We start from the raw sequence: 72,089 nt of genomic DNA, 5'->3' as shown, positions 1-72,089 counted from the left end.
AAATCCTAAATGTGTTTTGAAAAGTTTGATGTCAGACAGGGAGGGAGATAATGTGAAAGATCAGGGCTAGTGTTCAGGTTCAGACAGACCGAGAGGGAGATAATGTGATAGATCAGGGCTAGTGTTCAGGTTCAGACATACAGAGGGAGATAATGTGAAAGATCAGGGCTAGTGTTCAGGTTCAGACATACAGAGGGAGATAATGTGATAGATCAGGGCTAGTGTTCAGGTTCAGACATACAGAGGGAGATAATGTGATAGATCAGGGCTAGTGTTCAGGTTCAGACAGACAGAGAGGGAGATAATGTGATAGATCAGGGCTAGTGTTCAGGTTCAGACAGACAGAGAGGGGGATAATGTGATAGATCAGGGCTAGTGTTCAGGTTCAGACAGACCGAGAGGGAGATAATGTGATAGATCAGGGCTAGTGTTCAGGTTCAGACATACAGAGGGAGATAATGTGATAGATCAGGGCTAGTGTTCAGGTTCAGACAGACAGAGAGGGAGATAATGTGATAGATCAGGGCTAGTGTTCAGGTTCAGACAGACAGAGAGGGGGATAATGTGATAGATCAGGGCTAGTGTTCAGGTTCAGACTGACAGAGAGGGAGATAATGTGAAAGATCAGGGCTAGTGTTCAGGTACAGACAGAGAGGGAGATAATGTGATAGATCAGGGCTAGTGTTCAGGTTCAGACATACAGAGGGAGATAATGTGAAAGATCAGGGCTAGTGTTCAGGTTCAGACAGACAGAGAGAGATAATGTGATAGATCAGGGCTAGTGTTCAGGTTCAGACAGACAGAGAGGGAGATAATGTGATAGATCAGGGCTAGTGTTCAGGTTCAGACAGACAGAGAGGGAGATAATGTGATAGATCAGGGCTAGTGTTCAGGTTCAGACAGACAGAGAGGGAGATAATATGATAGATCAGGGCTAGTGTTCAGGTTCAGACAGACAGAGAGGGGGATAATGTGATAGATCAGGGCTAGTGTTCAGGTTCAGACTGACAGAGAGGGAGATAATGTGAAAGATCAGGGCTAGTGTTCAGGTTCAGACAGACAGACAGAGATAATGTGATAGATCAGGGCTAGTGTTCAGGTTCAGACAGACAGAGAGGGAGATAATGTGATAGATCAGGGCTAGTGTTCAGGTTCAGACAGACAGAGAGGGAGATAATGTGATAGATCAGGGCTAGTGTTCAGGTACAGACAGACAGAGAGGGAGATAATGTGATAGATCAGGGCTAGTGTTCAGGTTCAGACAGACAGAGAGAGATAATGTGATAGATCAGGGCTAGTGTTCAGGTTGAGACAGACAGAGAGGGAGATAATGTGATAGATCAGGGATAGTGTTCAGGTTCAGACAGACAGAGTGGGAGATAATGTGAAAGATCAGGGCTAGTGATCAGGTTCAGACAGACAGAGAGGGAGATAATGTGATAGATCAGGGCTAGTGTTCAGGTCCAAACAGACAGAGAGAGATAATGTGATAGATCAGGGATAGTGTTCAGGTTCAGACAGACATAGAGAGAGATAATGTGATAGATCAGGGCTGGTGTTCAGGTTCAGACAGACAGAGAGAGATAATGTGATAGATCAGGGCTAGTGTTCAGGTTCAGACAGACAGAGAGAGAGATAATGTGATAGATCAGGGCTAGTGTTCAGGTACAGACAGACAGAGAGGGAGATAATGTGATAGATCAGGGCTAGTGTTCAGGTACAGACAGACAGAGAGGGAGATAATGTGATAGATAGGGCTAGTGTTCAGGTTCAGACAGACATAGAGAGAGATAATGTGATAGATCAGGGCTGGTGTTCAGGTTCAGACAGACAGAGAGAGAGAATGTGATAGATCAGGGCTAGTGTTCAGGTTCAGACAGACAGAGAGAGAGATAATGTGATAGATTAGGGCTAGTGTTCAGGTTCAAACAGACAGAGAGAGATAATGTGATAGATCAGGGCTAGTTTTCAGGTTCAGACAGACAGAGAGGGAGATAATGTGATAGATCAGGGCTAGTGTTCAGGTCCAGACTGACAGAGAGGGAGATAATGTGAAAGATCAGGGCTAGTGTTCAGGTTCAGACAGACAGAGAGAGATAATGTGATAGATCAGGGCTAGTGTTCAGGTTCAGACAGACAGAGAGGGGGATAATGTGATAGATCAGGGCTAGTGTTCAGGTCCAGACTGACAGAGAGGGAGATAATGTGAAAGATCAGGGCTAGTGTTCAGGTTCAGACAGACAGAGAGAGATAATGTGATAGAACAGGGCTAGTGTTCAGGTTCAGACAGACAGAGAGGGAGATAATGTGATAGATCAGGGCTAGTGTTCAGATTGAGACAGACAGAGAGGGAGATAATGTGATAGATCAGGGATAGTGTTCAGGTTCAGACAGACAGAGTGGGAGATAATGTGAAAGATCAGGGCTAGTGATCAGGTTCAGACAGACAGAGAGGGAGATAATGTGATAGATCAGGGCTAGTGTTCAGGTTCAGACAGACAGAGAGAGATAATGTGATAGATCAGGGCTAGTGTTCAGGTTCAGACAGACAGAGAGGGAGATAATGTGATAGATCAGGGCTAGTGTTCAGGTTCAGACAGACAGAGAGGGAGATAATGTGATAGATCAGGGCTAGTGTTCAGGTTCAGACAGACAGAGAGGGAGATAATATGATAGATCAGGGCTAGTGTTCAGGTTCAGACAGACAGAGAGGGGGATAATGTGATAGATCAGGGCTAGTGTTCAGGTTCAGACTGAAAAGGAGATTCACTCAGACAGAGAGGGAGATAATGTGAAAGATCAGGGCTAGTGATCAGGTTCAGACAGACAGAGAGGGAGATAATGTGATAGATCAGGGCTAGTGTTCAGGTACAGACAGACAGAGAGGGAGATAATGTGATAGATCAGGGATAGTGTTCAGGTTCAGACAGACATAGAGAGAGATAATGTGATAGATCAGGGCTGGTGTTCAGGTTCAGACAGACAGAGAGGGAGATAATGTGATAGATCAGGGCTAGTGTTCAGGTTCAGACAGACAGAGTGGGAGATAATGTGATAGATCAGGGCTAGTGTTCAGGTACAGACAGACAGAGAGGGAGATAATGTGATAGATCAGGGCTAGTGTTCAGGTACAGACAGACAGAGAGGGAGATAATGTGATAGATAGGGCTAGTGTTCAGGTTCAGACAGACATAGAGAGAGATAATGTGATAGATCAGGGCTGGTGTTCAGGTTCAGACAGACAGAGAGAGAGAATGTGATAGATCAGGGCTAGTGTTCAGGTTCAGACAGACAGAGAGAGAGATAATGTGATAGATTAGGGCTAGTGTTCAGGTTCAAACAGACAGAGAGAGATAATGTGATAGATCAGGGCTAGTTTTCAGGTTCAGACAGACAGAGAGGGAGATAATGTGATAGATCAGGGCTAGTGTTCAGGTCCAGACTGACAGAGAGGGAGATAATGTGAAAGATCAGGGCTAGTGTTCAGGTTCAGACAGACAGAGAGAGATAATGTGATAGATCAGGGCTAGTGTTCAGGTTCAGACAGACAGAGAGGGGGATAATGTGATAGATCAGGGCTAGTGTTCAGGTCCAGACTGACAGAGAGGGAGATAATGTGAAAGATCAGGGCTAGTGTTCAGGTTCAGACAGACAGAGAGAGATAATGTGATAGAACAGGGCTAGTGTTCAGGTTCAGACAGACAGAGAGGGAGATAATGTGATAGATCAGGGCTAGTGTTCAGATTGAGACAGACAGAGAGGGAGATAATGTGATAGATCAGGGATAGTGTTCAGGTTCAGACAGACAGAGTGGGAGATAATGTGAAAGATCAGGGCTAGTGATCAGGTTCAGACAGACAGAGAGGGAGATAATGTGATAGATCAGGGCTAGTGTTCAGGTACAGACAGACAGAGAGGGAGATAATGTGATAGATCAGGGCTAGTGTTCAGGTCCAAACAGACAGAGAGAGATAATGTGATAGATCAGGGATAGTGTTCAGGTTCAGACAGACATAGAGAGAGATAATGTGATAGATCAGGGCTGGTGTTCAGGTTCAGACAGACAGAGAGAGATAATGTGATAGATCAGGGCTAGTGTTCAGGTTCAGACAGACAGAGAGAGAGATAATGTGATAGATCAGGGCTAGTGTTCAGGCACAGACAGACAGAGAGGGAGATAATGTGATAGATCAGGGCTAGTGTTCAGGTACAGACAGACAGAGAGGGAGATAATGTGATAGATCAGGGCTAGTGTTCAGGTTCAGACAGACATAGAGAGAGATAATGTGATAGATCAGGGCTGGTGTTCAGGTTCAGACAGACAGAGAGAGAGAATGTGATAGATCAGGGCTAGTGTTCAGGTTCAGACAGACAGAGAGAGAGATAATGTGATAGATCAGGGCTGGTGTTCAGGTTCAGACAGACAGAGAGAGAGAATGTGATAGATCAGGGCTAGTGTTCAGGTACAGACAGACAGAGAGAGATAATGTGATAGATCAGGGCTAGTGTTCAGGTACAGACAGACAGAGAGGGAGATAATGTGATAGATCAGGGCTAGTGTTCAGGTACAGACAGACAGAGAGGGAGATAATGTGATAGATCAGGGCTAGTGTTCAGGTTCAGACAGACATAGATAGATATAATGTGATAGATCAGGGCTGGTGTTCAGGTTCAGACAGACAGAGAGAGATAATGTGATAGATCAGGGCTAGTGTTCAGGTACAGACAGACATAGAGAGAGATAATGTGATAGATCAGGGCTGGTGTTCAGGTTCAGACAGACAGAGAGAGATAATGTGATAGATCAGGGCTAGTGTTCAGGTTCAGACAGACAGAGAGAGAGATAATGTGATAGATCAGGGCTAGTGTTCAGGTTCAAACAGACAGAGAGAGATAATGTGATAGATCAGGGCTAGTGTTCAGGTTCAGACAGACATAGAGAGAGATAATGTGATAGATCAGGGCTAGTGTTCAGGTTCAGACAGACAGAGAGAGATAATGTGATAGATCAGGGCTAGTGTTCAGGTACAGACAGACAGAGAGAGAGATAATGTGATAGATCAGGGCTAGTGTTCAGGTAAAGACAGACAGAGAGGGAGATAATGTGATAGATCAGGGCTAGTGTTCAGGTTCAGACAGACATAGAGAGAGATAATGTGATAGATCAGGGCTAGTGTTCAGGTTCAGACAGACAGAGAGGGAGATAATGTGATAGTTCAGAACATCATCACGGTGGGCATTGGGAGATTCTGGCCATGGAGAGATTAGTTGTGCAAGAAATGTTCTAGATAAAACCACAAGTAGCATTATGTTTTTTTTTAAACATGTGCATGATTTTCTCCTCCGACAATACAACATCTGATTGAAAGGGGGTGTGGCAAATATCGAAACTCTTCCATGGTAATTTACACTTGTGCTTCCTGTCCAAAAGGATGCTATTGAAGAGGGGAGGAGTCTTCTGTTTGTCTACTAACGAATTGATACACTCCTTGACCACTCCACCACTTATCGGTTTCCAGGTCACGGAGGAGAGAGGACAGAGGACGGACCCAAACCAGAAAACCCATATGAACGGGGAGAGGGAAGAGGGGAGAGGGAAGAGGTTGAGGAGAGAGTGGAGAGAGAGAAGAGGAGAGGGAAGAGGTTGAGGAGAGAGTGGAGAGAGAGAAGAGGAGAGGGAAGAGGTTGAGGAGAGAGTGGAGAGAGAGAAAGAGGAGAGGGAAGAGGTTGAGGAGAGAGTGGAGAGAGAGAAGAGGAGAGGGAAGAGGTTGAGAGAGAGTGGAGAGAGAGAAGAGGAGAGGGAAGAGGTTGAGGAGAGAGTGGAGAGAGAAGAGGAGAGGGAAGAGGTTGAGGAGAGAGTGGAGAGAGAGAAGAGGAGAGGGAAGAGGTTGAGGAGAGAGGAGAGAGAGAAGAGGAGAGGGAAGAGGTTGAGGAGAGAGTGGAGAGAGAGAAGAGGAGAGGGAAGAGGTTGAGGAGAGAGTGGAGAGAGAGAAGAGGAGAGGGAAGAGGTTGAGGAGAGAGTGGAGAGAGAGAAGAGGAGAGGGAAGAGGTTGAGGAGAGAGTGGAGAGAGAGAAGAGGAGAGGGAAGAGGTTGAGGAGAGAGTGGAGAGAGAGAAGAGGAGAGGGAAGAGGTTGAGGAGAGAGTGGAGAGAGAGAAGAGGAGAGGGAAGAGGTTGAGGAGAGAGTGGAGAGAGAGAAGAGGAGAGGGAAGAGGTTGAGGAGAGAGTGGAGAGAGAGAAGAGGAGAGGGAAGAGGTTGAGGAGAGAGTGGAGAGAGAGAAGAGGAGAGGCAGCAGCCATGGGGGAATAGCCTGGGCCTATCCAAGTTACGCTCCTGGAGGTCAGCAAGGACACTTACTTGCTTGCTTTTTGGGGAATTTCGGGTCAATCCTCATGTTTTCACATCCTCATGTTTTCACATCCTTGTGTTTTCTCATCCTTGTGTTTTCACATCCTTGTGTTTTCACATCCTTGTGTTTTCACATCCTTGTGTTTTCTCATCCTTGTGTTTTCTCGTCCTTGTGTTTTCTCATCCTTGTGTTTCACATCCTTGTGTTTTCTCATTCTTGTGTTTTCTCATCCTAGTGTTTCACATCCTTGTGTTTTCTCATCCTACTGTTTTCTCATCCTTGTGTTTACCCATCCTAGTGTTTATTCATCCTAGTGTTTACTCATCCTAGTGTTTACCCTTCCTAGTGTTTATTCATCCTAGTGTTTATTCATCCTAGTGTTTATTCATCCTAGTGTTTATTCATCCTAGTGTTTACTCATCCTAGTGTTTATTCATCCTAGTGTTTACCCATCCTAGTGTTTATTCATCCTAGTGTTTACTCATCCTAGTGTTTACCCATCCTAGTGTTTATTCATCCTAGTGTTTACTCATCCTAGTGTTTACCCTTCCTAGTGTTTATTCATCCTAGTGTTTATTCATCCTAGTGTTTATTCATCCTAGTGTTTACTCATCCTAGTGTTTACCCTTCCTAGTGTTTATTCATCCTAGTGTTTATTCATCCTAGTGTTTATTCATCCTAGTGTTTACTCATCCTAGTGTTTACCCTTCCTAGTGTTTATTCATCCTAGTGTTTATTCATCCTAGTGTTTATTCATCCTAGTGTTTACTCATCCTAGTGTTTACCCTTCCTAGTGTTTATTCATTCTAGTGTTTATTCATCCTAGTGTTTACTCATCCTAGTGTTTACCCTTCCTAGTGTTTATTCATCCTAGTGTTTATTCATCCTAGTGTTTATTCATCCTAGTGTTTACTCATCCTAGTGTTTATTCATCCTAGTGTTTATTCATCCTAGTGTTTATTCATCCTAGTGTTTATTCATCCTAGTGTTTACTCATCCTAGTGTTTACCCTTCCTAGTGTTTATTCATCCTAGTGTTTTCTCATCCTTGTGTTTTCTCATCCTTGTGTTTTCTCATCCTTGTGTTTTCTCATCCTAGTGTTTTCTCATCCTTGTGTTTTCTCATCCTTGTGTTTTCTCATCCTTGTGTTTTCTCATCCTTGTGTTTTCTCATCCTAGTGTTTTCTCATCCTTGTGTTTTCTCATCCTAGTGTTTTCTCATCCTTGTGTTTTCTCATCCTTGTGTTTTCTCATCCTAGTGCTTTCTCATCCTTGTGTTTTCTCATCCTTGTGTTTTCTCATCCTAGTGTTTTCTCATCCTTGTGTTTTCCTCATCCTAGTGTTTTATTTTATTTTGTTACTGGAAGATGATTGTGATGACAATGGTATTCAGTATTATACATGGATGGTAAAAGACAGATCAAGGTGGATTGTTGTTGTTGTTGAAAGGTTGAAAAGCAATGGGAGAAAAGGTCATTCTATTACTGCTGACCAGAGGGGCATCTTGGGTAGGATCAGATGAGGAGGGAATTTACATTGTAGTGTTGCTTTGTGACGGAGGAATGTCGACCGGAGTGACCTCGTACACAAACCACCCTGGGGAAGGTTGTCCTTAATGTAACTACAACAACAAGGTTGACTGAAATGATTCTAATGTAACTAAAATAACAAGGTTGACTGAAATGATTCTAATGTAACTAAAACAGCCAGGTAGACTGAAATGGAAACAATTAGTTCATGGAAAGTTTGTAGGTTTTTGTTATGTATTTATTCATTATAAAGGAACCAAGTGTATCTTATTCTCATTGAAGTCTTTCAAAATACAGGCTTGCAAACAAAACAAAGATTTTTATTTTATCACAAACATCAGCCTCAATATCATAACACACCAATGTATTTCATATTATTTTATTACGTTTTATTCTAATAACGTTTAGTGATATGTTCTCTGAATTGTAACAAGTTACCGGCTAAATATAATTAACTGAAGGAGAATATTTTTCTGATGGCGTGAGGAGAGGCTGGTGAAAGAGTAGATCAGCTGCCATCTGCTGGTGGCAGAAAGTATTGTCCTAAAGGGCCAGAACATGAGGAAAAGACACTCCCAAACGGTATTATAGCATGGATGTACTTAGACAGCTATGTATTAACATAAAGACCACAACCACAACAACATTCAGTATTCATTCATATTTCTATACAATAATCCCCACGAAAATAGCGTTTGTAAAAAACAAACATATTAAACAAGCCTGATTAATTTGAAAATCAGACTGACTGAAGTAATGTCACATTGTTCTATATATATAGCAGGCCATTAAGCCATGGAGAGACACTCTTTAACACTTTAGTACCGTCAGAGGTGACCCGTCATCCAGGCCAGGTAGGGCAGAGCTCCACTTGTTTTGAGCCCCACCTGTTTAGATAAATGTACAGTACCAGTCAAAGTTTGGACACCTACTTATTCAAGGGTTTTTCTTAATTTGTACTATATTTTACATTGTAGAATAATAGTTAATCAAATCAAATTGTATTTGTCACATGCGCCGAATACAACAGGTGTAGACCTTACAGTGAAATGCTTACTTACAAGCCCTTAACCAACAATGCAGTTTTAAGAAGGAATACCCCCAAAAAATAAAACAAAAAAATACAATATAAAATAATACTAAATAAAAGTTACAAATAATTAAAGAGCAGCAGTAAAATAACAGTAGGGAGGTTATATACAGGGGGTACCGGTACCGAGTCAATGTGTCGGGGGCACCGGTTAGTCGTGGTAATTGAGGTAATATGTACATGAAGGTAGAGCAATTAAAGTGACTATGCATAGATAATAAACAGAGAGTAGCAGCAGCGTAAAAGACGGGGGGACAGGGGATGGGGGGGGGACAGGGGGTCAGTGCAAATAGTCCGGGTAACCATTTCATTAGATGTTCAGGAGTCTTATGGCTTGGGGGTAGAAGCTGTTTAGAAGCCTCTTGGACCTATACTTGGCGATCCGGTACCGCTTGCCGTGCGGAAGCAGAGAGAACAGTCTATGACTAGGGTGGCTGGAGTCTTTGACAATTTTTCGGGCCTTCCTCTGAAACCGCCTGGTATAGAGGTCCTGGATGGCAGGGAGCTTGGCCCCAGTGATGTACTGGGCCGTACGCACTACCCTCTGTAGTGCCTTGCGGTCGGAGGCCGAGCAGTTGCCATACCAGGCAGTGATGGAACCAGTCAGGATGCTCTCGATAGTGCAGCTGTAGAACCTTTTGAAGAAGTCAAAACTATGAAATAACACATATGGAATCATGTAGTAACCAAAAAAGTGTTAAACAAATCAAAATATATTTTATATTTGAGATTCTTCAAATAGCCACAATTTGCCTTGATGACAGCTTTGCACACTCTTGATATTATCTCAACCAGCTTCACCTGGAATGCTTTTCCAACAGTCTTGAAGGAGTTCCCTCATATGCTGAGCACTTGTTGGATGCTTTTCCTTCACTCTGCCATCCGCTCATCCCAAACCATCTCAATTTGGTTGAGGTCGGGGGATTGTGGAGGCCAGGTCATTTGATGCAGTACTCCATCACTCTCCTTCTTGGTCAAATAGCCCTTACACAGCCTGGAGGTGTGTTAGGTCATTGTCCTGTTGAAAAACAAATGATAGTCCCACTATGCCCAAACCAGATGGGATGGCTTATCGCTGCAGAATGCTGTGGTGCCATGCTGGTTAAGTGTGCCTTGAATTCTAAATAAATCACAGACAGTGTCAACAGCAAAGCACCCCCACACCATAACACCACCTCCTCCATGCTTTACGGTGGGAACTACACATGCGGATATCATCCGTTCACCCACACCGCGTCTCACAAAGACACAGCGGTTTGAACCAAAAATCTCCAATTTGGACTCCAGACCAAAGGACAAATTTCGACCGGTCTAATGTCCATTACTCGTGTTTCTTTGCCCAAGCAAGTCTCTTCTTCTTATTGGTGTCCTTTAGTAGTGGTTTCTTTGTAGTAATTTGACCATGAAGGCCTGATTCACACAGTCCCCTCTGATGAGTTGATGTTGAGATGTGTCTGTTACATGAAATCTTTTACATTAGAAGTGCCCATTCAAGAAGGCTCAAGGTCATTGGCCACAGATAAAATAACATCAAATCACATTATATTTACAGGAGCTTTGATTGGACTGATCATGTCAACATCATATTTTCAAAATCTTAGCTAGCAAGCTAGAAGTCATCATCATGAATCAAGTCGACAATCTACCGGCAAATCCTTTTCAATCCTTGTCATATGAAGAGAAATTATGAAGAGAAATTATAGATAAAACGTATCGGTGCTCATCGGCCATTGGACACCGTATGCCACCATTATAGTCTAATTAATGTATTGTTTAGTGTTGTGTTGTTGCTTTGGAGGCATGCATATATATATATTTTGGTGGGAGTTTGCCCAACCAAGATTTACATGCTAAATTCGCCTCTAACTACCTTAACAGTTGAGTGAGTCCAGTCTCAGCGGGAGAGGCTATACGGACACACCCAAATTGATGACGTACTGTATGTTGTGCAGCGGGAGTAGAGTGGAGATGAACGGATTCGATGAGCCCTTCCCAGCTAGCTTATGCTTGTGGCTAGAAACGTCAGAGAGAATTTGAAAATTGTTTGCCGAAGTTGGGACAATGGATTTCTAACCCCTTGATGTTCTTGTTGGATCTGATTTTAATAGCTAGCATTTCAATGGCCATAACAAATATATATGGAGACAGTGGACAGCCTTGTTTTACTCCTCTTGACAGTTCAATACTTTCGGAGAAGTAACCATTATTTGTACACCGGGGTTGCTATACAGTACATAACTTTAATCCATTGTATAAGAGATTCACCAAAATTAAAATAGTACAGGCATTAACAGTGCATTTGGAAAATATTCAGACCCCTTGACTTGTTCCACATTTTGTTAGGTTAAAGCCTTATTCTAAAATGAATTAAATCATTTTTTCCCCTCTCAGCAATCTACACACAATACCCCATAATGTCAAAGCAAAAACAGGTTTAAAAAAGAAAAAGAGGAAGAAAAAAAGGAAACATCACATTTACATAAGTAATAATATAATATAAGTATTCAGACCCTTTACTCAATAATTTGTTGAAGCACCTTTGGCAGTGATTACAGCCTTCAGTCTTCTTGAGTATGATGCTACAAGCCTGGCACACCTGTATTTGGGGAGTTTCTCCCATTCTTCTCTTCAGATCCTCTCAAGCTCTGTCAGGTTGATGAGGAGTGTCGCTGCACAGCTATTTTCAATTCTCTCCAGAGATGTTAGATCGGGTTCAAGTCCGGGCTCCGGCTGGGCCACTCAAGGACATTCAGAGACTTGTCCTGAAGCAACTCCTGCGTTGTCTTGGCTGTGTGCTAATGGTCATTGTCTTGTTGGAAGGTGAACCGTTGCCCCAATCTGAGGTCCTGAGCGCTCTGGAGCAGGTTTTCATCAAGGATCTCTCTGTACTTTGCTCCGTTCATCTTTGCCTCAATCCTGACTAGTCTCCTAGTCCCTGCCGCTGAAAAACATCCCCACAGCATGATGCTGTCACCACCATCATTCACCGTAGGGATGGTGCCAGGTTTCCTCCAGACGTGACACTTGGCATTTAGACCAAAGATTTCAATCTTGGTTTCATCAGACCAGAGAATCGTGTTTCTCATAGTCTGAGAGTCCTTCAGGTGGATTTAGCAAACTCCAAGCGTGCTGTCATGTGCCTTTTACTCAGGAGTGGCTTCCGTCTGGCCACTCTACCATAAAGGCCTGATTGGTGGAGTGCTGCAGAGATGGTTGTCCTTCTGGAAAGTTCTCCCATCTCCACAGAGGAACTCTGGAGCTCTGTCAGAGTGACCATTGGGTTCTTGGTCACCGCCCTGACCAAGGCCCTTCTCCCGTGATTGTTCAGTTTGGCGGGGTGGCAAGCTCTAGGAAGAGTCTTGGTGGTTCCAAACTTCTTCCATTTAAGAATGATGGAGGCCACTGTGTTCTTGGGGACCTTCAATTCTGTATATTTTTTTTGGTACCCTTCCCAAGATCTGTGCCTCGACACAATCCTGTCTCGGAGCTCTACTGACAATTCCTTTGACTTCAACTCTACCTTTAACTCTACCTACATGTACATATTACCTCAATTACCTCAACTAACCTGTGCCACTCACAATGACTCTGTACCGGTACTCCCTGTATATAGCCTCACTACGGTTATTTTACTGGTGCTCTTTAATTATTTTTTACTTAACACTTATTTTTCTTAAAACTGCATTGTTGGTTAAGGGCTTGTAAGTAAGCATTTCACTGTAAGGTGTACACCTGTTGTATTGGGCACATGTGACAAATAACATTTGATTTGATTTGATTTGATGGTATGGTTTTTGCTCTGACATGAACTGTCAACTGTGGGATCTCATAGAGGCAGGCGTGTGCCTTTCCAAATCAAATCCGTTCAATCAATTACATTTACCACAGGTGGACTCCAATCAAGTTGTAAAAACTTCTCAAGGATGATAAATGGAAACAGGATGCACCTGAGCTCAATTTTCGCGTCTCATAGCATAAGTTCTTTATACTTATGTAAATAAGGTATTTCTGTTTTTTATTTTAATAGATTAGCTAACATTTCTAAAAACCTGTTTTTGCTTTGTCATTATGGGGTATTGTGTGTAGATTGATGAGAGAAAACAATGTTTAATCAATTTTAGAATAAGGCTGTAACATAACAAAATGTGGAAAAGGTCAAGGGGTCTGAATACTTTCTGAATGCACTGTATACACTATGTATACACAAACCTACGTGTACCTACCCGTTGCTGACAGGTGTGTAAAATAGAGCACACAGCCATGCAATCTCCATAGACAAACATTGGCAGTAGAATGGCTCTCCACCTTTCCAACAAGTCAGTTCGTCAAATTTCTGCCCTGCTAGAACTTCCCCGGTCAACTATAAGTGCTGTTATTGTGAAGTGGATACGTCTAGGAGCAATGACTCAGCCACGAAGTGATATGCTCCATAACTGGCTATGTGACTATTGCAGCTCTGTGGATGTAACATTTATTGACAATTTGCAAGTAACAGATGACATTCATATTCTGACAATCTCTGAAACTCACTTAGATAATACCTTTGATGATACAGTGGTAGCAATACATGGTTATAACATCTACAGAAAAGACAGAAATGCCAAATGGTGGAGGTGTTGCTGTTTATATTCAGAACCACATTCCTGTAAAGCTTGGAGAGGATCTCATGTTAAATACTGTTGAAGTAATATGGCTACAGGTTCATCTGCCTCACCTAAAGCCCATTCTGGTGGGAAGCTGCTATAGACCACCAAGTGCTAACAGTCAGTATCTAATAATGGACGACACCATTTTGTATACATCTGGCCCTTCATTGGACTGTGTTAACAAACCTCCAAATGAGCTTCAAAGCCATACAACACTCCTTCCGTAGCCTCCAACTGCTCTTAAACACTAGTAAAACTAAATGCATGCTCTTCAACCGAACGCTGCTTGCACCCACCCACCCGACTAGAATCACTACTCTCTGCGGGTCTGACTTAGAATATGTGGACAACTACAAATAAATAGGTGTCTGGTTAGACTGTAAACTCTCCTTCCAGACTCACATTAAGAATCTCCAATCAAAAGTTAGATCTAGAATCGGCTTCCTATTTCGCAACAAAGCCTCAATCACTCATGCTGCCAAACATGCCCTCGTAAAACTGACTATCCTACCGATCCTTGACTTCAGGGATGTCATTTACAAAATAGCCTCCAACACTCTACTCAGCAAATTGGATGTAGTCTATCACAGTGCCATCCATTTTGTCACCAAAGCCCCATATACTACCCACCATTGTGACCTGTACGCTCTTGTTGGCTGGCCCTCACTACATATTCGTCGCCAAACCCACTGGCTCCAGGTCATCTATAAATCACTGCTAGGCAAAATCCCTGTCTTATCTTAGCTCATTGGTCACCATAGCAACACCCACCCGTAGTCTGCGCTCCAGCAGGTAAATCTCACTGGTCATCCCCAAAGCCAACACCTCCTTTGGCCGCCATTCCTTCCAGTTCTCTGCTGCCAATGACTGGAACGAACTGCAAAAATCTCTGAAGCTGGAGACTCTTATCTCCCTCACTAACTTTAAGCATCAGTTGTCAGAGCAGCTTACCGATCACTGCACCTGTACACAGCCCATCTGAAATTAGCCCACCCAACTACCTCATCCCCATATTATTATTTACATTGTTATTTATTTTGCTCATTTGCACTCCAGTATCTCTATTTGCACATCATCTTTTGCACATCTATCATTCCAGTGTTAATTACGAAATTGAAACTATTTTTGCACTATGGCCTATTTATTTATTGCCTTACCTCCATAACTTACTACATTCGCACACACTGTATATATATTTTCTGTTGTATTTTTGACTTTATGTTTTGTTTTACCCCATATGTAACTCTGTGTTGTTGTTTTTATCGCACTGCTTTGCTTTATCTTGGCCAGGTCGCAGTTGTAAATGAGAACTTGTTCTCAACTGGCTTACCTGGTTAAATAAAGGTAAAATTAAATTAAATTAAAATTAAAATCTGGATAACATGTGTGAAATGCTTGATAATGTATGTGATATCAACAGAGAGGTATATTTTCTGGGTGATTTAAATATTGACTGGCTTTCATCAAGCTGCCCACTCAAGAGAAAGCTTCAAACTGTAACTAGGGCCTGCAACCTGGTTCAGGTTATCAATCAACCTATCAGGGTAGTTACAAACAGCACAGGAATTACATCATCAACATGTATTGATCACAGCTTTACTAATGCTGCAGAAATTTGCTTTAAAGCAGTATCCAAATCCATCAGATGTAATGATCACAATATAGTAGCCATATCTAGGAAAACCAAAGTTCCAAATGATGGGCCTAATATAGTGTATAAGAGGTCATACAATAAGTTTTGTAGTGATTCCTATGTTGTTGATGTAAATAATATTTGTTGGTCAGTGGTGTGTAATGAGGAGCAACCAGACGCTGCACTTGACACATTTATGAAATTGCTTATCCCAGTTACTAATAAGCATGCACCCGTTAAGAAAATGACTGTAAAAACTGTTGAATCCCTGTGGATTGATGAGGAATTGAAAAATAGTATGGTTGAGAGGAATGAGGCAAAAGGAATGGCAAATAAGTCTGGCTGTACAACCGATTGGCAAACATACTGCAAATTGAGAAATCATGTGACTAAACTGAATAAAAAGAAGAAGAAACTACACTATGAAACTAAAATAAATGATAGAAAGAATGATAGTAAAAAAGCCAGCAACAAACGCTGACACTAAACATCCAAGTATAACTGATCAAATTATGAAAGACAAGCACTGAAATTTAGAAGTCCGTAAAGTGAGTGTGGAAGAGGTGAAACAATTATTGTTGTCTATCAACAATGACAAGCCACCGGGGTCTGACAACGTGCATTGACATTTACTGAGGATAATAGCGGATGATGTTGCCACTCCTTTTTGCAAAGTATTCAATCTAAGCCTACTAGAAAGTGTGTTCCCTCAGGGCTGGAGGGAAGCAAAATAAATTCCGCTACCCAAGAATAGTAAAGCCCCCTTTACTGGCTCAAATAGCCGAAAATTCAGCCTGTTTCCAACCCTTAGTAAACTTTTGGAAAAAATGGTGTTTGACCAGATAAAATGCTATTTTACTGGAAACAAATTGACAACAGACATTTAGCACACTTATAGGGAAGGACATTCAACAAGCACAGCATTTACACAAATGACTGATGATTGGATGAGAGATATTGATGATAAAAAGATTGTGGGAGCTGTTTTGATAGACTTTAGATAAAACTCTAGGGCGAAGGAGAGGAGAGGAGGGGAGGGGAGAGGGAGAGCTGAGACAGCTTTAAACAGGCTATATGAAACTCTAGGGCGAAGGAGAGGAGAGGAGGAGAGGAGAGAGGGAGAGCTGAGACATCTTTAAACAGGCTAGATGAAACTCTAGGGCGAAGGAGAGGAGAGGAGGAGAGGAGAGAGGGAGAGCTGAGACATCTTTAAACAGGCTAGATGAAACTCTAGGACGAAGGAGAGGAGAGGAGGGGAGGAGAGAGGGAGAGCTGAGACATCTTTAAACAGGCTAGATGAAACTCTAGGGTGAAGGAGAGGAGAGGAGGGGAGGAGAGAGGGAGAGCTGAGACATCTTTAAACAGGCTAGATGAAACTCTAGGACGAAGGAGAGGAGAGGAGGGGAGGAGAGAGGGAGAGCTGAGACATCTTTAAACAGGCTAGATGAAACTCTAGGACGAAGGAGAGGAGAGGAGGGGAGAGGGAGAGCTGAGACATCTTTAAACAGGCTAGATGAAACTCTAGGGTGAAGGAGAGGAGAGGAGGGGAGGAGAGAGGGAGAGCTGAGACATCTTTAAACAGGCTAGATGAAACTCTAGGGTGAAGGAGAGGAGAGGAGGAGAAAGGGAGAGCTGAGACATCTTTAAACAGGCTAGATGAAACTCTAGGGCAAAGGAGAGGAGAGGAGGGGAGGAGAGAGGGAGAGCTGAGACATCTTTAAACAGGCTAGATGAAACTCTAGGGCAAAGGAGAGGAGAGGAGGGGAGGAGAGAGGGAGAGCTGAGACATCTTTAAACAGGCTAGATTAAACTCTAGGGTGAATGAGAGGAGAGGAGGGGAGGAGAGAGGGAGAGCTGAGACATCTTTAAACAGGCTAGATGAAACTCTAGGGTGAAGGAGAGGAGAGGAGGGGAGGAGAGAGGGAGAGCTGAGACATCTTTAAACAGGCTAGATTAAACTCTAGGGCAAAGGAGAGGAGAGGAGGGGAGGAGAGAGGGAGAGCTGAGACATCTTTAAACAGGCTAGATGAAACTCTAGCAGCCCTGGTGGCATCTGGTGGCTCTTCTGGCTCAAATAATCAATACCTTCAAGATGGAAACTGTCCTTTCTTACCCATCCATTCATCCATCCCTCCGTTCATACCTTACTCTGTGTGTGGGGTACAGGGTCCTTGTATGGGAGTGCCCCCACCTAACACACACATATACTGAGTGGACAAAACATTAGAACTATGCTCTTCCATTACATATACTGACCAGGTGAATCCAGGTGAAAACTATGATACCTTATTGGTGTCACCTGTTAAATCCACTTCAATCAGTGTAGATGAAGGGGAGCAGACAGGTTAAATAATGATTTTTAAGCCTTGAGACAATTGAGACATGGATTGTGTATGTGTGCCATTCAGAGGGTGAATGGGCAAGACAAAATGTTTAAGTGCCTTTGAACGGGGTATGGTATTAGGTGACAGGTGTACCCTAAGGACATTCATGCAGCTCAATATCAGGATGGTGTTCCTAATGCTTTGTACACTCAGTTTGCCCTCTCTATCTGACTCTCTCTCTATCTCTCTGTCTCTCTCTCTCTCTCTCTCCCCCTCCCCTCCCTGCCCATCCAGCTGACCACCCCAGTAGCAGTGTAACAGTGTCCCTCTTCTCTCCGTGTCCCAGAAGGCCAGAGCAGATTGCGCAGCCATTCTCCAATCCCCCCATCTCTGTTTAGGTTTCAACCTCCATTTACTCCTCTATAGATCTCTTAACGCTAATGACTTTCAAGTGGTTTAGACAGTTGTAGACAGCTTGTTGGAGGGGCATCTGCCACATGCTTTACTAAGCCATTCAGAGACCAGGGGTCAGAGGCCAGGGTGATTGTGGCCGACCAGAACAAATAAATCCAAAGACTGACTGGCTTTTCATTTGGTTAGGGTTAGGGTGCTTTAACCCTAGGTTCTAAAAAAGAGCAGCGGTCGAATACATTTCAGTAACAGTTGGAATTATTTCATCAGGATGTTGGTAATGGTAAGGGCTTTAACCCTAACCCTGTCTCTCTACATCATGTGTTGACCCTAACCCAAACCTTAACCCTAACCCTGTCTCTCTACATCATGTGTTGACCCTAACCCTAACCCTTCATTTGAAGAAAATAAAAAGCCTTGTCTCTCTACATCATGTGTTGACCAGTCACAAACACAATAGTTAACAGAGTTTTTATTCATAATGTCAACAATCAGACAAGGAGCTACACTCAACCTTAAGCAGATCTGATTGACGTTAAGGTTGTTTCATCAAATGTCAAACCATGCACATGTATAATGCACTTGTCAAATTAAAATACAGACCGTTGTTTTTCCCACTCACCAAATTCCTATATTTACAATGAACAGTCAGAGTGTTTTCAGTCAATAATTTTGATATGAGAAATACATTTCTGTCCATGAACGTTGTGGAGAAAGGGCTTTAAAACATCCTGTTTATGTTCTGTCAGCTAGAGGCGGTGTGAGGTGGATATCCAGGGAACCAACGTTTCACATTTCTGAAATTCCCTGCCATTTGAAATATAATTGGCTGTAGTGTTGTGTTGGGTGAGGGTCTGCTTTACGAGCTGCTACAGAGCTGCCAGAGGTTTAAGGTTTGAGAATATGCTGCTGACATAATGTCAGGTTGGAAGTGTCAGAAACAATAACAGTAAAATAAATCCTTTCTCTCTGATGATCTCACTACTACACTGAACTAAAATAGAAACGCAACATGTAAAGTGCCTGTTCCATGTTTCATGAGCTGAAATAAAAGATCCCAGACATTTTCCACACGCACAAAAAACGTATTTCTCTCAAATTTTGGGCACAAATTTGTTTACATCCCTGTTAGTGAGCTTTTCTCCTTTGCCAAGATAATCCATCCACCTGACAGGTGTGGCATATCAAGAAACTGATTCAACAGCATGATCATTACACAGGTGCACCTTGTGCTGGGGACAATAAAAGGCCAATCTAAAATGTGCAGTTTTGTCACACAACACAATGCCACAGATGTCTTTTGAGGGAGCGGGCAATTGGCATGCTGACTGCAGGAATGTTCACCAGAGCTGTTGCCAGAGAAGTTAATGTTAATTTCTCTACCATAAGCCGCCTCCAACCTCGTTTTAGAGAATTTGGCAGTACGTCCAACTGGCCTCACAATATGGTGTGGTGTGGGCGAGCGGTTTGCTGATGTCAACATTGTGAACAGAGTGCCCCATGGTGGCGGTGGGGTTATGGTGTGGGCGAGCGGTTTGCTGATGTCAACGTTGTGAACAGCCCCATGGTGGCGGTGGGGTTATGGTTTTGTTACGGGTTTAGATTTTTCCATGTATGTTTTGATGTTGGACTTTAGCACATATAGCTCGTTAGCACGTAAGGCGCACCGATTGGTGTCACCTCATTAGTCAGTATGTGTTACACCTGTGCTGGTTGCCATCTCATTAGTGGGAAGGTGTTTCACCTGTGCTGGCCCAGGTGATATTTAAGAGTGGCTGGCCCAGTGCTCCAGTTGTCTTGAGAGATGTAGAGGTCCATACTTTTGGTTGGCTCTCCCTATTTGATTTTTAGAAAAACATTCCTTTGTCTGATCTTCCCTGTTTTTTGTTTTTCTCAAGCTTTTTTGTTTGCGTCCTCTTTTTAAGTACTCCCGAGTGGCGCAGTGGTCTAAGGCACTAGAGATCCTGGTTCAAATCCAGGCTCTGTCGTAGCCGGCGCGACCGGGAGACCCATGGGGCGGCGCACAATTGGCCCAGCGTTGTCCAGTGTAGGGGAGGGAATGGCCGGCAGGGATGTCGCTCAGTTGGTAGAGCATGGTGTTTGCAACGCCAGGGTTGTGGGTTCGTTTCCCACGGGGGGCCAGTATGAAAAAAATAAATAAAAAATGTTGTATGCACTCAATAACTGTAAGTTGCTCTGGATAAGAGCGTCTGCTAAATGACTTAAATGTAATGTAAATGTGTGTATTTTAGTTTTGTTTGGCTCTTAGTGGCTCTTAGCGCTCATCCCAGTTGTTGTTACAAGTCAACTTTCAGTGGACACCCCCATAAGTGTCTTTCAGAACCCATCCTAAAACCCCAACTCTTTCATTTTGGTTATTGTCAGTGACACTTTTATTTTCAGTTTACAGTGCCTTCGAAAAGTATTCAGACCCCTTGACCTTTTCCACATTTTGTTGGGTTACAGCCTTATTCTAAAATTGATTAAATTGTGTTTTATTTCTCATCAATCTACACACAATACCTCATAATGACAAAGCAAAATCAGGTTTTTAGAAATGTTTGCTAATTTATAAAATATAATATATAATATCACATTTACATAAGTATTCAGACACTTTACTCAGTACTTTGTTGAAGCACCTTTGGCAGCGATTACAGCCTTGAGTCTTCTTGGGTATGACGCTACAAGCTTGGCACACCTGTATTTGGGGAGTTTCTCCCATTCTTCTCTGCAGATCCTCTCAAGCTCTGTCAGGTTGGATGGGGAGCGTCGCTGCACAGCTATTTTCAGGTCTCTCCAGAGATGTTCGATCGGGTTCAAGTCCGGGCTCTGGCTGGGCCACTCAAGGACATTCAGAGACTTGTCCCGAAGCCACTCCTGCGTTGTCTTGGATGTGTGCTTATGGTCATTGTCCTGTTGGAAGGTGAACCTTCACCCCAGTCTGAGGTCCTGAGCGCTCTGAAGCAGGTTTTCATCAAGGATCTCTCTGTACTTTGCTCCGTTCATCTTTGCCTCAATCCTGACTAGTCTCCCAGTCCCTGCTGCTGAAAAACATCCCCACAGCATGATGCTGCCACCACCATGCTTCAACGTAAGGATGGTGCCAGGTTTCCTCCAGACGTGACGCTTGGCATTCAGGCCAAAGAGTTCAATCTTGGTTTCATCAGACCAGAGAATCTTGTTATTCATGGTCTGAGAGTCTTCAGGTGCCTTTTGGCAAACTCCAAGCGCGCTGACATGTGCCTTTTACTGAGGAGTGGCTTCTGTCTGGCCACTCTACCATAAAGGCCTGATTGGTGGTGTGCTGCAGAGATGATTGTCCTTCTGGAAGTTTCTCTCATCTCCACAGAGGAACTCTAGAGCTCTGTCAGAGTGTCCATCAGGTTCTTGGTCACCTCCCTGACCAAGGCCCTTCTCCCCCGATTAATCAGTTTGGCCGGGCGGCCAGCTCTAGGAAGAGTCTTGGTGGTTCCAAACATCTTCCATTTAAGAATGATGGAGGCCACTAGTGCAGAAATGTTTTAGTACCCTTCCCCAGATCTGTGCCTCGACACAATCCTGTCTCGGAGCTCTACAGACAATTCCTTCGACCTCATGGCTTGTTTTTTGCTATGACATGCACTCTCAACTGTGGGACCTTATATAGACAGGTGTGTGCCTTTCCAAATCATGTCCAATCAATTGACTTTACCACAGGTGGACTCCAATGAAGTTGTAGAAACATCTCAAGGATGATCAATGGAAACAGGAAACACATGAGCTCAATTTCGAGTCTCATAGCAAAGGGCCTGAATACTTATGTAAATAAGGTATTTCTGTTTTTCTTTTAATAAATGTGCAAACATTTCTAAAAACCTGTTTTCACTTCGTCATTATGGGCTATTGTGTGTAGATTTCTGAGGATTTTGTATTTCTTTAATCAATTTTAGAATAAGGCTGTAACATAACAAAATGTAGAATAAGTCAAGGGGTATGAATTCTTTCTTGTTTGCTTGTTTGGGAATGGGCCGGAAGGAGGAAACCAATCATGTTTGATCAGGAACTGGGTCAAGTGGGCGGGACATCATGAAGTGAATATACACATACTGTATGTATTGAAAGTATAGGTAGCATTACTTTACACAATGCTAACAGTGATCAGGGTTTACCCACATATTTTCCCCCACTACATCACTAAGTACAGTAGACTATATTACAGTTATATAGTACAGTAGATTATAGTATAGGTATATAGTACAGTAGAATATATTACAGGTATATAGTACAGTAGATTATAGTATAGGTATATAGTACAGTAGACTATATTACAGGCATATAGTACAGTAGATTATAGTACCAGTATAGAGTACAGTGTATTATATTACATGTATATAGTGAAGCAGACTACATTCAAGTATATACTACAGTAAGGTACAGACTATTATACTAGAGGTACAGAAGGACTATTATACTAGAGGTACAGGAGGACTATTATACTAGAGGTACAGGAGGACTATTATACTAGAGGTACAGAAGGACTATTATACTAGAGGTACAGGAGGACTATTATACTAGAGGTACAGGAGGACTATTGTACTAGAGGTACAGGAGGACTATTATACTAGAGGTACAGGAGGACTATTATACTAGAGGTACAGAAGGACTATTATACTAGAGGTACAGGAGGACTATTATACTAGAGGTACAGAAGGACTATTATACTAGATGTACAGAAGGACTATTATACTAGAGGTACAGGAGGACTATTATACTAGAGGTACAGGATAACTATTATACTAGATGTACAGAAGGACTATTATACTAGAGGTACAGGAGGACTATTATACTAGAGGTACAGAAGGACTATTATACTAGATGTACAGGAGGAATATTATACTAGAGGTACAGGAGGACTATTATACTAGTGTACAGGAGGACTATTATACCAGAGGTACAGGAGGACTATTATACTAGATGTACAGAAGGACTATTATACTAGAGGTACAGGAGGACTATTATACTAGAGATACAGGAGGACTATTATACTAGAGGACAGGAGGACTATTATACTAGATGTACAGAAGGACTATTATACTAAAGGTACAGGAGGACTATTATTCTGGAGGTACAGAAGGACTATTATACTAGAGGTACAGGAGGACTATTATACTAGAGGTACAGAAGGACTATTATACTAGAGTACGGAGGACTATTATACTAGAGGTACAGGAGGACTATTATACTAGATGTACAGAAGGACTATTATACTAGAGGTACAGGATAACTATTATTCTAGAGGTACAGAAGGACTATTATACTAGAGGCACAGGAGGACTATTATACTAGATGTACAGAAGGACTATTATACTAGAGGTACAGGAGGACTATTATACTAGAGGTACATGATGACTATTATACTAGAGGTACAGGAGGACTATTATACTAGAGGTACAGCAGGACTATTATACTAGAGTACAGGAGGACTATTATACTAGAGGTACAGGAGGACTATTATACTAGAGGTACATGAGGACTATTATACTAGAGGTACAGGAGGACTATTATACTAGAGGTACATGATGACTATTATACTAGAGGTACAGGAGGACTATTATACTAGAGGTACAGGAGGACTATTATACTAGAGTACAGGAGGACTATTATAATAGAGGTACCAGAAGGACTATTATACTAGAGTACAGGAGGACTATTATACTAGAGGTACAGGAGGACTATTATGCTAGAGGTACAGGAGGACTATTATACCAAAGGAACAGGAGGACTATTACACTAGAGGTCAAGGACGACTTTGTCTCATAATTGTACTCTGAGATTCCACTCATTCTACCCTTCATTCATTCAGTCTACCCTGGAGGCAGTAATGACAGATATATCTTTAGAAGGACATAATGGCATTATGGTATCTGACCTATTTGCCTGCTACCTATATGCTCAATGAGAAGAGGCTCAGTGATGTTTAACTGGAGAAGAGAGCTCCTCCTTTATGCTTCTCAAATTGATTTCCCTATTTTCTGGTTGTATCAAGTCAGTTAGTCCTCAGCCTCTCTCTATGATGTGGATTATAATATAAAGACCAGTAGTACTGTAGAGAACAATTCACCACCAGACCAGTAGAACTGTAGAGAACCATTCACTTCTATGTCTCTACTCCCTCAGGAGGATAAACAATGAAAGTATTGATGTGTTAATGCTGCTCTAACATGTAGCAGAGAGTCTTGATGTGTTAATGCTGCTCTAACATGTATCAGATAATCTTAATGTGTTAATGCTGCTCTAACATGTATCAGATAATCTTAATGTGTTAATGCTGCTCTAATATATAGCAGAGAGTCTTGATGTGTTAATGCTGCTCTAACATGTATCAGATAATCTTAATGTGTTAATGCTGCTCTAACATGTATCAAATAGTCTTAATGTGTTAATGCTGCTCTAACATGTATCAGATAGTCTTGATGTGTTAATGCTGCTCTAACATGTATCAAATAGTATTGATGTTGTAATGCTGGTCTAACATGTATCAGATAATCTTAATATGTTAATGCTGCTCAAACATGTATCAGATAATCTTGATGTGTTAATGCTGCTCTAACATGTATCACATACTATTGATGTTGTAATGCTGGTCTAACATGTATCAGATCATCTTGATGTGTTAATGCTGCTCTAACATGTATCACATAGTATTGATATTGTAATGCTGCTCTAACATGTATCAGATAATCTTAATGTGTTAATGCTGCTCTAATATGTATCAGATCATCTTGATGTGTTAATGCTGCTCTAACATGTATCAGAAACTATTGATGTGTTAATGCTGCTCTAACATATATCAGATTATCTTAATATGTTAATGCTGCTCTAACATGTATCAAATAATATTGATGTGTTAATGCTGCTCTAACATGTATCAGATAATCTTAATGTGTTAATGCTGCTCTAACATGTATCATATAATATTGATGTGTTAATGCTGCTCTAACATGTATCAGATAATATTAATGTGTTAATGCTGCTCTAACATGTATCAGATAATCTTAATATGTTAATGTTGCTCTAACATGTATCAGATAATATTGATGTGTTAATGCTGCTCTAACATGTATCAGATCAACTTGATGTGTTAATGCTGGTCTAACATCTATCATATAATATTGATGTGTTAATGCTGCTCTAACATGTATCAGATAATATTAATGTGTTAATGCTGCTCTAACATGTATCAGATAATCTTCATATGTTAATGCTTTCCTTACATGTATCAGATAATCTTGATGTGTTAATGCTTCTCTAACATGTATCAGATAGTATTGATTTGTAATGCTGCTCTAACATGTATCAGATAATCTTAATATGTTAATGCTGCTCTAACATGTATCAGATAGTATTGATGTGTTAATGCTGCTCTAACATGTATCAGATAATTTTAATGTGTTAATGCTGCTCTAACATGTATCAGATAATCTTAATGTGTTAATGCTGCTCTAATATGTATCAGATAATCTTAATATGTTAATGCTGCTCTAACATGTATAAGATAATATTAATGTGTTAATGCTGCTCTAACATGTATCACATAGTCTTGATGTGTTAATGCTGCTCTAACATGTATCAAATAGTCTTGATGTTGTAATGCTGGTCTAACATGTATCAGATCATCTTGATTTGTTAATGCTGTTCTAACATGTATCAGATAATCTTAATGTGTTACTGCTGCTCTAACATGTATCAGGTAGTCTTAATGTGTTAATGCTGCTCTAACATATATCAGATGATATTAATGTGTTAATGCTGCTCTAGCATGTATCACATAGTCTTGATGTGTTAATGGTGCTCTAACATGTATCAGATAATCATAATGTCTTAATGCTGCTCTAACATGTATCAGAAAATCTTAATGTGTTAAAGCTGCTCTAACATGTAACAGATCATCTTGATGTGTTAATGCTGCTCTATCATGTATCACATTGTATTGATATTGTAATGCTGCTCTAACATGTATCAGATCATCTTGATGTGTTAATGCTGCTCTAACATGTATCACATAGTATTGATATTGTAATGCTCCTCTAAAATGTATCAGATCATCCTGATGTGGTAATGCTGCTCTAAAATGTATCAGATAATCTTGATGTGTTAATGCTGCTCTAACATGTATCAGATAATCTTGATTTGTTAATGCTGCTCTAACATGTATAAGATCATCTTTATGTGTTAATGCTGCTCTTAAATCTATCAGATAATATTGATGTGTTAATGCTGCTTTAACATGTATCAGATAATCTTGATTTGTTAATGCTGCTCTAACATGTATAAGATCATCTTTATGTGTTAATGCTGCTCTTAAATCTATCAGATAATATTGATGTGTTAATGCTGCTCTAACATGTATCAGAGAATCTTGATGTGTTAATGCTGCTCTAACATGTATCAGATAATATTGATGTGTTAATGCTGCTCTAACATGTATAAGATAATATTAATATGTTAATGCTGCTCTAACATGTATCAGATAATCTTAATGTGTTAATGCTGTTCTAACATGTATCAGATAATCTTAATGTCTTAATGCTGCTCTAACATGTATCAGATAGTCTTAATGTGTTAATGCTGCTCTAACATGTATCAGATAATCTTGATGTGTTAATGCTGCTATAACATGTATCAGATCATCTTAATGTGTTAATGCTGCTCTAACATGTATCAGATAGTATTGATGTGTTAATGCTGCTCTAACATGTATCAGATAATCTTAATGTGTTAATGCTGCTCTAACTTGTATCAGATACTCTTGATGTATTAATACTAGTCTAACATGAATAAGATAATCTTAATGTGTTAATGCTGCTCTAACATGTATCAGATCATCTTGATGTATTAATGCTGCTCTAACATGTATCAGATAGTATTGATGTGTTAATGCTGTTTTAACATCTATCAGATAATCTTGATATGTTAATGCTGTTCTAACATGTATTAGATAATCTTGATCTGTTAATGCTGCTCTAACATGTATCAAATATTCTTAATATGTTAATGCTGCTCTAACATGTATCAGATAATCTTGATGTGTTAATGCTGCTCTAACATGTGTCAGATAGTCTTGATGTGTTAATGCTGCTCTAACATGTATCAGATAATATTAATGTGTTAATGCTGCTCAAAAATGTATCAGATAGTATTAATGTGTTAATGCTGCTCTAACATGTATCAGATAGTATTGATGTGTTAATGCTGCTCTAACATGTATATGATAGTATTAATGTGTTAATGCTGCTCTAACATGTATATGATAGTATTAATGTGTTAATGCTGCTCTAACATGTATCAGATAGTATTGATGTGTTAATGCTGCTCTAACATGTATATGATAGTATTGATGTGTTAATGCTTCTCTAACTTGTATCAGATAATATTAATGTGTTAATGCTGGTCTAACATGTATCAGATGTTCTTGATGTGTTAGTGCTGGTCTAACATGTATCAGATAATCTTAATGTGTTAATGCTGCTCTAACATGTATCAGATAATCTTGATGTGTTAATGCTGCTCTAACATGTATCAGATAATCTTAATGTGTTAATGCTGCTCTAACATGTATCAGATAGTATTGATGTGTTAATGCTGTTTTAACATCTATCAGATAATCTTGATATTTTAATGCTGTTCTAACATGTATCAGATAATCTTGATGTGTTAATGCTGCTCTAACATGTACCAAATATTCTTGATATGTTTATGCTGGTCTAACATGTATCAGATCAACTTGATGTGTTAATGCTGCTCTAACATGTATCAGATAATCTTGATGTGTTAATGCTGGTCTAACATGTATCAGATAATATTGATGTGTTAATGCTGCTCTAACATATATCAGATAATATTGATGTGTTAATGCTGCTCTAACATGTATCAGATAATCTTAATATGTTAATGCTGCTCTAACATGTATCAGATAATCTTAATATGTTAATGCTGCTCTAACATGTATCAGATAATATTGATGTGTTAATGCTGCTCTAACATGTATCAGATAATATTTATGTGTTAATGCTGCTCAAAAATGTATCAGATAGTATTAATGTGTTAATGCTGCTCTAACATGTATCAGATAATATTAATGTGTTAATGCTGCTCTAACATGTATCAGATAGTATTGATGTGTTAATGCTGCTCTAACATGTATATGATAGTATTAATGTGTTAATGCTGCTCTAACATGTATATGATAGTATTAATGTGTTAATGCTGCTCTAACATGTATCAGATAGTATTGATGTTTTAATGCTGCTCTAACATGTATATGATAGTATTGATGTGTTAATGCTTCTCTAACTTGTATCAGATAATATTTATGTGTTAATGCTGGTCTAACATGTATCAGATGTTCTTGATGTGTTAATGCTGGTCTAACATGTATCAGATAATCTTAATGTGTTAATGCTGCTCTAACATGTATCAGATAATCTTGATGTGTTACTGCTGCTATAACATGTATCAGATAGTATTGATGTGTTAATGCTGTTCTAACATGTATCAGATAATCTTAATATGTTAATGCTGCTCTAACATGTATCAGATAATCTTGATGTGTTAATTTTGCTCTAACATGAATCAGATAATCTTAATGTGTTAATGCTGCTTTAACATGTATCAGATCATATTGATGTGTTAATGCTGCTCTAACATGTATCAGATCATCTTAATGTGTTAATGCTGCTCTAACATGTATCAGATCATCTTAATGTGTTAATGCTGCTCTAACATGTATCAGATAATCTTAATGTCTTAATGCTGCTCTAACATGTATCAGATAGTCTTAATGTGTTAATGCTGCTCTAACATGTATCAGATAGTCTTAATGTGTTAATGCTGCTCTAACATCTATCAGATCATCTTAATGTGTTAATGCTGCTCTAACATGTATCAGATCATCTTAATGTGTTAATGCTGCTCTAACATGTATAAGATAATCTTAATGTGTCAATGCTGCTCTAACATGTATCAGATTATCTTAATGTGTTAATGCTGCTCTAACATGTATCAGATAATCTTAATGTGTTAATGCTGCTCTAACATGTATCAGATCATCTTAATGTGTTAATGCTGCTCTAACATGTATCAGATCATCTTAATGTCTTAATGCTGCTCTAACATGTATCAGATAGTCTTAATGTGTTAATGCTGCTCTAACATGTATCTGTCACGGTTTCGGCCGTGGCTGCTCCTCCTCCTTGTTCGGGCAGGCTTCGGCGGTCGTCGTCTCCGGAGTACTAACTGCCACCGTTCAATGTTTCGATGTTTGTTTGGTTTGGTCTGTTTTTTTACACCTGTTCAATGTTAGTGTTAATTATGTGTCCTATAAATTCTCTTGGGTTTTGTCATGTGTTGTGTGTAATTGTTTCTTATGTCAGCAAGGGCTTCTAGTACTTCTCTCTCTCGTGATTTGTTTGGAGAGAGTGTTCGCACAGTGTGCGCATTTTGTTTTGTATTTTGAACTGTACTCAGTGTGCGTAAAGTTCGCTTGCCTTCCGGCTTGGATTTAGCCGTGTGTCTTGTTTTTCGTGTCTTCACTAAAGACTGTTGAACGAAGCCTCTGTTGTCCTGCGCTTGATTCCACACCACATCCACGCTCGAACCTGACAGAATTACACACCCTTCCATGGAATCAGCAGGAGCAGCCTCGCCCGCCGAGGTAATCGAGGAGCGCCTTCGTGGACAGGAGGCCAGAATCAACCGGATCGGGAACGCTCTCGATGAAGTGATGAATACCCTCCGTGGATGGGAGACCAGCGGGGTACCCACGCCTCCACCTACCACACCACCACTGGTCAGTCCACCTGTCCACTCTCCGGAACCCAGTGGGATTCGGCTCTCGCTCCCGAGGGCGTATGATGGCACCGCGGCCGGGTGTCAGGGTTTCCTTTTACAAGTCGAACTCTACCTAGCCACCGTACACCCGGTGCCCTCGGGACACGAGAGCGTTTCCACCCTCATCTCCTGTCTCACCGGCAAGGCGTTGGAGTGGGCCAACGCCGAATGGAGGAGGATAGACGCCGCAACGATCACATATGCGGAGTTCTCCCGCCGCTTCCGGGCTGTGTTCGACCATCCACCTGAGGGGAAAGCGGCGGGGGAGCGTCTATTCTAGCTCCGGCAGGGGATGAGGAGCGCCCAAGAGTTTGCACTGGAGTTCCGGACTCTAGCGGCAGATGCAGGGTGGAATGAGCGGGCCCTCATAGACCCCTTCCGCTGCAGCCTCCGGGAGGACGTCCGTAGAGAGTTGGCTTGCAGGGACACCACTCTCACGTTTGACCAATTGGTTGACATGGCAATTCGTCTAGACACCCTGCTGGCTACCCGCGGATGTCCTGGGTGGGGGTCGCCCATTCCACCCTCCAGCACCTCCGAGCCGAGTCCTATGGAGCTCGGGGGTAATGGCGCTAGAGAACGAAGGAGAAGGAGTCCGAGGGGGGCCGTCCCCTGCACCAACTGTGGCCGTGGAGGACACACTGCAGCTAGGTGCTGGGGAGGGTCTCCAGGGGGACGAGACGGCAGGCCACGCACTGGGGAGTCCTTCCAGGTGAGTAGGCGCCCCACTTACCCAGAGCTCTCTGTCGTGCATCTAACCATACCTGTTTGTTTTTCACAGGTTGCACCTCGTTCCCAGCATAAGGCGCTAGTAGATTCAGGCGCAGCTGGGAATTTTGTAGATCGAAAATTTTGTATAGAGTTAGGGATTCCTCTCCTTCCTGTCAAAAATCCCTTCCCTGTACATGCCCTAGATAGCCGTCCGTTGGGATCGGGGTTGATTAGGGAGGTCACAGCGCCACTTAGGATGGAGACGCAGGGGGGTCATGAGGAGATGATTCAGCTATATCTGATCGACTCTCCTGCGTATCCGGTGGTGCTGGGGCTTCCCTGGTTGATTACTCATGATCCCACTATTTCGTGGCGAGAGAGGGCTCTTAAGGAGTGGTCTGCCCGGTGTGTGGGGCGATGTCTGGGTGTTTCCGTGGGGGCGACCTCGGTGGAGAGTCCAAACCAAGTGCCCGCACTGCACGTTCCCCCCGAGTATGAGGATTTAGCACTCGTGTTTAGCAAGGCGAGGGCGGCGCGATTGCCACCTCATAGACAGGGGGATTGTGCAATAGACCTCCAGGCAGGAGCTGCGCTCCCGCGGAGCCATGTGTATCCTTTGTCTCAAGAGGAGAGAGGGGCGATGGAGACATACATAGCCGAGTCTCTGAGACAGGGATACATACGGCGCTCCACTTCCCCTGCGTCCTCGAGCTTCTTTTTTGTGAAGAAAAAGGATGGAGGGTTGCGCCCGTGTATTGATTACCGCGGTCTCAATCAGATTACTGTGAAATACAGTTATCCACTCCCTCTGATTGCGACTATGACGGAGTCATTACACGGGGCACGGTTCTTCATAAAATTGGACCTCAGGAGCGCCTACAACTTGGTGCGCATTAGGGATGGCGATGAATGGAAGACAGCATTTAGTACCACCTTGGGTCATTACGAGTATCTCGTCATGCCATACGGGTTAATGAATGCTCCATCAGTCTTCCAATCCTTTGTGGATGAGATTTTCCGGGACATGCAAGGGCAAGGAGTGGTGGTGTACATAGACGATATTCTGGTGTACACTTCTACCCGCGCCGAGCATGTAGCCCTGGTGCGCCGAGTGTTGAGGAGGCTGTTGGAGCACGACCTGTATGTCAAGGCAGAGAAATGTCTGTTCTTTCAGGAGTCTGTCTCCTTTTTGGGTTATCAGTTGTCCGCGTCAGGGGTGAAGATGGAGGTTGACCGTGTGTCAGCCGTGCGTAATTGGCAAACCCCAACCACGGTTAAAGAGGTGCAGCAGTTCTTGGGCTTTGCGAATTACTACCGGAGGTTTATCCGGGGTTTTGGACAGGTGGCGGCTCCCATAACGTCCCTTCTCAAGGGGGGTCCGGTGCGCTTGCGGTGGTCAACTGAGGCGGACAGGGCTTTTGGGAAACTGAAGGACCTGTTTACTTCGGCTCCGGTGCTGGCGCATCCGGATCCCGCGTTACCATTCCAGGTGGAGGTGGACGCGTCAGAAGCCGGTATAGGGGCCGTTCTCTCGCAACGGTCCGGCACGCCACCTAAACTCCGCCCCTGTGCTTTTTACTCGAAGAAGCTCAGTCCGGCGGAGCGAAATTATGACGTAGGGGACAGGGAGCTGTTAGCCGTGGTACAGGCCCTAAAGGTGTGGAGGCATTGGCTTGAGGGGGCTCAACACCCTTTCCTCATTTTGACTGACCACCGTAACCTGGAATACATTCGGGCAGCTAGGAGACTGAATCCTCGCCAGGCTCGGTGGACCATGTTTCTAGCCCGGTTCGTCTTTAAGATCACGTACATCCCTGGGTCCCAGAACGGAAAGGCAGACGCCCTGTCTCGGCGGTATGACACAGAGGAGAGGTCCGTTGAGCCCACTCCCATACTACCGAAGTCTTGTCTGGTGGCACCGGTGGTGTGGGAGGTCGATACTGAAATCGAGCGGGCGTTACGTACCGACCCTAGCCCTCCACAGTGTCCTGTGGGTCGGACGTACGTTCCGCTCGAGGTTCGGGATCGACTCATTTATTGGGCTCACACGTCACCCTCCTCTGGACATCCAGGTATTGGCCAGACAGTGCACTGCCTTAGCACAAAGTACTGGTGGCCAACGTTAGCCAGGGATGTGAGGGTTTATGTCTCCTCCTGCTCGGGTGTGTGCCCAGTGTAAGGCACCCAGACACTTGCCCAGGGGAAATTTACAACCCCTGCCCGTTCCACAACGACCCTGGTCTCACCTCTCGGTGGATTTTGTTACAGACCTTCCCCCCTCACAGGGGAATACCACCATCCTGGTCGTTGTGGATCGGTTCTCGAAGGCCTGTCGTCTCCTTCCCATGCCGGGTCTCCCTACTGACCTACAGACCGCTGAGGCACTATTCACCCACGTCTTCCGGCATTACGGGGTACCCGAGGATATAGTGTCTGATCGAGGCCCCCAGTTTACCTCCAGAGTCTGGAGAGCGTTCATGGAGCGCTTGGGGGTTTCGGTGAGCCTTACCTCGGGGTACCACCCGGAGAGCAATGGGCAGGTCGAACGTGTAAACCAGGATGTGGGTAGGTTTCTGAGGTCGTATTGCCAGGGCCGGCCGGAGGAGTGGGCGAGGTATGTTCCCTGGGCCGAGATGGCACAGAACTCTCTCCGCCACTCCTCCACTAAACTAACTCCTTTCCAGTGTGTGTTAGGGTACCAGCCGGCTCTGGCACCTTGGCATCAGAGCCAGATCGAGGCCCCTGCGGTGGATGAGTGGGTGCGGCGCTCGGAGGAGACGTGGAACGCTGCACACGTCCATCTGCAGCGGGCCATCCGTCGACATAAGACGAGCGCCGATCTCCACCGCAGTGAGGGAGATCGAGTCTGGCTCTCGACCAGAAACCTGCCCCTCCGCCTGCCCTGCCGGAAGCTGGGTCGGCGGTTTGTGGGGCCTTTTAAAGTCCTGAGGAGGTTGAACGAGGTGTGTTACAGGTTACAACTGCCTATTGATTACAAGGTGAGTAGTCACACTTGTAATCAACACTGTTCCGGCAGGCGAGGTGAGTAGTCATGCTGTACATCGCTCCGCAGGTAATATGACACATTACATTACAATGGAACGATTTGATTAGTGTAATGTTGGCTAGCTACATAGTTGTATTTGTATCAAAGATAAAGGTGTAGTATAGAGTAACTATCGAGGTTAGCTAGCCAGCTACATTCGTTCGCAGCGACGCCGTTTTTCAAAACAAAGTCAACACCGCAGCCATTGCTAGCTAGCCAACGCTACCAGCTAGCAGTACTATAGCAACTAAATACAATATAATTTTAGCCAGCTACATTCGTTCGCAGCGACGCCGTTTTTCAAACAAAGTCATCACCGCAGCCATTGCTAGCTAGCCAACGCTACCAGCTAGCAGTACTATAGCAACTAAATACAATATAATTTTAGCCAGCTACATTCGTTCGCAGCGACGCCGTTTTTCAAACAAAGTCAACACAGCAGCCATTGCTAGCTAGCCAACACTACCAGCTAGCAGTACTGTAGCAGTACTGTAGCAGCTAAATACAATATCTTTGTGCTAGCTAGCCAACGTTTAATTATTGCTGCATTATGAAAGGAACTAGACACGGACACTAATTATCTGTTTAGTGTGTTAACACACTATTGGTAGTTTGTTGTAACCAAGTATTGGTGCTAAACCGTGTGTTATTGGATGCTAGCATGCTAGTTAGCTATGGCGTCATAGTTAGCTAGCTGAATAAAGTAAGTTGAGTCTATTCCTTGAAACATTGAACCGCTGTAGTTTACAACAATTCTAATTTCTAAAGTGGAAGTTGGGAGAGTTTTATTCGGGTGTTTCAGTGAAACAATTATAGTCTCTGAGGTGGAAGTTGGGAGAGTTATATTTGGGAGTTGTGGTGAGGGAGGCCCCGCTCTCTCCTTTCCCTGATGTTTAGTTCATTTCATTCCGATCTCCTCTGCATTATTGTAGCCATTTGCTACAGCCTGTCAACTATGCCTCTGCCTATCCCTGTTCTCTCCTCTCCGCACAGGCTACACAAACGCCTCACACCACGTGGCTGCTGCCTCTCTAACCTGGTGGTCCCTGCACGCACCACACACCTGGAGTTCCAGGTCTCAGGCAGCCTCTGGAACTGCCGTTCTGCTGCCAACAAGGCTGACTTCATCCCAGCCTATGCTACCCTACAGTCCTTCGACTTCCTGGCGCTGACGGAAACATGGATTACCACTGAAAACACTGCTACTCCTACTGCTCTCTCCTCGTCTGACCATGTGTTCTCGCATACCCCGAGAGCATCTGGTCAGATGGTTGGTGGCACAGGAATCCTCATCTCTCCCAAGTGGACATTCTCAATTTTTCCCCTAACCCATCTGTCTATCTCCTCATTTGAATTCCATGCTGTCACAGTCACTAGCCCATTTAAGCTTAATATCCTTGTCATCTATCGCCCTCCAGGTTCCCTTGGAGAGTTCATCAATGAGCTTGATGCCTTGATAAGCTCCTTTCCTGAGGATGGCTCACCCCTCACAGTTTTGGGGGATTTCAACCTCCCTACGTCTACATTTGACTCATTTCTCTCTGCCTCCTTCTTTCCACTCCTCTCCTCTTTTGACCTCACCCTCTCACCGTCCCCCCCTACTCACAAGGCAGGCAATACGCTTGACCTCATCTTTACTAGATGCTGCTCTTCTACTAATCTCACTGCAACTCCCCTCCATGTTTCCGACCACTACTTGTATCCTTTTCTCTCTCGCTCTCCTCCAACACTACTCACTCTGCCCCTACACAGATGGTAATGCGCCGCCGCAACCTTCGCTCTCTCTCTCCCACTACTCTCTCCTCTTCCATCCTATCATCTCTTCCCTCTGCTCAATCCTTCTCCCTCCAATCTCCTGATTCTGCCTCCTCAACCCTCCTCTCCTCCCTTTCTGCATCCTTTGACTCTCTGTGTCCCCTATCCTCCCGGCCGGCTCGGTCCTCCCCTCCAGCTCCGTGGCTTGATGACTCATTGCGAGCTCACAGAACAGAGCTCCGGGCAGCTGAGCGGAAATGGAAGAAAACTAGACTCCCTGCGGACCTGGTATCTTTTCACTCCCTCCTCTCTACATTTTCTTCATCTGTTTCTGCTGCTAAGGCCACTTTCTACCACTCTAAATTCCAAGCATCTGCCTCTAACCCTAGGAAGCTCTTTGTCACATTCTCCTTTCTGCTGAATCCTCCCCCCCTCCCTCTCTGTGGATGACTTCGTCAACCACTTTGAAAAGAAGGTTGACGACATCCAATCCTCGTTTGTTAAGTCTAATGACACTGCTGGTCCTGCTCTCACTGCCCTATCCTATGCTTTGACTTCTTTCTCCGCTCTCTCTCCAGATAAAATCTCGCGACTTGTGACTGCAGGCCGCCCAACAACCTGCCCGCTTGACCCCATGCCCTCGTCTCTTCTCCAGACCATCTCCGGTGACCTTCTCCCCTACCTCACCTCGCTGATCAACTCATCCTTGACCGCTGGCTATGTCCCTTCCGTCTTCAAGAGAGCGAGAGTTGCACCCCTTCTCAAAAAACCAACACTCGATCCCTCTGATGTCAACAACTACAGACTAGTATCCCTTCTTTCTTTTCTTTCCAAAACTATTGAGCGTGCCGTCTTTAGCCAACTCTCTTGCTATCTCTCACAGAATGACCTTCTTGATCCAAACCAGTCAGGTTTCAGGACTGGTCATTCAACTGAGACTGCTCTTCTCTGTGTCACAGAGGCTCTCCGCACTGCTAAAGCTAACTCTCTCTCCTCTGCTCTTGTCCTTCTAGACCTGTCTGCTGCCTTTGATACTGTGAACCATCAGATCCTCCTCTCCACCCTCTCCGAGCTGGGCATCTCCGGCGCGGCTCACTCTTGGATTGCGTCCTAACTGACCGGTCGCTCCTACCAAGTGGCGTGGCGAGAAGCTGTCTCCGCACCACGTGCTCTCACCACTGGTGTCCCCCAGGGCTCAGTTCTAGGCCCTCTCCTATTCTCGCTATACACCAAGTCACTTGGCTCTGTCATATCCTCACATGGCCTCTCCTATCATTGCTACGCTGACGATACACAACTAATCTTCTCCTTTCCCCCTTCTGATAACCAGGTGGCGAATCGCATCTCTGCATGTCTGGCAGACATATCAGTATGGATGATGTATCACCACCTCAAGCTGAACCTTGGCAAGACGGAGCTGCTCTTCCTCCCGGGGAAGGACTGCCCGTTCCATGATCTCGCCATCACGGTTGACAACTCCGTTGTGTCCTCCTCCCAGAGTGCGAAGAGCCTTGGCGTGACCCTGGACAACACCCTGTCGTTCTCCGCCAACATCAAGGCGGTGACCCGATCCTGCAGGTTCATGCTCTACAACATTCGGAGAGTACGACCCTGCCTTACACAGGAAGCGGTACAGGTCCTAATCCAGGCACTTGTCATCTCCCGTCTGGATTACTGCAACTCGCTGTTGGCTGGGCTCCCTGCCTGTGCCATTAAACCCCTACAACTCATCCAGAATGCCGCAGCCCGTCTGGTGTTCAACCTTCCTAAGTTCTCTCACGTCACCCCGCTCCTCCGCACACTCCACTGGCTTCCAGTTGAAGCTCGCATCTGTTACAAGACCATGGTGCTTGCCTATGGAGCCGTGAGGGGAACGGCACCTCCGTACCTTCAGGCTCTGATCAGTCCCTACACCCAAACGAGGGCACTGAGTTCATCCACCTCTGGCCTGCTGGCTCCCCTTCCTCTGCGGAAGCATAGTTCCTGCTCAGCCCAGTCAAAACGGTTCGCTGCTCTGGCACCCAAATGGTGGAACAAGCTCCCTCACGACGCCAGGACAGCGGAGTCACTCACCACCTTCCGGAGACATTTGAAACCCCACCTCTTTAAGGAATACCTGGGATAGGATAAAGTAATCCTTCTACCCCCCCACACCCCCGCCAAAAAAAAAAAAAAAAAAAAAAAACATTTGTAAAGTGGTTATCCCACTGGTTATAGGGTGAATGCACCAATTTGTAAGTCGCTCTGGATAAGAGCGTCTGCTAAATGACGTAAATGTAATGTAAATGTAAGAATATTAACCCCTCGTTCCATGTGTCTCTCCTCAGGCCGGTGGTAGCTGGTCCACTCCAGGACTATGAGATAGAAGAGACTCCTCCACCACCGCTGGACATCGAGGGGGCTCCAGCGTACACTGTTCGGTCCATCCTGGATTCGAGATGCCGGATGGGGGGTCTCCAATATCTCGTGGAGTGGGAGGGGTACGGCCCGGAGGAGCGGTGCTGGGTGCCGAGGAGGGACATCTTAGACCCGTCTCTTCTGACCGAGTTCCATCGTGGTCATCCCACGCGCCCTGCTCCGCAACCTCCTGGTCGTCCTCGAGGCCGGGGTCGGCGCACGGCTGGAGCCGCGCGTCAAGGGGGGGCTACTGTCACGGTTTCGGCCGAGGCTGCTCCTCTTCCTTGTTCAGGCAGGCTTCGGCGGTCGTCGTCTCCGGAGTACTAGCTGCCACCGTTCTATGTTTCGATGTTTGTTTGGTTTGGTCTGTTTTGTACACCTGTTCATTGTTAGTGTTAATTATGTGTCCTATAAGTTCTCTTGGGTTTTGTCATGTGTTGTGTGTAATTGTTTCTTATGTCAGCAAGGGCTGCTAGTACTTCTCTCTCTCGTGATTTGTTTGGAGAGAGTGTTCGCACAGTGTGCGCATTTTGTTTTGTATTTTGAACTGTACTCAGTGTGCGTAAAGTTCGCTTGCCTTCCGGCTTGGATTTAGCCGTGTGTCTTGTTTTTCGTGTCTTCACTAAAGACTGTTGAACGAAGCCTCTGTTGTCCTGCGCTTGATTCCACACCACATCCACGCTCGAACCTGACAGTATCAGATAATCTTGATCAATTCAATCAATCAATTTTATTTTATATAGCCCTTCATACATTAGCTAATATCTCGAAGTGCTGTACAGACACCCAGCCTAAAACCCCAAACAGCTAGTAATGCAGGTGTAGAAGCACGGTGGCTAGGAAAAACTCCCTAGAAAGGCCAAAACCTAGGAAGAAACCTAGAGAGGAACCAGGCTATGAGGGGTGGCCAGTCCTCTTCTGGCTGTGCCGGGTGGAGATTATAACAGAACCATGCCAAGATGTTCAAAAATGTTCATAAGTGACAAGCATGGTCAAATAATAATCAGGAATAAATCTCAGTTGGCTTTTCATAGCCGATCATTAAGAGTTGAAAACAGCAGGTCTGGGACAGGTAGGGGTTCCATAACCGCAGGCAGAACAGTTAAAACTGGAATAGCAGCAAGGCCAGGCGGACTGGGGACAGCAAGGAGTCACCACGGCCGGTAGTCCCGACGTATGGTCCTAGGGCTCAGGTCTCTCAGTTGGCTTTTCATAGCCGATCATTAAGAGTTGAAAACAGCAGGTCTGGGACAGGTAGGGGTTTCGTAACCGCAGGCAGAACAGTTGAAACTGGAATAGCAGCAAGGCCAGGCGGACTGGGGACAGCAAGGTGTCAGCATGCCCGGTAGTCCTGACGTATGGTCCTAGGGCTCAGGTTCTCAGAGAGAAAGAGAGAACGAGAGAATTAGAGAGAGCATACTTAAATTCACACAGGACACTGGATAAGACAGGAGAAGTACTCCAGGTATAACCAACTAACCCCAGCCCCCCGACACATAAACTACTGCAGCATAAATACTGGAGGCTGAGACAGGAGCGGTCCGGAGACACTGTGGCCCCATCCGAAGACTCCTGGGCCAGACTACACTCAATCATATGACCTACTGAAGAGATAAGTCTTCAGTAAAGACTTAAAGGTTGAGACCGAGTCTGCGTCTCTCACATGGGTAGGCAAACTGTTCCATAAAAATGGAGATCTATAGGAGAAAGCCCTGCCTCCCGCTGTTTGCTTAGAAATTCTAGGGACAATTAGGAGGCCTGCGTCTTGTGACCGTAGCGTACGTATTGGTATGTACGGCAGGACCAACTCGGAAAGATAGGTAGGAGCAAGCCCATGTAACGCTTTATAGGTTAACAGTAAAACCTTGAAATCAGCCCTTGCCTTAACAGGAAGCCAGTGTAGGGAAGCTAGCACTGGAGTAATATGATCAAATTTCTTGGTTCTAGTCAAGATTCTAGCAGCCGTATTTAGCACTAACTGAAGTTTATTTAGTGCTTTATCCGGGTAGCCGGAAAGTAGAGCATTGCAGTAGTCTAACCTAGAAGTAACAAATGCATGGATTAATTTTTCTGCATCATTTTTGGACAGAAAATTTCTGATTTTTGCAATGTTACGTAGATGGAAAAAAGCTGTCCTTGAAACAGTCTTGATATGTTTGTCAAAAGAGAGATCAGGGTCAAGAGTAACGCCGAGGTCCTTCACAGTTTTATTTGAGACGACTTTACAACCATCAAGATGAATTGTCAGATTTAACAGAAGATCTCTTTGTTTCTTGGGACCTAGAACAAGCATCTCTGTTTTGTCCGAGTTTAAAAGTAGAAAGTTTTCAGCCATCCACTTCCTTATGTCTGAAACACAGGCTTCTAGCGAGGGCAATTTTGGGGCTTCACCATGTTTCATTGAAATGTACAGCTGTGTGTCATCCGCATAGCAGTGAAAGTTAACATTATGTTTTCGAATAACATCCCCAAGAGGTAAAATATATAGTGAAAACAATAGTGGTCCTAAAACGGAACATTGAGGAACACCGAAATGTACAGTTGATTTGTCGGAGGACAGACCATTCACAGAGACAAACTGATATCTTTCCGACAGGTAAGATCTAAACCAGGCCAGAACTTGTCCGTGTAGACCAATTTGGGTTTCCAGTCTCTCCAAAAGAATGTGGTGATCGATGGTGTCAAAGGCAGCACTAAGGTCTAGTAGCACGAGGACAGATGCAGAGCCTCGGTCTGACGCCATTAAAAGGTCATTTACCACCTTCACAAGTGCAGTCTCAGTGCTATGATGGGGTCTAAAACCAGACTGAAGCATTTCGTATACATTGTTTGTCTTCAGAAAGGCAGTGAGTTGCTGCGCAACAGCTTTTTCTAAAATTTTTTGAGAGGAATGGAAGATTCGATATAGGCCGATAGTTTTTTATATTTTCCGGGTCAAGGTTTGGCTTTTTCAAGAGAGGCTTTATCACTGCCACTTTTAGTGAGTTTGGTACACATCCGGTGGATAGAGAGCTGTTTATTATGTTCAACATAGGAGGGCCAAGCACAGGAAGCAGCTCCTTCAGCAGTTTAGTAGGAATAGGATCCAGTATGCAGCTTGAAGGTTTAGAGGCCATGATTATTTTCATCATTGTGTCAAGAGATATAGTATTAAAACACTTAAGTGTCTCTCCTGATGCCAGGCCCTCGCAGAGCTGTGCAGATCCAGGACAGCTAAGCCCTGGATTCAAAGAGGAGTCCGTAATTTGCTTTCTAATGGTCATGATCTTTTCCTCAAAGAAGTTCATGAATTTATTACTGCTGAAGTGAAAGCCATCCTCTCTTGGGGAATGCTGCTTTTTAGTTAGCTTTGCAACAGTATCAAAAAGAAATTTTGGATTGTTCTTATTTTCCTCGATTAAGTTGGAAAAGTAGGATGATCGAGCAGCAGTGAGGGCTCTTCGGTACTGCACGGTACTGTCTTTCCAAGCTAGTCGGAATACTTCCAGTTTGGTGTGGCGCCATTTCCGTTCCAATTTCCTGGAAGCTTGCTTCAAAGCTCGGGTATTTTCTGTATACCAGGGAGCTAGTTTCTTATGACAAATGTTTTTCGTTTTTAGGGGTGCAACTGCATCTAGGGTATTGCGCAAGGTTAAATTGAGTTCCTCAGTTAAGTGGTTAACTGATTTTTGTCCTCTGACGTCCTTGGGTAGGCAGAAGGAGTCTGGAAGGGCATCAAGGAATTTTTGTGTTGTCTGAGAATTTATAGCACGACTTTTGATGCTCCTTGGTTGGGGTCTGAGCAGATTATTTGTTGCGATTGCAAACGTAATAAAATGGTGGTCCGATAGTCCAGGATTTTGTGGAAAAACATTAAGATCTACAACATTTATTCCATGGGACAAAACTAGGTCCAGAGTATGACTGTGGCAGTGAGTAGGTCCAGAGACATGTTGGACAAAACCCACTGAGTCGATAATGGCTCCGAAATACTTTTGGAGTGGGTCTGTGGACTTCTCCATGTGAATATTAAAATCACCAAAAATTAGAATATGATCTGCTATGACTACAAGGTCTGATAGGAATTCAGGAAACTCAGAGAGGAACGCTGTATATGGCCCAGGAGGCCTGTAAACAGTAGCTATAAAAAGTGATTGAGTAGGCTGCATAGATTTCATGACTAGAAGCTCAAAAGACGAAAACGCCATTTTTTTTTTTTTTTTTTTTTGTAAATTGAAATTTGCTATCGTAAATGTTAGCAACACCTCCGCCTTTGCGGGATGCACGGGGAATATGGTCACTAGTGTAACCAGGAGGTGAGGCCTCATTTAACACAGCAAATTCATCAGGCTTAAGCCATGTTTCAGTCAGGCCAATCACATCAAGATTATGATCAGTGATTAGTTCATTGACTATGACTGCCTTTGAAGTGAGGGATCTAACATTAAGTAACCCTATTTTGAGATGTGAGGTGTCACGATCTCTTTCAATAATGGCAGGAATGGAGGAGGTCTTTATCCTAATAAGATTGCTAAGGCGAACACCGCCATGTTTAGTTTTGCCCAACCTAGGTCGAGGCACAGACACAGTCTCAATGTGTTAATGCTGCTCTAACATGTGTCAGATAATCTTAATATGTTAATGCTGCTCTAATATGTATCAGATAGTATTGATGTGTTAATGCTGCTCTAAAATGTATATGATAGTATTGATGTGTTAATGCTGCTCTAACTTGTATCAGATAATATTAATGTATTAATGCTGGTCTAACATGTATCAGATGTTCTTGATGTGTTAATGCTGGTCTAACATGTATCAGATAATCTTAATGTGTTAATGCTGCTCTAACATATATCAGATAATCTTGATGTGTTAATGCTGCTATAACATGTATCAGATAGTATTGATGTGTTAATGCTGTTCTAACATGTTTCAGATAATCTTGATATGTTAATGCTGCTCTAACATGTATCAGATAATCTTGATGTGTTAATGCTGCTCTAACATGAATCAGATAATCGTAATGTGTTAATGCTGCTCTAACATGTATCAGATAATATTGATGTGTTAATGCTAGTCTAACATGAATCAGATAATCTTAATGTGTTAATGCTGCTCTAACATGTATCAGATAATTGTAATATGTTAATGCTGCTCTAACATGTATCAGATAATCTTGATGTGTTAATGCTGCTCTAACATGTATCAGATAATCTTGATATGTTAATGCTGCTCTAACATGTATCAGATAATATTGATGTGTTAATGCTGCTCTAACATGTATCCGATAATATTGATGTGTTAATGCTGCTCTAACATATATCAGATCATCTTGATGTGTTAATGCTAGTCTAACATGTATCAGATAATCTTAATGTGTTAATGCTACTCTAACATGTATCAGATAATCTTAATGTGTTAATGCTGCTCTAACATGTATCAGATAATCTTGATATGTTAATGCTGCTCTAACATGTATCAGATAATATTGATGTGTTAATGCTGCTCTAACATGTATCAGATAATCTTAATGTGTTAATGCTGCTCTAACATGTATCAGATAATCTTAATGTGTTAATGCTGCTCTATCATGTATCAGATAATATTGATGTGTTAATGCTGCTCTAACATGTATCAGATCATCTTGATGTGTTAATGCTGCTCTAACATGTATCAAATAATCGTAATGTGTTAATGCTGCTCTAACATGTATCAAATAATCTTAATGTGTTAATGCTATTCTAACATGTATCAGATAATCTTAATGTGTTAATGCTGCTTTAACATGTATCAGATAATCTTGATATGTTAATGCTGCTCTAACATGTATCAGATAATATTGATGTGTTAATGCTGCTCTAACATGTATCAGATCATCTTGATGTGTTAATGCTGCTCTAACATGTATCAGATCATATTAATGTGTTAATGCTGCTCTAATATATAGCAGAGAGTCTTGATGTGTTAATGCTGCTCTAACATGTATCAGATAATCTTAATGTGTTAATGCTGCTCTAATATATAGCAGAGAGTCTTGATGTGTTAATGCTGCTATAACATGTATCAGATAATCGTAATGTGTTAATGCTGCTCTAACATGTATCAGATAATCTTGATATGTTAATGCTGCTCTAACATGTATCAGATAAACTTGATGTGTTAATGCTGCTCTAACATGTATCAAATAATCTTAATGTGTTAATGCTGCTCTAACATGTATCAGATTATCTTAATAAGTTAATGCTGCTCTAACATGTATAAGATAATCTTAATGTGTTAATGCTGCTCTAACATGTATCAGATAATCTTGATATGTTAATGCTGCTCTAACATGTATCAGATAATATTGATGTGTTAATGCTGCTCTAACATGTATCCGATAATATTGATGTGTTAATGCTGCTCTAACATATATCAGATCATCTTGATGTGTTAATGCTAGTCTAACATGTATCAGATAATCTTAATGTGTTAATGCTACTCTAACATGTATCAGATAATCTTAATGTGTTAATGCTGCTCTAACATGTATCAGATAATATTGATGTGTTAATGCTGCTCTAACATGTATCAGATAATCTTAATGTGTTAATGCTGCTCTAACCTTTATCAGATAATCTTAATGTGTTAATGCTGCTCTATCATGTATCAGATAATATTGATGTGTTAATGCTGCTCTAACATGTATCAGATCATCTTGATGTGTTAATGCTGCTCTAACATGTATCAAATAATCGTAATGTGTTAATGCTGCTCTAACATGTATCAAATAATCTTAATGTGTTAATGCTATTCTAACATGTATCAGATAATCTTAATGTGTTAATGCTGCTTTAACATGTATCAGATAATCTTGATATGTTAATGCTGCTCTAACATGTATCAGATAATATTGATGTGTTAATGCTGCTCTAACATGTATCAGATCATCTTGATGTGTTAATGCTGCTATAACATGTATCAGATAATATGAATGTGTTAATGCTGCTCTAACATGTATCACATAGTCTTATTGTGTTAATGCTGCTCTAACATGTATCAGATAAACTTGATGTGTTAATGCTGCTCTAACATGTATCAAATAATATTAATGTGTTAATGCTGCTCTAACATGTATCAGATAATCTTGATATGTTAATGCTGCTCTAACATGTATCAGATAATATTGATGTGTTAATGCTGCTCTAACATGTATCCGATAATATTGATGTGTTAATGCTGCTCTAAAATATATCAGATCATCTTGATGTGTTAATGATGGTCTAACATGTATCAGAATTTCTTAATGTGTTAATGCTACTCTAACATGTATCAGATAATCTTAATGTGTTAATGCTGCTCTAACATGTATCAGATAATCTTGATATGTTAATGCTGCTCTAACATGTATCAGATAATATTGATGTGTTAATGCTGCTCTAACATGTATCAGATAATCTTAATGTGTTAATGCTGCTCTAACATGTATCAGATAATCTTAATGTGTTAATGCTGCTCTATCATGTATCAGATAATATTGATGTGTTAATGCTGCTCTAACATGTATCAGATCATCTTGATGTGTTAATGCTGGCTAACATGTATCAGATAATCTTGATATGTTAATGCTGCTCTAACATGTATCAGATAATATTGATGTGTTAATGCTGCTCTAACATGTATCAGATAATCGTAATGTGTTAATGCTGCTCTAACTTGTAACAGATAATATTGATGTGTTAATGCTGCTCTAACATGTATCAGATAATATTAATGTGTTAATGCTGCTCTAACATGTATCAGATAATATTGATGTGTTAATGCTGCTCTAACATGTATCAGATAATATTAATGTGTTAATGCTGCTCTAACATGTATCAGATAGTCTTAATGTGTTAATGCTGGCTAACATGTATCAGATAGTCTTAATGTGTTAATGCTGCTCTAACATGTATACGATAATATTAATGTGTTAATGCTGCTCTAACATGTATATGATAGTATTGATGTGTTAATGCTGCTCTAACATGTATATGATAGTATTGATGTGTTAATGCTGCTCTAACTTGTATCAGATAATATTAACGTGTTAATGCTGCTCAAATATGTATCATATAGTATTAATTTGTTAATGCTGCTCTAACATGTATATGATAGTATTGATGTGTTAATGCTGCTCTAACATGTATCAGATCATATTGATATGTTAATGCTAGTCTAACATGTATCAGATCATCTTAATATTAATGTGTTAATGCTGCTATAACATGTATAAGATAGTCTTAATGTGTTAATGATTCTCTAACATGTATCAGATAATATGAATGTGTTAATGCTGCTCTAACATGTATCACATAGTCTTATTGTGTTAATGCTGCTCTAACATGTATCAGATAATCTTAATGTGTTAATGCTGCTCTAACATGTACCACGTAGTCTTAATGTGTTAATGCTTCTCTAACATGTATCAGATAATATGAATGTGTTAATGCTGCTCTAACATGTATCACATAGTCTTAATGTGTTAATGCTGCTATAACATGTATCAGATAGTATTGATGTGTTAATGCTGTTCAAACATGTATCAGATAATCTTGATATGTTAATGCTTCTCTAATATGTATCAGATAATCTTATTGTGTTAATGCTGCTCTAACATGTATCAGATAATCTTTATATGTTAATGCAGCTCTAACATGTATCAGATCAACTAGATGTGTTAATGCTGCTTCTAACATGTATCAGATAATCTTGATGTGTTAATGCTGGTCTAACATGTATCAGATAATCTTGATGTGTTATTGCTGCTCTACCATGTGTCAGATAATATTGATGTGTTAATGCTGCTCTAACATGTATCAGATAATCTTAATATGTTAATGCTGCTCTAAAATGTATCAGATAATCTTAATATGTTAATGCTGCTCTAAAATGTATCAGATCATCTTAATGTGTTAATGCTGCTCTAACATGTATCAGAAAATATTAATATGTTAATGCTGCTCTAAAATGTATCAGATAATCTTAATGTCTTAATACTGCTCTAACATGTATCAGATAGTCTTAATGTGTTAATGCTGCTCTAACATGTATCGCATAGTCTTAATGTGTTAATGCTGCTCTAACATGTATCAGATAATCTTGATATGTTAATGCTGCTCTAACATGTATCAGATAATATTGATGTGTTAATGCTGCTCTAACATGTATCAGATAATATTGATGTGTTAATGCTGCTCTAACATGTATCAGATAATCTTAATGTGTTAATGCTGCTCTATCATGTATCAGATAATATTGATGTGTTAATGCTGCTCTAACATGTATCAGATCATCTTGATGTGTTAATGCTGCTCTAACATGTATCAAATAATCGTAATGTGTTAATGCTGCTCTAACATGTATCAAATAATCTTAATGTGTTAATGCTATTCTAACATGTATCAGATAATCTTAATGTGTTAATGCTGCTTTAACATGTATCAGATCATCTTGATATGTTAATGCTGCTCTAACATGTATCAGATAATATTGATGTGTTAATGCTGCTCTAACATGTATCAGATCATCTTGATGTGTTAATGCTGCTCTAACATGTATCAGATCATCTTAATGTGTTAATGCTGCTCTAATATATAGCAGAGAGTCTTGATGTGTTAATGCTGCTCTAACATGTATCAGATAATCTTAATGTGTTAATGCTGCTCTAATATATAGCAGAGAGTCTTGATGTGTTAATGCTGCTATAACATGTATCAGATAATCGTAATGTGTTAATAATGCTCTAACATGTATCAGATAATCTTGATATGTTAATGCTGCTCTAACATGTATCAGATAAACTTGATGTGTTAATGCTGCTCTAACATGTATCAAATAATCTTAATGTGTTAATGCTGCTCTAACATGTATCAGATTATCTTAATAAGTTAATGCTGCTCTAACATGTATAAGATAATCTTAATGTGTTAATGCTGCTCTAACATGTATCAGATAATCTTGATATGTTAATGCTGCTCTAACATGTATCAGATAATATTGATGTGTTAATGCTGCTCTAACATGTATCCGATAATATTGATGTGTTAATGCTGCTCTAACATATATCAGATCATCTTGATGTGTTAATGCTAGTCTAACATGTATCAGATAATCTTAATGTGTTAATGCTACTCTAACATGTATCAGATAATCTTAATGTGTTAATGCTGCTCTAACATGTATAAGATAATATTGATGTGTTAATGCTGCTCTAACATGTATCAGATAATCTTAATGTGTTAATGCTGCTCTAACATGTATCAGATAATCTTAATGTGTTAATGCTGCTCTATCATGTATCAGATAATATTGATGTGTTAATGCTGCTCTAACATGTATCAGATCATCTTGATGTGTTAATGCTGCTCTAACATGTATCAAATAATCGTAATGTGTTAATGCTGCTCTAACATGTATCAAATAATCTTAATGTGTTAATGCTATTCTAACATGTATCAGATAATCTTAATGTGTTAATGCTGCTTTAACATGTATCAGATAATCTTGATATGTTAATGCTGCTCTAACATGTATCAGATAATATTGATGTGTTAATGCTGCTCTAACATGTATCAGATCATCTTGATGTGTTAATGCTGCTATAACATGTATCAGATAATATGAATGTGTTAATGCTGCTCTAACATGTATCACATAGTCTTATTGTGTTAATGCTGCTCTAACATGTATCAGATAAACTTGATGTGTTAATGCTGCTCTAACATGTATCAAATAATATTAATGTGTTAATGCTGCTCTAACATGTATCAGATAATCTTGATATGTTAATGCTGCTCTAACATGTATCAGATAATATTGATGTGTTAATGCTGCTCTAACATGTATCCGATAATATTGATGTGTTAATGCTGCTCTAAAATATATCAGATCATCTTGATGTGTTAATGCTGGTCTAACATGTATCAGATAATCTTAATGTGTTAATGCTACTCTAACATGTATCAGATAATCTTAATGTGTTAATGCTGCTCTAACATGTATCAGATAATCTTGATATGTTAATGCTGCTCTAACATGTATCAGATAATATTGATGTGTTAATGCTGCTCTAACATGTATCAGATAATCTTAATGTGTTAATGCTGCTCTAACATGTATCAGATAATCTTAATGTGTTAATGCTGCTCTATCATGTATCAGATAATATTGATGTGTTAATGCTGCTCTAACATGTATCAGGTCATCTTGATGTGTTAATGCTGGCTAACATGTATCAGATAATCTTGATATGTTAATGCTGCTCTAACATGTATCAGATAATATTGATGTGTTAATGCTGCTCTAACATGTATCAGATAATCGTAATGTGTTAATGCTGCTCTAACTTGTAACAGATAATATTGATGTGTTAATCCTGCTCTAACATGTATCAGATAATATTAATGTGTTAATGCTGCTCTAACATGTATCAGATAATATTGATGTGTTAATGCTGCTCTAACATGTATCAGATAATATTAATGTGTTAATGCTGCTCTAACATGTATCAGATAGTCTTAATGTGTTAATGCTGGCTAACATGTATCAGATAGTCTTAATGTGTTAATGCTGCTCTAACATGTATAAGATAATATTAATGTGTCAATGCTGCTCTAACATGTATCAGATAATCTTAATGTGTTAATGCTGCTCTAACATGTATCAGATAATCTTGATGTGTTAATGCTTTTCTAACATGTATCAGATAATCTTAATGTGTTAATGCTGCTCTAACATGTATCAGATTATCTTAATATGTTAATGCTGCTCTAACATGTATAAGATAATCTTAATGTGTTAATGCTGCTCTAACAAGTATCAGATAATCTTAATGTGTTAATGCTGCTCTAACATGTATCAGATTATCTTAATAAGTTAATGCTGCTCTAACATGTATAAGATAATCTTAATGTGTTAATGCTGCTCTAACATGTATCAGATTATCTTAATATGTTAATGCTGTTCTAACATGTATAAGATCATCTTAATGTGTTAATGCTGCTCTAACAAGTATCAGATAATCTTAATGTGTTAATGCTGCTCTAACATGTAACAGATTATCTTAATAAGTTAATGCTGCTCTAACATGTATAAGATAATCTTAATGTGTTAATGCTGCTCTAACAAGTATCAGATTATCATAATGTCTTAATGCTGCTCTAACATGTATCAGATAGTCTTAATGTGTTAATGCTGCTCTAACATGTATCAGATAATCTTGATGTGTTAATGCTAGTCTAACATGAATCAGATAATCTTAATGTGTTAATGCTGCTTTAACATGTATCAGATCGTATTGATGTGTTAATGCTGCTCTAACATGTATCAGAAAATATTAATATGTTAATGCTGGTCTAACATGTATCAGATAATCTTAATGTGTTAATGCTGCTCTAACATGTATCAGATAATCTTAATGTGTTTATGCTGCTCTAACATGTATCAGAAAATATTAATATGTTAATGCTGCTCTAACATGTATCAGATAATCTTAATGTCTTAATACTGCTCTAACATGTATCAGATAGTCTTAATGTGTTAATGCTGCTCTAACATGTATAAGATAATCTTAATGTGTCAATGCTGCTCTAACATGTATCAGATAATCTTAATGTGTTAATGCTGCTCTAACATGTATCAGATAATCTTGATATGTTAATGCTTTTCTAACATGTATCAGATAATCTTAATGTGTTAATGCTGCTCTAACATGTATCAGATTATCTTAATATGTTAATGTTGCTCTAACATGTATAAGATAATCTTAATATTTTAATGCTGCTCTAACAAGTATCAGATAAACTTAATGTGTTAATGCTGCTCTAACATGTATCAGATTATCTTAATAAGTTAATGCTGCTCTAACATGTATAAGATGATCTTAATGTGTTAATGCTGCTCTAACAAGTATCAGATAATCATAATGTCTTAATGCTGCTCTAACATGTATCAGATAGTCTTAATGTGTTAATGCTGCTCTAACATGTATCAGATAATCTTGATGTGTTAATGCTAGTCTAACATGAATCAGATAATCTTAATGTGTTAATGCTGCTTTAACATGTATCAGATCGTATTGATGTGTTAATGCTGCTCTAACATGTATCAGATAATCTTAATGTGTTAATGCTGCTCTAACATGTATCAGATCATCTTGATGTGTTAATGCTGCTCTAACAAGTATCAGATAATCTTAATGTGTTAATGCTGCTCTAACATGTATCAGATTATCTTAATAATTAATGCTGCTCTAACATGTATAAAATAATCTTAATGTGTTAATGCTGCTCTAACATGTATCAGATTATCTTAATATGTTAATGCTGTTCTAACATGTATAAGATAATCTTAATATGTTAATGCTGCTCTAACAAGTATCAGATAATCTTAATGTGTTAATGCTGCTCTAACATGTAACAGATTATCTTAATAAGTTAATGCTGCTCTAACATGTATAAGATAATCTTAATGTGTTAATGCTGCTCTAACAAGTATCAGATAATCATAATGTCTTAATGCTGCTCTAACATGTATCAGATAGTCTTAATGTGTTAATGCTGCTCTAACATGTATCAGATAATCTTGATGTGTTAATGCTAGTCTAACATGAATCAGATAATCTTAATGTGTTAATGCTGCTTTAACATGTATCAGATCGTATTGATGTGTTAATGCTGCTCTAACATGTATCAGATAATCTTAATGTGTTTATGCTGCTCTAACATGTATCAGAAAATATTAATATGTTAATGCTGCTCTAACATGTATCAGATAATCTTAATGTCTTAATACTGCTCTAACATGTATCAGATAGTCTTAATGTGTTAATGCTGCTCTAACATGTATAAGATAATCTTAATGTGTCAATGCTGCTCTAACATGTATCAGATAATCTTAATGTGTTAATGCTGCTCTAACATGTATCAGATAATCTTGATATGTTAATGCTTTTCTAACATGTATCAGATAATCTTAATGTGTTAATGCTGCTCTAACATGTATCAGATTATCTTAATATGTTAATGTTGCTCTAACATGTATAAGATAATCTTAATATTTTAATGCTGCTCTAACAAGTATCAGATAAACTTAATGTGTTAATGCTGCTCTAACATGTATCAGATTATCTTAATAAGTTAATGCTGCTCTAACATGTATAAGATGATCTTAATGTGTTAATGCTGCTCTAACAAGTATCAGATAATCATAATGTCTTAATGCTGCTCTAACATGTATCAGATAGTCTTAATGTGTTAATGCTGCTCTAACATGTATCAGATAATCTTGATGTGTTAATGCTAGTCTAACATGAATCAGATAATCTTAATGTGTTAATGCTGCTTTAACATGTATCAGATCGTATTGATGTGTTAATGCTGCTCTAACATGTATCAGATAATCTTAATGTGTTAATGCTGCTCTAACATGTATCAGATCATCTTGATGTGTTAATGCTGCTCTAACAAGTATCAGATAATCTTAATGTGTTAATGCTGCTCTAACATGTATCAGATTATCTTAATAAGTTAATGCTGCTCCAACATGTATAAAATAATCTTAATGTGTTAATGCTGCTCTAACATGTATCAGATTATCTTAATATGTTAATGCTGTTCTAACATGTATCAGATAATATTGATGTGTTAATGCTGCTCTAACATGTATCAGATCATCTTGATGTGTTAATGCTGCTCTAACATGTATCAAATAATCGTAATGTGTTAATGCTGCTCTAACATGTATCAAATAATCTTAATGTGTAATGCTATTCTAACATGTATCAGATAATCTTAATGTGTTAATGCTGCTTTAACATGTATCAGATAATCTTGATATGTTAATGCTGCTCTAACATGTATCAGATAATATTGATGTGTTAATGCTGCTCTAACATGTATCAGATCATCTTGATGTGTTAATGCTGCTATAACATGTATCAGATAATATGAATGTGTTAATGCTGCTCTAACATGTATCACATAGTCTTATTGTGTTAATGCTGCTCTAACATGTATCAGATAAACTTGATGTGTTAATGCTGCTCTAACATGTATCAAATAATATTAATGTGTTAATGCTGCTCTAACATGTATCAGATAATCTTGATATGTTAATGCTGCTCTAACATGTATCAGATAATATTGATGTGTTAATGCTGCTCTAACATGTATCCGATAATATTGATGTGTTAATGCTGCTCTAAAATATATCAGATCATCTTGATGTGTTAATGCTGGTCTAACATGTATCAGATAATCTTAATGTGTTAATGCTACTCTAACATGTATCAGATAATCTTAATGTGTTAATGCTGCTCTAACATGTATCAGATAATCTTGATATGTTAATGCTGCTCTAACATGTATCAGATAATATTGATGTGTTAATGCTGCTCTAACATGTATCAGATAATCTTAATGTGTTAATGCTGCTCTAACATGTATCAGATAATCTTAATGTGTTAATGCTGCTCTATCATGTATCAGATAATATTGATGTGTTAATGCTGCTCTAACATGTATCAGATCATCTTGATGTGTTAATGCTGGCTAACATGTATCAGATAATCTTGATATGTTAATGCTGCTCTAACATGTATCAGATAATATTGATGTGTTAATGCTGCTCTAACATGTATCAGATAATCGTAATGTGTTAATGCTGCTCTAACTTGTAACAGATAATATTGATGTGTTAATCCTGCTCTAACATGTATCAGATAATATTAATGTGTTAATGCTGCTCTAACATGTATCAGATAATATTGATGTGTTAATGCTGCTCTAACATGTATCAGATAATATTAATGTGTTAATGCTGCTCTAACATGTATCAGATAGTCTTAATGTGTTAATGCTGGCTAACATGTATCAGATAGTCTTAATGTGTTAATGCTGCTCTAACATGTATAAGATAATATTAATGTGTCAATGCTGCTCTAACATGTATCAGATAATCTTAATGTGTTAATGCTGCTCTAACATGTATCAGATAATCTTGATGTGTTAATGCTTTTCTAACATGTATCAGATAATCTTAATGTGTTAATGCTGCTCTAACATGTATCAGATTATCTTAATATGTTAATGCTGCTCTAACATGTATAAGATAATCTTAATGTGTTAATGCTGCTCTAACAAGTATCAGATAATCTTAATGTGTTAATGCTGCTCTAACATGTAACAGATTATCTTAATAAGTTAATGCTGCTCTAACATGTATAAGATAATCTTAATGTGTTAATGCTGCTCTAACAAGTATCAGATTATCATAATGTCTTAATGCTGCTCTAACATGTATCAGATAGTCTTAATGTGTTAATGCTGCTCTAACATGTATCAGATAATCTTGATGTGTTAATGCTAGTCTAACATGAATCAGATAATCTTAATGTGTTAATGCTGCTTTAACATGTATCAGATCGTATTGATGTGTTAATGCTGCTCTAACATGTATCAGAAAATATTAATATGTTAATGCTGGTCTAACATGTATCAGATAATCTTAATGTGTTAATGCTGCTCTAACATGTATCAGATAATCTTAATGTGTTTATGCTGCTCTAACATGTATCAGAAAATATTAATATGTTAATGCTGCTCTAACATGTATCAGATAATCTTAATGTCTTAATACTGCTCTAACATGTATCAGATAGTCTTAATGTGTTAATGCTGCTCTAACATGTATAAGATAATCTTAATGTGTCAATGCTGCTCTAACATGTATCAGATAATCTTAATGTGTTAATGCTGCTCTAACATGTATCAGATAATCTTGATATGTTAATGCTTTTCTAACATGTATCAGATAATCTTAATGTGTTAATGCTGCTCTAACATGTATCAGATTATCTTAATATGTTAATGTTGCTCTAACATGTATAAGATAATCTTAATATTTTAATGCTGCTCTAACAAGTATCAGATAAACTTAATGTGTTAATGCTGCTCTAACATGTATCAGATTATCTTAATAAGTGAATGCTGCTCTAACATGTATAAGATGATCTTAATGTGTTAATGCTGCTCTAACAAGTATCAGATAATCATAATGTCTTAATGCTGCTCTAACATGTATCAGATAGTCTTAATGTGTTAATGCTGCTCTAACATGTATCAGATAATCTTGATGTGTTAATGCTAGTCTAACATGAATCAGATAATCTTAATGTGTTAATGCTGCTCTAACATGTAACAGATTATCTTAATAAGTTAATGCTGCTCTAACATGTATAAGATAATCTTAATGTGTTAATGCTGCTCTAACAAGTATCAGATTATCATAATGTCTTAATGCTGCTCTAACATGTATCAGATAGTCTTAATGTGTTAATGCTGCTCTAACATGTATCAGATAATCTTGATGTGTTAATGCTAGTCTAACATGAATCAGATAATCTTAATGTGTTAATGCTGCTTTAACATGTATCAGATCGTATTGATGTGTTAATGCTGCTCTAACATGTATCAGAAAATATTAATATGTTAATGCTGGTCTAACATGTATCAGATAATCTTAATGTGTTAATGCTGCTCTAACATGTATCAGATAATCTTAATGTGTTTATGCTGCTCTAAAATGTATCAGAAAATATTAATATGTTAATGCTGCTCTAACATGTATCAGATAATCTTAATGTCTTAATACTGCTCTAACATGTATCAGATAGTCTTAATGTGTTAATGCTGCTCTAACATGTATAAGATAATCTTAATGTGTCAATGCTGCTCTAACATGTATCAGATAATCTTAATGTGTTAATGCTGCTCTAACATGTATCAGATAATCTTGATATGTTAATGCTTTTCTAACATGTATCAGATAATCTTAATGTGTTAATGCTGCTCTAACATGTATCAGATTATCTTAATATGTTAATGTTGCTCTAACATGTATAAGATAATCTTAATATTTTAATGCTGCTCTAACAAGTATCAGATAAACTTAATGTGTTAATGCTGCTCTAACATGTATCAGATTATCTTAATAAGTTAATGCTGCTCTAACATGTATAAGATGATCTTAATGTGTTAATGCTGCTCTAACAAGTATCAGATAATCATAATGTCTTAATGCTGCTCTAACATGTATCAGATAGTCTTAATGTGTTAATGCTGCTCTAACATGTATCAGATAATCTTGATGTGTTAATGCTAGTCTAACATGAATCAGATAATCTTAATGTGTTAATGCTGCTTTAACATGTATCAGATCGTATTGATGTGTTAATGCTGCTCTAACATGTATCAGATAATCTTAATGTGTTAATGCTGCTCTAACATGTATCAGATCATCTTGATGTGTTAATGCTGCTCTAACAAGTATCAGATAATCTTAATGTGTTAATGCTGCTCTAACATGTATCAGATTATCTTAATAAGTTAATGCTGCTCTAACATGTATAAAATAATCTTAATGTGTTAATGCTGCTCTAACATGTATCAGATTATCTTAATATGTTAATGCTGTTCTAACATGTATAAGATAATCTTAATATGTTAATGCTGCTCTAACAAGTATCAGATAATCTTAATGTGTTAATGCTGCTCTAACATGTAACAGATTATCTTAATAAGTTAATGCTGCTCTAACATGTATAAGATAATCTTAATGTGTTAATGCTGCTCTAACAAGTATCAGATAATCATAATGTCTTAATGCTGCTCTAACATGTATCAGATAGTCTTAATGTGTTAATGCTGCTCTAACATGTATCAGATAATCTTGATGTGTTAATGCTAGTCTAACATGAATCAGATAATCTTAATGTGTTAATGCTGCTTTAACATGTATCAGATCGTATTGATGTGTTAATGCTGCTCTAACATGTATCAGATAATCTTAATGTGTTTATGCTGCTCTAACATGTATCAGAAAATATTAATATGTTAATGCTGCTCTAACATGTATCAGATAATCTTAATGTCTTAATACTGCTCTAACATGTATCAGATAGTCTTAATGTGTTAATGCTGCTCTAACATGTATAAGATAATCTTAATGTGTCAATGCTGCTCTAACATGTATCAGATAATCTTAATGTGTTAATGCTGCTCTAACATGTATCAGATAATCTTGATATGTTAATGCTTTTCTAACATGTATCAGATAATCTTAATGTGTTAATGCTGCTCTAACATGTATCAGATTATCTTAATATGTTAATGTTGCTCTAACATGTATAAGATAATCTAAAAAATTTAATGCTGCTCTAACAAGTATCAGATAAACTTAATGTGTTAATGCTGCTCTAACATGTATCAGATTATCTTAATAAGTTAATGCTGCTCTAACATGTATAAGATGATCTTAATGTGTTAATGCTGCTCTAACAAGTATCAGATAATCATAATGTCTTAATGCTGCTCTAACATGTATCAGATAGTCTTAATGTGTTAATGCTGCTCTAACATGTATCAGATAATCTTGATGTGTTAATGCTAGTCTAACATGAATCAGATAATCTTAATGTGTTAATGCTGCTTTAACATGTATCAGATCGTATTGATGTGTTAATGCTGCTCTAACATGTATCAGATAATCTTAATGTGTTAATGCTGCTCTAACATGTATCAGATCATCTTGATGTGTTAATGCTGCTCTAACAAGTATCAGATAATCTTAATGTGTTAATGCTGCTCTAACATGTATCAGATTATCTTAATAAGTTAATGCTGCTCTAACATGTATAAAATAATCTTAATGTGTTAATGCTGCTCTAACATGTATCAGATTATCTTAATATGTTAATGCTGTTCTAACATGTATAAGATAATCTTAATATGTTAATGCTGCTCTAACAAGTATCAGATAATCTTAATGTGTTAATGCTGATCTAACATGTAACAGATTATCTTAATAAGTTAATGCTGCTCTAACATGTATAAGATAATCTTAATGTGTTAATGCTGCTCTAACAAGTATCAGATAATCATAATGTCTTAATGCTGCTCTAACATGTATCAGATAGTCTTAATGTGTTAATGCTGCTCTAACATGTATCAGATAATCTTGATGTGTTAATGCTAGTCTAACATGAATCAGATAATCTTAATGTGTTAATGCTGCTTTAACATGTATCAGATCGTATTGATGTGTTAATGCTGCTCTAACATGTATCAGATAATCTTAATGTGTTTATGCTGCTCTAACATGTATCAGAAAATATTAATATGTTAATGCTGCTCTAACATGTATCAGATAATCTTAATGTCTTAATACTGCTCTAACATGTATCAGATAGTCTTAATGTGTTAATGCTGCTCTAACATGTATAAGATAATCTTAATGTGTCAATGCTGCTCTAACATGTATCAGATAATCTTAATGTGTTAATGCTGCTCTAACATGTATCAGATAATCTTGATATGTTAATGCTTTTCTAACATGTATCAGATAATCTTAATGTGTTAATGCTGCTCTAAACATGTTTCAGATTATCTTAATATGTTAATGCTGCTCTAACATGTATAAGATAATCTTAATATTTTAATGCTGCTCTAACAAGTATCAGATAATCTTAATGTGTTAATGCTGCTCTAACATGTATCAGATTATCTTAATAAGTTAATGCTGCTCTAACATGTATAAGATAATCTTAATGTGTTAATGCTGCTCTATCATGTATCAGATAATATTGATGTGTTAATGCTGCTCTAACATGTATCAGATCATCTTGATGTGTTAATGCTGCTCTAACATGTATCAAATAATCGTAATGTGTTAATGCTGCTCTAACATGTATCAAATAATCTTAATGTGTTAATGCTATTCTAACATGTATCAGATAATCTTAATGTGTTAATGCTGCTTTAACATGTATCAGATAATCTTGATATGTTAATGCTGCTCTAACATGTATCAGATAATATTGATGTGTTAATGCTGCTCTAACATGTATCAGATCATCTTGATGTGTTAATGCTGCTATAACATGTATCAGATAATATGAATGTGTTAATGCTGCTCTAACATGTATCACATAGTCTTATTGTGTTAATGCTGCTCTAACATGTATCAGATAAACTTGATGTGTTAATGCTGCTCTAACATGTATCAAATAATATTAATGTGTTAATGCTGCTCTAACATGTATCAGATAATCTTGATATGTTAATGCTGCTCTAACATGTATCAGATAATATTGATGTGTTAATGCTGCTCTAACATGTATCCGATAATATTGATGTGTTAATGCTGCTCTAAAATATATCAGATCATCTTGATGTGTTAATGCTGGTCTAACATGTATCAGATAATCTTAATGTGTTAATGCTACTCTAACATGTATCAGATAATCTTAATGTGTTAATGCTGCTCTAACATGTATCAGATAATCTTGATATGTTAATGCTGCTCTAACATGTATCAGATAATATTGATGTGTTAATGCTGCTCTAACATGTATCAGATAATCTTAATGTGTTAATGCTGCTCTAACATGTATCAGATAATCTTAATGTGTTAATGCTGCTCTATCATGTATCAGATAATATTGATGTGTTAATGCTGCTCTAACATGTATCAGATCATCTTGATGTGTTAATGCTGGCTAACATGTATCAGATAATCTTGATATGTTAATGCTGCTCTAACATGTATCAGATAATATTGATGTGTTAATGCTGCTCTAACATGTATCAGATAATCGTAATGTGTTAATGCTGCTCTAACTTGTAACAGATAATATTGATGTGTTAATCCTGCTCTAACATGTATCAGATAATATTAATGTGTTAATGCTGCTCTAACATGTATCAGATAATATTGATGTGTTAATGCTGCTCTAACATGTATCAGATAATATTAATGTGTTAATGCTGCTCTAACATGTATCAGATAGTCTTAATGTGTTAATGCTGGCTAACATGTATCAGATAGTCTTAATGTGTTAATGCTGCTCTAACATGTATAAGATAATATTAATGTGTCAATGCTGCTCTAACATGTATCAGATAATCTTAATATGTTAATGCTGCTCTAACATGTATCAGATAATCTTGATGTGTAATCTTTCAATAATTTAATGTGTTAATGCTGCTCTAACATGTATCAGATTATCTTAATATGTTAATGCTGCTCTAACATGTATAAGATAATCTTAATGTGTTAATGCTGCTCTAACAAGTATCAGATAATCTTAATGTGTTAATGCTGCTCTAACATGTATCAGATTATCTTAATAAGTTAATGCTGCTCTAACATGTATAAGATAATCTTAATGTGTTAATGCTGCTCTAACATGTATCAGATTATCTTAATATGTTAATGCTGTTCTAACATGTATAAGATCATCTTAATGTGTTAATGCTGCTCTAACAAGTATCAGATAATCTTAATGTGTTAATGCTGCTCTAACATTTAACAGATTATCTTAATAAGTTAATGCTGCTCTAACATGTATAAGATAATCTTAATGTGTTAATGCTGCTCTAACAAGTATCAGATTATCATAATGTCTTAATGCTGCTCTAACATGTATCAGATAGTCTTAATGTGTTAATGCTGCTCTAACATGTATCAGATAATCTTGATGTGTTAATGCTAGTCTAACATGAATCAGATAATCTTAATGTGTTAATGCTGCTTTAACATGTATCAGATCGTATTGATGTGTTAATGCTGCTCTAACATGTATCAGAAAATATTAATATGTTAATGCTGGTCTAACATGTATCAGATAATCTTAATGTGTTAATGCTGCTCTAACATGTATCAGATAATCTTAATGTGTTTATGCTGCTCTAACATGTATCAGAAAATATTAATATGTTAATGCTGCTCTAACATGTATCAGATAATCTTAATGTCTTAATACTGCTCTAACATGTATCAGATAGTCTTAATGTGTTAATGCTGCTCTAACATGTATAAGATAATCTTAATGTGTCAATGCTGCTCTAACATGTATCAGATAATCTTAATGTGTTAATGCTGCTCTAACATGTATCAGATAATCTTGATATGTTAATGCTTTTCTAACATGTATCAGATAATCTTAATGTGTTAATGCTGCTCTAACATGTATCAGATTATCTTAATAAGTTAATGCTGCTCTAACATGTATAAGATGATCTTAATGTGTTAATGCTGCTCTAACAAGTATCAGATAATCATAATGTCTTAATGCTGCTCTAACATGTATCAGATAGTCTTAATGTGTTAATGCTGCTCTAACATGTATCAGATAATCTTGATGTGTTAATGCTAGTCTAACATGAATCAGATAATCTTAATGTGTTAATGCTGCTTTAACATGTATCAGATCGTATTGATGTGTTAATGCTGCTCTAACATGTATCAGATAATCTTAATGTGTTAATGCTGCTCTAACATGTATCAGATCATCTTGATGTGTTAATGCTGCTCTAACAAGTATCAGATAATCTTAATGTGTTAATGCTGCTCTAACATGTATCAGATTATCTTAATAAGTTAATGCTGCTCTAACATGTATAAAATAATCTTAATGTGTTAATGCTGCTCTAACATGTATCAGATTATCTTAATATGTTAATGCTGTTCTAACATGTATAAGATAATCTTAATGTGTTAATGCTGCTCTAACAAGTATCAGATAATCTTAATGTGTTAATGCTGCTCTAACATGTAACAGATTATCTTAATAAGTTAATGCTGCTCTAACATGTATAAGATAATCTTAATGTGTTAATGCTGCTCTAACAAGTATCAGATAATCATAATGTCTTAATGCTGCTCTAACATGTATCAGATAGTCTTAATGTGTTAATGCTGCTCTAACATGTATCAGATAATCTTGATGTGTTAATGCTAGTCTAACATGAATCAGATAATCTTAATGTGTTAATGCTGCTTTAACATGTATCAGATCGTATTGATGTGTTAATGCTGCTCTAACATGTATCAGATAATCTTAATGTGTTTATGCTGCTCTAACATGTATCAGAAAATATTAATATGTTAATGCTGCTCTAACATGTATCAGATAATCTTAATGTCTTAATACTGCTCTAACATGTATCAGATAGTCTTAATGTGTTAATGCTGCTCTAACATGTATAAGATAATCTTAATGTGTCAATGCTGCTCTAACATGTATCAGATAATCTTAATGTGTTAATGCTGCTCTAACATGTATCAGATAATCTTGATATGTTAATGCTTTTCTAACATGTATCAGATAATCTTAATGTGTTAATGCTGCTCTAACATGTATCAGATTATCTTAATATGTTAATGTTGCTCTAACATGTATAAGATAATCTTAATATTTTAATGCTGCTCTAACAAGTATCAGATAAACTTAATGTGTTAATGCTGCTCTAACATGTATCAGATTATCTTAATAAGTTAATGCTGCTCTAACATGTATAAGATGATCTTAATGTGTTAATGCTGCTCTAACAAGTATCAGATAATCATAATGTCTTAATGCTGCTCTAACATGTATCAGATAGTCTTAATGTGTTAATGCTGCTCTAACATGTATCAGATAATCTTGATGTGTTAATGCTAGTCTAACATGAATCAGATAATCTTAATGTGTTAATGCTGCTTTAACATGTATCAGATCGTATTGATGTGTTAATGCTGCTCTAACATGTATCAGATAATCTTAATGTGTTAATGCTGCTCTAACATGTATCAGATCATCTTGATGTGTTAATGCTGCTCTAACAAGTATCAGATAATCTTAATGTGTTAATGCTGCTCTAACATGTATCAGATTATCTTAATAAGTTAATGCTGCTCTAACATGTATAAAATAATCTTAATGTGTTAATGCTGCTCTAACATGTATCAGATTATCTTAATATGTTAATGCTGTTCTAACATGTATAAGATAATCTTAATATGTTAATGCTGCTCTAACAAGTATCAGATAATCTTAATGTGTTAATGCTGCTCTAACATGTAACAGATTATCTTAATAAGTTAATGCTGCTCTAACATGTATAAGATAATCTTAATGTGTTAATGCTGCTCTAACAAGTATCAGATAATCATAATGTCTTAATGCTGCTCTAACATGTATCAGATAGTCTTAATGTGTTAATGCTGCTCTAACATGTATCAGATAATCTTGATGTGTTAATGCTAGTCTAACATGAATCAGATAATCTTAATGTGTTAATGCTGCTTTAACATGTATCAGATCGTATTGATGTGTTAATGCTGCTCTAACATGTATCAGATAATCTTAATGTGTTTATGCTGCTCTAACATGTATCAGAAAATATTAATATGTTAATGCTGCTCTAACATGTATCAGATAATCTTAATGTCTTAATACTGCTCTAACATGTATCAGATAGTCTTAATGTGTTAATGCTGCTCTAACATGTATAAGATAATCTTAATGTGTCAATGCTGCTCTAACATGTATCAGATAATCTTAATGTGTTAATGCTGCTCTAACATGTATCAGATAATCTTGATATGTTAATGCTTTTCTAACATGTATCAGATAATCTTAATGTGTTAATGCTGCTCTAACATGTTTCAGATTATCTTAATATGTTAATGCTGCTCTAACATGTATAAGATAATCTTAATATTTTAATGCTGCTCTAACAAGTATCAGATAATCTTAATGTGTTAATGCTGCTCTAACATGTATCAGATTATCTTAATAAGTTAATGCTGCTCTAACATGTATAAGATAATCTTAATGTGTTAATGCTGCTCTAACAAGTATCAGATAATCATAATGTCTTAATGCTGCTCTAACATGTATCAGATAGTCTTAATGTGTTAATGCTGCTCTAACATGTATCAGATAATCTTGATGTGTTAATGCTAGTCTAACATGATCAGATAATTTTTTCAATATGTTAATGCTGCTCTACTTAGTCTTAATGTTTGCTTCTAACATGTATCAGATTATATTAATGTGTTAATGCTGCTCTAACATGTATCACATAGTCTTGATGTGTTAATGCTGCTCTAACATGTATCAGAGAGTCTTGATGTTGTAATGCTGGTCTAACATGTATCACATAGTCTTAATGTGTTAATGCTGCTCTAACATGTATCAGATAATCTTAATGTGTTAATGCTGCTCTATCATTTATCAGATAATATTGATATGTTAATGCTGCTCTAACATGTATCAGATAATATTGATGTGTTAATGCTGCTCTAACATGTATCAGATCATCTTGATGTGTTAATGCTGGTCTAACATGTATCAGATAATCTTGATGTGTTAATGCTTTTCTAACATGTATCAGATAATCTTAATGTGTTAATGCTGCTCTAACATGTATCAGATTATCTTAATATGTTAATGCTGCTCTAACATGTATAAGATAATCTTAATGTGTTAATGCTGCTCTAACAAGTATCAGATAATCTTAATGTGTTAATGCTGCTCTATCATTTATCAGATTATCTTGATATGTTAATGCTGCTCTAACATGTATAAGATAATCTTGATGTGTTAATGCTGCTCTAACATGTATCAGATCATCTTGATATGTTAATGCTGTTCTAACATGTATAAGATCATCTTAATGTGTTAATGCTGCTCTAACAAGTATCAGATAATCTTAATGTGTTAATGCTGCTCTAACATGTAACAGATTATCTTAATAAGTTAATGCTGCTCTAACATGTATAAGATAATCTTAATGTGTTAATGCTGCTCTAACAAGTATCAGATTATCATAATGTCTTAATGCTGCTCTAACATGTATCAGATAGTCTTAATGTGTTAATGCTGCTCTAACATGTATCAGATAATCTTGATGTGTTAATGCTAGTCTAACATGAATCAGATAATCTTAATGTGTTAATGCTGCTTTAACATGTATCAGATCGTATTGATGTGTTAATGCTGCTCTAACATGTATCAGAAAATATTAATATGTTAATGCTGGTCTAACATGTATCAGATAATCTTAATGTGTTAATGCTGCTCTAACATGTATCAGATAATCTTAATGTGTTTATGCTGCTCTAACATGTATCAGAAAATATTAATATGTTAATGCTGCTCTAACATGTATCAGATAATCTTAATGTCTTAATACTGCTCTAACATGTATCAGATAGTCTTAATGTGTTAATGCTGCTCTAACATGTATAAGATAATCTTAATGTGTCAATGCTGCTCTAACATGTATCAGATAATCTTAATGTGTTAATGCTGCTCTAACATGTATCAGATAATCTTGATATGTTAATGCTTTTCTAACATGTATCAGATAATCTTAATGTGTTAATGCTGCTCTAACATGTATCAGATTATCTTAATATGTTAATGTTGCTCTAACATGTATAAGATAATCTTAATATTTTAATGCTGCTCTAACAAGTATCAGATAATCTTAATGTGTTAATGCTGCTCTAACATGTATCAGATTATCTTAATAAGTTAATGCTGCTCTAACATGTATAAGATAATCTTAATGTGTTAATGCTGCTCTAACAAGTATCAGATAATCATAATGTCTTAATGCTGCTCTAACATGTATCAGATAGTCTTAATGTGTTAATGCTGCTCTAACATGTATCAGATAATCTTGATGTGTTAATGCTAGTCTAACATGAATCAGATAATCTTAATGTGTTAATGCTGCTTTAACATGTATCAGATCGTATTGATGTGTTAATGCTGCTCTAACATGTATCAGATAATCTTAATGTGTTAATGCTGCTCTAACATGTATCAGATCATCTTGATGTGTTAATGCTGCTCTAACAAGTATCAGATAATCTTAATGTGTTAATGCTGCTCTAACATGTATCAGATTATCTTAATAAGTTAATGCTGCTCTAACATGTATAAGATAATCTTAATGTGTTAATGCTGCTCTAACATGTATCAGATTATCTTAATATGTTAATGCTGTTCTAACATGTATAAGATAATCTTAATATGTTAATGCTGCTCTAACAAGTATCAGATAATCTTAATGTGTTAATGCTGCTCTAACATGTAACAGATTATCTTAATAAGTTAATGCTGCTCTAACATGTATAAGATAATCTTAATGTTTTAATGCTGCTCTAACAAGTATCAGATAATCATAATGTCTTAATGCTGCTCTAACATGTATCAGATAGTCTTGATGTGTTAATGCTGCTCTAACATGTATCAGATAATCTTGATGTGTTAATGCTAGTCTAACATGAATCAGATAATCTTAATGTGTTAATGCTGCTTTAACATGTATCAGATCGTATTGATGTGTTAATGCTGCTCTAACATGTATCAGATAATCTTAATGTGTTTATGCTGCTCTAACATGTATCAGAAAATATTAATATGTTAATGCTGCTCTAACATGTATCAGATAATCTTAATGTCTTAATACTGCTCTAACATGTATCAGATAGTCTTAATGTGTTAATGCTGCTCTAACATGTATAAGATAATCTTAATGTGTCAATGCTGCTCTAACATGTATCAGATAATCTTAATGTGTTAATGCTGCTCTAACATGTATCAGATAATCTTGATATGTTAATGCTTTTCTAACATGTATCAGATAATCTTAATGTGTTAATGCTGCTCTAACATGTATCAGATTATCTTAATATGTTAATGCTGCTCTAACATGTATAAGATAATCTTAATATTTTAATGCTGCTCTAACAAGTATCAGATAATCTTAATGTGTTAATGCTGCTCTAACATGTATCAGATTATCTTAATAAGTTAATGCTGCTCTAACATGTATAAGATAATCTTAATGTGTTAATGCTGCTCTAACAAGTATCAGATAATCATAATGTCTTAATGCTGCTCTAACATGTATCAGATAGTCTTAATGTGTTAATGCTGCTCTAACATGTATCAGATAATCTTGATGTGTTAATGCTAGTCTAACATGAATCAGATAATCTTAATGTGTTAATGCTGCTTTAACATGTATCAGATCGTATTGATGTGTTAATGCTGCTCTAACATGTATCAGATAATCTTAATGTGTTAATGCTGCTCTAACATGTATCAGATTATATTAATGTGTTAATGCTGCTCTAACATGTATCACATAGTCTTGATGTGTTAATGCTGCTCTAACATGTATCAGAGAGTCTTGATGTTGTAATGCTGGTCTAACATGTATCACATAGTCTTAATGTGTTAATGCTGCTCTAACATGTATCAGATAATCTTAATGTGTTAATGCTGCTCTATCATTTATCAGATAATATTGATATGTTAATGCTGCTCTAACATGTATCAGATAATATTGATGTGTTAATGCTGCTCTAACATGTATCAGATCATCTTGATGTGTTAATGCTGGTCTAACATGTATCAGATCATCTTGATGTGTTAATGCTGCTCTAACATGTATCAGATAGTCTTGATGTGTTAATGTTAATGTTGCCTTGATGACAGCTTTGCACACTCTTGGCATTCTCTCAACCAGCTTCATGAGGTAGTCAACTGTAATGCATTTCAATTAACAGGTGTGCCTTGTTAAACGTTCATTTGTGGAATTTCTTTCCTTCTTAATGCGTTTGAGCCAATCATTTGTGTTGTGACAAGGTAGGGGTGGTATACAGTTGATAGCCCTACAAGTCCATATTCTGCCAAGAACAGCTCAAATAAGCAGAGAGAAACTACAGTCCATCATTACTTTAAGACCTGAAGGTCAGTCAATACGGAACATTTCAAGAACTTTTAAAGTTTATTCAAGTGCAGTCTCAAAAACCATCAAGCGCTATGATGAAACTGGCTCTCATGAGGACCGCCACAGGAAAGGACCCAGAGTTACCTCTGCTACAGAGGATAAGTTCATTAGAGTTGACTGCACCTCAGATCGCAGCACAAATAAATGCTTCACAGAGTTCAACTAACAGAGACATCTCAACATCAACTGTTCAGAGGAGAACGCGTGAATCAGGCCTTCATGGTCGAATTGCTGCAAAGAAACCACTACTAAAGGACACCAATAAGAAGAAGAGACTTACTTGGGCCAAGAAACACGAGCAATGGACATTAGACCGGTGGAAATCTGTACTTTGGTCTGATGAGTCCAGATTTGAGATTTCTGGTTCCAACCGCTGTGTCTTTGTGAAACGCAGAGTAGGTGAACGCATGATCTCTGCATGTGTGGTTCCCACTGTGAAGCATGGAGGAGGAGGTGTGATGGTGCTGCATCAGTTGACCTGGCCTTCCCAATCACCCGACCGCAGTGTTTGGGATGAGTTGGACCGCAGAGTGAAGGAAAAGCAGCCAACAAGTGCTCAGAATATGTGGGAACTCCTTCAAGACTGTTGGAAAAGCATTCCTCATGAAACTGGTTGACAGAATGCCAAGAGTGTGCAAAGCTGTCATCAAGGCAAAGGGTGGCTACTTTGAGGAATCTCAAATATAGAATATATTTTGATTTGTTTAACACTTTTTTGGTTTCTACATGATTCAATATGTGTTATTTCATAGTTTTGATGTCTTCACTATTATTCTACAATGTAGAAAATAGTAAAAATAAAGAAAAACCCTTGAATGAGTAGGTGTGTCTAAACCTTTGACTGGTACTGTATGTGTTATGGCTTTTCAACCTCTGCCATATCGTCGATTTAGAGCTATTAGTCTAATAGAACTCAGAGGGTTTACTTTAATGAAAGCTTCTCTAATGTCAAACATGTAAAGTGTGGTGTACCGCAGGGCAGCTCTATAGGCCCACTACTCTTTTCTATTTTTACCAATGACCTTCCACAGGTATTAAACAAAGCATGTGTGTCCATGTATGCTGATGATTCAGCCAAATACGCATCAGCAACCACAGCTAATTAAGTCACTGAAACCCTTAACAAAGAGTTGCAGTCAGTTTTTGAATGGGTGGCCAGTAATAAACAGGTCCTGAACATCTCTAAAACTAAAAGCATTGTATTTGGTACTAATCATTCCCTAAGTTCTAGACCTCAGCTGAATCTGGTAATGAATGGTGTAGCTGTTGAATCAAATTAAAATCAAATCAAATGTATTTATAAAGCCCTTTTTACATCAGCATATGTGACGAAGTGCTTATACAGAAACCCAGCCTAAAACCCCAAACAGCAAGCAATGCAGATGTAGAAGTATGGTGGCTAGGAAAAACTCCCTAGAAAGGCAGGAACCTAGGAAGAAACCTAGAGAGGAACCAGGCTCTGAAGGGTGGCCAGTCCACTTCTGGCTGTGCCTGGTGGAGATTATAAGAGTACATGGTGCAACAGGTCAGTACCTCAGGAGTAAATGTCAGTAGGCCTTTCATAGCCGAGCATTCAGAGGTCAAGACAGCAGGTGCGGTAGAGCAAGAGAGCGAGAGAGAGGGAGAGAGAGAGAACAAGTTGAGGAGACTAAATTACTTGGTGTTACTTTTGATTGTAAACTGTCATGGTCAAAACATATAGATTCAATAGTTGTAAAGATGGGGAGAGGTCTGCACGTAATAAAGAGATGCTCTGCTTTTTTGACACCACACTCTACAGAGCATGTCCTGCAGGCTCTAGTTTTATCTTCTCTTGATTATTGTCCAGTCATATGGTCAAGTGCTGCAAAGAAAGACATAGTTAAGATGCAACTGGTCCAGACCAGAGTGGCACATCTTGCTCTTCATTGTAATCAGAGGGCTAATATTAATAATATGCATGCCAGTCTCTCTTGGCTAAGAGTTGAGGAAAGACTGACTGAGTCACTTCTTGTTTTTATAAGAAACATTAATGTGTTGGAAATTCCAAATTGTTTGCATTGTCAACTTACACACAGCACTGACACACACACACTTACAGTTACATGTACATAATTTAGCAGACGCTCTTATCCAGAGCGACTTACAAATTGGTACATTCAACTTATGATAGCCAGTGGGACAACCACTTATTTATTTTTTTGGGGGGAAGGATTACTTTATACTATTCCAGGTATTCCTTAAAGAGGTAGGGTTTCAAGTGTCTCCGGAAGGTGGTCAGTGACTTCGCTGTCCTGGCGTCGTGTGGGAGATTGTTCCACCATTGGGGTGCCAGAGCAGCGAATAGCTTTGACTGGGCTGAGCGGGAACTGTGCTTTCGTAGAGGTAGGGGAGCTAGCAGGCCAGAGGTGGATGAACGTAGTGCCCTCGTTTGGTTGTAGGGTCTGATCAGAGCCTGAAGGTAAGGAGGTGCCGTTCCCCTCACAGCTCCGTAGCCAAGCACCATGGTCTTGTAGTAGATGCGGGCCTCAACTGGAAGCCAGTGGAGTGTGCGGAGGAGCGGGGTGACATGCCACCAGGGGTCTTTTCACAGTCCCCAGGTCCAGAACAAATTCAATGAAATGTACAGTATTATACAGAGCCATGAGTGCATGGAACTCCCTTCCATCTTATATAGCGCAATTGATCAGCAAAACAAATAAAGCAAAACCTCATGGCACAACTCCTCTCCCCCATGTGACCTACTTGTTGTGTGTATGTACTGACATGTATGTGTAACTGATAGATGCTGTCACGGATTCTGCTGAGACTGCCCTTCCTTCTGGTTTGGGCAGGCTTCGGCGTTCGTCGTCACCGGAATACTAGCTGCTGCCGATCTATGTTTTATGTTTCTATGTTCATCTGGTTGTTGTCTAGTATTGCACCTGTTTTCCACTATGTGATTATGTCATTCCCTATTTAACCTGTTCGCTCATACTGTGTGTTGTGCGTGTTTGTTACTTATTTCGAATGTCGTTTGTGAGCGGGTTTGCTCCTCCCTGAGTTGGAGGTTTTGCTTGTTTCTTTACTATACAGTAAAGTATATCTTCATTTCATTCTGTGTCCTGCGCTTGACTCTGGCCTACTGCATTCCACAGACATTCATGACAGAAACACGCACCTCTATGGAGTCAGCAGGAATAGCCGGATTAACCGAGACGATGGAGGAACGAGCAACGACAAGAGATGATGATTCAGACTCTCGGTGTCACCATGGAACGAATGTTCCAGACGATGGAACGATGGGAGAGAGGTGGTATCCCTTCACCATCTCCAACCACTCAACCACCTACAACACTGGTTATCACTCCGCCACCTGGGTCCAGTGGGATTCGGCGCTCGCTCCTGAGGGCATTTGACGGTACACCTGCCGGGTGCCAGGGATTTCTCCTCCAGGTAGAGCTCTACCTGGCCACCATTCACCCGGTGCCCTCGGGATACGAGAGCATGTCCGCCCTCATCTCCTGTCTATCGGGGAAGGTGCTGGAATGGGCCAACGGCGAGTAGGGAGGAATAGACTCGAGAACTGTGCGCTACGAGGATTTCACCTGCCGCTTCCGGGCGGTATTCGATCATCCACCAGAAGGGAGAGCGGCGGGTGAACGTCTGTTTCACCTACGACAGGAGATGAGGAGCGCGCAGGAGTTTGCGCTGGAGTTTAGAACTTTAGCAGCCAGCGCGGGATGGAATGAGAGGGCCCTGATCGACCATTATCGTTGCAGCTTAAGGGAGGACGTCCGTCGGGAACTGGCCTGCAGGGACACCGATCTCAACCTGGACCAACTGGTGGAAATGTCCATCAGGTTGGATAACCTGTTGGCAGCCCGCGGACGTTCTGATCAGGGGCCGTCCATTCCATCCCCCAGCACCTCCGAGCCTACCCCCATGGAGCTCGGAGGTGCTGCGGTTAGGGAGACGGGGAGAGGGACCGTCCCCTGCACCTACTGTAGCCGCAGAGGACACACTGCTGGTCGGTGCTGGGGAGGGTCCTCAGGAGGTCGAGGCAGCAGGCAGAGCACTGGTCGACCATCTCTGGTGAGTAGGCACCCGACTCCCCCAGAGCCTCCTGTTGCTAATCTGTGTATTGATATTGTTTTTCCAGAGTTTTACCCCCATTCCCAGCATAAGGCGCTAGTAGATTCAGGCGCGGCTGGGAATTTTATTGATCGCCAGTATGCTCGTAGTTTAGGGATCCCTACTATGTCTGTTGAGAAACCTTTCCCTGTGCATGCATTAGATAGTCACCCATTAGGGTCAGGCATAATCAGGGAGGTCACCGCTCCATTTCTGATGAGGACGCAGGGGGGTCATGAGGAGAGGGATTAGCCTCTATCTGATTGATTCTCCTGCGTATCCTGTGGTGTTGGGACTTCCCTGGTTAACCATGCATGACCCCACGATTTCATGGCAACAGAGGGCTCTCAAGGGATGGTCCGGTTAGTGTTCAGGGAGGTGTGTAGGAGTTTCCTTGGGGGCAACTACGGTGGAAAGTCCAAACCAGGTTTCCACTATGCATATTCCTGCCGAGTATGCCGATTTGGCTATCGCCTTCAGTAAAAAGAGGGCAACTAAATTACCACCCCATCGTCCGGGGGATTGTACGATAAATCTCCAGGTAGGAGCAGCACTTCCCCGGAGTCACGTGTATCCTTTGTCTCAGGAGGAGAGGGCGGCTAT

This window comes from Coregonus clupeaformis, unplaced genomic scaffold, assembly GCF_020615455.1.
Source record: "Coregonus clupeaformis isolate EN_2021a unplaced genomic scaffold, ASM2061545v1 scaf0636, whole genome shotgun sequence".
NCBI classification, from domain to species: domain Eukaryota; kingdom Metazoa; phylum Chordata; class Actinopteri; order Salmoniformes; family Salmonidae; genus Coregonus; species Coregonus clupeaformis.
The sequence above is the reverse complement of the archived record's forward strand: the minus strand, read 5'-3'. Positions refer to the sequence as shown.